The sequence below is a fragment of the Magnolia sinica genome, chromosome 1 (assembly GCF_029962835.1).
Source record: "Magnolia sinica isolate HGM2019 chromosome 1, MsV1, whole genome shotgun sequence".
Classification (NCBI taxonomy): Eukaryota; Viridiplantae; Streptophyta; class Magnoliopsida; order Magnoliales; family Magnoliaceae; genus Magnolia; species Magnolia sinica.
This window is the reverse complement of record NC_080573.1, coordinates 138566876-138638586: the sequence shown is the minus strand read 5'-3', so window position 1 is coordinate 138638586 and position 71711 is coordinate 138566876. Positions and strand designations below refer to the sequence as shown.

General features: G+C 40.7%; 4 protein-coding genes and 1 non-coding gene across 12 annotated transcripts; 4 read left to right on the top strand and 1 right to left on the bottom strand.

The window, feature by feature from the left end:
- The first annotated feature begins 1051 nt into the window (after positions 1-1051).
- Positions 1052-5270, top strand: LOC131220694 (transcription factor bHLH130-like). Of its 8 annotated transcripts, none has more exons than XR_009158793.1 (7): positions 1052-2353; positions 3284-3639; positions 3733-3906; positions 4230-4329; positions 4632-4697; positions 4805-4873; positions 4955-5034. XR_009158793.1 is itself a non-coding variant. In XM_058215475.1 (6 exons), the coding sequence occupies exons 1-6, from the start codon at positions 1735-1737 to the stop codon at positions 5024-5026; spliced, it is 1362 nt and encodes a 453-aa protein (XP_058071458.1). In that variant the 5' UTR covers positions 1053-1734; the 3' UTR covers positions 5027-5270. The 8 variants fall into 8 exon arrangements, 6 of the variants coding, with proteins under 6 accessions (XP_058071458.1, XP_058071486.1, XP_058071467.1 ...); XR_009158796.1 differs by having other exon boundaries at positions 4632-4706; XM_058215475.1 differs by lacking the exon at positions 4230-4329 and having other exon boundaries at positions 1053-2353; positions 3287-3639; positions 4632-4706; positions 4955-5270.
- A 19628-nt stretch (positions 5271-24898) lies between these two features.
- LOC131220682 (uncharacterized) lies at positions 24899-31728 on the top strand. Its single transcript, XM_058215461.1, has 6 exons — positions 24899-25307; positions 26897-27118; positions 27265-27402; positions 29097-29384; positions 29500-29973; positions 31494-31728. Exons 1-5 carry the CDS (start codon positions 24945-24947, stop codon positions 29953-29955), a joined length of 1467 nt encoding a protein of 488 aa, XP_058071444.1. The 5' UTR covers positions 24899-24944; the 3' UTR covers positions 29956-29973; positions 31494-31728.
- A 4190-nt stretch (positions 31729-35918) lies between these two features.
- LOC131220670 (ras-related protein RABA4d-like) lies at positions 35919-41076 on the top strand. The gene is made up of 2 exons (XM_058215454.1): positions 35919-36396; positions 40363-41076. The coding sequence occupies exons 1-2, from the start codon at positions 36170-36172 to the stop codon at positions 40811-40813; spliced, it is 678 nt and encodes a 225-aa protein (XP_058071437.1). The 5' UTR covers positions 35919-36169; the 3' UTR covers positions 40814-41076.
- Positions 41077-53159: 12083 nt separating this feature from the next.
- On the top strand, positions 53160-53266 carry LOC131221803 (small nucleolar RNA R71). Its single transcript, XR_009159598.1, has one exon. It is a non-coding gene; the product is annotated as a small nucleolar RNA R71 (small nucleolar RNA).
- Positions 53267-65078: 11812 nt separating this feature from the next.
- Positions 65079-66973, bottom strand: LOC131220659 (protein POLYCHOME-like). The gene is made up of 3 exons (XM_058215448.1): positions 66829-66973; positions 66357-66641; positions 65079-65880 (listed from the first exon to the last, which is right to left on the bottom strand). The coding sequence occupies exons 2-3, from the start codon at positions 66630-66632 to the stop codon at positions 65455-65457; spliced, it is 702 nt and encodes a 233-aa protein (XP_058071431.1). The 5' UTR covers positions 66633-66641; positions 66829-66973; the 3' UTR covers positions 65079-65454.
- Between the last annotated feature and the right edge of the window lie 4738 nt (positions 66974-71711).

The window sequence follows — 71711 nt, the reverse complement described above, 5'->3', positions numbered from 1 at the left end:
ATTAGATGATACGTTGCCCGTATGTTCGCACAGCACACACAGCGCTTTCAGTAATCTAGATAATCGGTCTGTTAGTATCCCACCGTGGATGTACTATGCCACGATATTATCCTCAATGGGAAAGTCCCTGCCGTTAGATTGCTGGTCCACGGATAGGCAGGTCGCATTCAACTAAATAAGTTCTTAATATTGGACAGTGGGCCCACTTGAAAACTCGTGTATGATATGCAAAGACGTGGTTCTATAAGAAAAGGGATGGTTTGCTCGAATACATCCCAGAAGTATCGTAACATGATAGATTGGGACTTTAGCCTTTGATTGGAGTCATTTTATAATGATCGAAGCCGTTTATACGATAAGTCTCACTTTGTATGATGGAAAGACTAAATAAAATCTCTTAATTAAATTATTTCAACCTTTCGAATTTGGATCTTTTTTCTTTTAACATGAACGGTCAGGATGAATTTTATAAATCAGAGAATTGGAATATTGAATCCATGATTTATTTTGGGAACCCCCCATCGATCGGGTGTCCTATCATATAAACGGTTTGTGTGGTTGAAAGAAATACAAATCCAAACGGCTAAACTCTCGACGTATATTATTGGAATACGTCAACATGTACTCGAGCAAAACTCAAAGAAGAGTGCCCACTCCCGTCCACTTCCGGGACATTTTGGTCAAAAACCTCTGACACACGCTCTCATCAACATAGTGATAATATCGTTCTCCGAAAATTATCGGACCGAAAATTTCTCGGGAGAATTTCAAATTTTGAAGTTTTTCTGCGATATTATGTGGAAATCTCCCAAAGATTAAAAAAATATATTTATTGTAAGTAATAAATAAATATTTATGGTAGAAAATTCTGAGGCGCGCGATAATATTGTTTACTGCATTTTGCGATATTATCGAGTAATTTTCAAAATCTCGGCGATTTTTGTCGCACCGCCCATCAACTGGATTTTCAAATCCAGTGCCATTTTCGAAAATAGGGTACACCACTGAGGTCATTTACGTAAACCCCGCGAATAAGATACACGGGCTGAGGGAGAAGGGATCGCTGGTATCTGCTACTTTCATTCACTCGTCTCTGCATGCGAAGTTAAAGGAAAATGCTTTTCGCTTGCCTTCTTCTTTTCTCTCTGTTATCATTTCAACAGCAGCGACTCTTCTACTAATAAAAGCGAAAACGCTCCCTTGATTTCGGTGAAGAAAGCAGCGATTCTCTCTCTCTCTCTCTTGAAGTGTGAGGTCGAAAAAGAACGGGGATTTCTCTGTTTTGCAGCGATTCCTTTCTGACCGATTCCTCGATTTTCTTCGGTTGCGATCGATCGATTAGACAGGAAAGGGAGATTGGACGGAGATGATTCAAGATTTTGGAGCTTCTTGAGCGGTTTTTAATGGCGAAACGGCGGAAGGGTGTTTCTTCAGTTGAATTGGAGTTTCTAATGATTTTTGGAGCTTGGTTGAAGTGTTCCGGTCTTAGGTCGATCAGTGGCGGAAAGATCTGAACCGTTCGATTTTGTTCTGTTCTTGGAGTTGTTCTGAGCTTGGCGATAGTCGTTAATGGCGGAAATTGATGGAGAAGAGGTTTAGTGGAGGATACTGTGAGAATCGAAGAAATTCGGTTGTTTTTCTTTCAAAATAGGGTTTTGTTAGAGAAGATTCGATTCGATCTGTTTGTGAAGAGTAGAAATATATTCGGAAGGAAGATTTCTGGATTTTCAGGCGATGTACAATTCCCAAGCATCGTTGAATGGCTTCAATCTCTCATTTCCGGCAGCTTTCAAGCACACGAAAGAGGAATTGCAGAAGAACAGAGAAGAGATGGAGCCTATTCTCCATAACCGTCAACATCAGCAGCAGCAACTGAATTCTAATTTGATGCGGTACCGCTCTGCCCCGAGCTCTCTTCTTGCGAATTTCACAGACGGCGGCGGCGGCGGCGAAGGATGTCAAGATTTCGCCCCTCACTCTTCCAGCCCCGACACAGAGAGCATCTTCGCTAGGTTCATGACTTCCGGCGGTGGCGATTTGGCATGTCCCGATCTCCATGTTATTGAAGAGAAGCCGTCACCGGTAAGAAGCCAAAGAAGTCCTCAGTTCGTGGTGGGAGCAGAGGTCGTCCCTCAGCAGAACGGATTTTCTTCTCCCCCGCATATGATTTACCAGACAGCACCCCTGCCGAATCACAGCTCGGCTGCTGCAGCGGCAATTGAAAGTCCTTATAGAGCGGTGAATTCAATGGCGTTGGATTCGTCCTTAGTGAAAAGTGGTGGAAATAGCTCGAATCTTATCAGGCACAGCAGCTCGCCTGCAGGGCTTTTCTCTCACCTATCTGTAGAAAATGGTATGAATTCTCTCTCTCCAGATTTGGCTTTCCTTTTTTTTTTTTTAATTCAAGTTTTCTTGAAAATTATGTTAATAGAAGTAGAAAACAGACTGCTGAAGGTTTTGGTCTTGGAGAGTAGAAGAAATCTCTTCTTTCCATGCAATCCGAATGACTTGCCGAAATTTGAAGGAGTAGAGCCATCTTGATAACAGAAAATATGCTGAACGTGTACTGAAAAACAGAGTAGAGAAACAGAGTCAAAGTTTGATGTATCATCCAAGACCGATGCGCATCACCTGATATGTATCGGTTTTTCAGTACCCAATCACACTGACAAGTCACGCCAATAACCTTCCGATTCTCCTGTTAAAATCCTGTGTTTTGAGAGAGGTGGTAAGTATTCAGGAATGTTCATTAATATATTTTAATGAATGAATTTTGTGGGTCTTTGAGACTGTTTCGGACCGAAACATTGGCGCATTCGTCCGATACGTATCAGGTATCATTCATTGACTACACGATACCAGATGGATGGATTTTAATCCTTGACTAGCGGTAGAAATTCCACCTTGGCAACCATAAAATGTCAATAAGAATCTTGATAGAGTAATTTACTGAAATGTCTGTCTCTTTTTTTTTTACTGCTGATTTTTTTTTTTTTTCAACCTTAGCGGTTTAAAAAGTTAAGATTCTCAGGACAAAAATTTACGAGGATTTGATTTCGTCTTGCTCTTTGAATGAATTCCCAAACTTTGTCTAGAATTGGAATAATTCATGAACATTATTGTCTTCATATCAACTGAACTCATCGCAGTCATTCAAAGGTTCCGTTATAGCAATTGCATAAAATGCTGGGATTTCATCTTTCACTGCCAAAATGCTAGTGAAAGTTCCCAAAATTTCTATCATAGGAAGATAGAAGGAATTACCGAAAGATTTCGGTCTTAGCAGGCTATGCTGTAATGAGGGGCGTGGGCAATTTCAGAGCTGGGAATGGTTCTAACAGAGAAGCCACTGCTTCAACTAGCAGGTTGAAGAACCAGATAAACTTTTTGCCAAGGCAAGCTTCCTCTCCTGGGATGTTGTCTCAGATATCTGAAATGGGAAGTGAAAGCCTCGGAGGAAGTAGCCCTGACGACGGGAGCTTGGGAAATGATAATGGTAGTAGCGGCAGATGTTACATCCCTGGCTTCCCCATGTCTTCTTGGGACGATTCCCCACTGGAGAATTTCAGAAGCTTAAAGAGAGTTAGATCAGATATCAACGAGAAGATGATTCCTGGTTTAATCTCATCAGAGAGTCAGGTATTGTTTGCATCCGGAATTGTTGCCTCTCTCTTCCCTACTCTGTTTATCTGTTTTCCTTGATAAATCATTTTATTTCTCTCTTTGCTTTAGCAGAATGCAATTGCGGGAAATCACGCCTCTGGTATTAGCCATCAGTATAGCTTACCGAAAACTTCATCAGAGATGGCTGCGATGGAGAAGTACTTGCAGTTTCAGGACTCAGTTCCTTGCAAGATCCGAGCCAAGCGGGGTTGCGCAACTCATCCCCGAAGCATTGCAGAGAGGGTAAGATCTATCGCTACTTACATGTATATTCAGCAATTCATAATCCTAAAATGGACATCCTTACAAATTTCAATACACCGACGGGTTGATTATTTTGAATTTTAGGGTTTTCTCGATACAAATTACCATAGATTCTTATATTTTTTTATCCGAAGCTTTCTAAAGCCCATAGACATTTGGGGCCCTGTCCATCCACACTCATGTATACATGCTACTTTTGCACTCGTGTACAAGACCCAGCTTTCCATCTAGTGGGCCACACTGTTTTCTATCTTCTGGCCTTAAAACTCAACCCATTTCACTACTCTAGTCAAAACTGACAGGGAACCGAAAGAATGGCCAAGTTTGCGGAGTCTACACGCATTTGGGAACTGTGCCCACGCATCCCAATATGGCACACGTGCAAAATCCAGCAATCCACAGGTGGGCCACACCTTTTTAGTTCTCCTGACCTATAAAGTGCAGCCATTTAACTCATCTGGTGGACACGAGAAATGGATTGCTAGAAACAAATTGTTCCGACCATCAGCTTGTTTTGTACACTGCGGCCCTGCCTGAATGTAACAGCCAGATTTTTACGCTTCAAAAGGCTAAACAATGTGGTCCACCTGATGAAAAGTTCAGATCAGGCACGTGTGTGTTGCATGTGTTTCCGCATTTGTGATTTTCATGCTACGGAATTATCTCGACGTCTGAGCGTTTTTGGATTCTGTGAACCATTTCAGGTGAGAAGAACTCGGATTAGTGAACGTATGAGAAAACTACAAGAGCTTGTTCCTAACATGGAGAAGGTAATGACTGTAAGTTCTTCTCCAATGACATCGTTTGAAGAAACTCGAAAATCCACTGAACTCTTCTCTCTCTCTCTCTCTCTCTCTCTCTCTCTCTCTCTTTGCAGCAAACGAACACGGCCGACATGTTAGATTTGGCTGTGGAATACATAAAAGATCTCCAGAAACAGGTCGAGGTATTGAGACGGAAAACCCTCTATTACTCCAACGTTTCGATTTTTCAACTTTTCTTTGATAATATCATGTAATCTTTGCAGACGCTATCCGATAGTCGGGCGAGTTGTTCCTGTTCATGCAAGCAAAAGCCATACCTGAATTCTGCAGTGTGATTAGAAGAGAAATGTAAAAGCTGTAATGGAAGGGGATACTATTAGTAGAAGATAGAAGGTGGCCCAGGAAAGAAACTGGGGGTAACGGCAGTGAGAATCTCAGCCGTTAGACCCAATAGAGACTAACAAAGCTGCCTGAGAAAATGTATAGCATATTATCTTAAATCATACCTCCCTGTTGTATGTAATGTAACTTAGTTTAAATGCGGTTCATCTACTTAAAAAGATCATTACCAAGAGTAGACATACCACGAGCCGAGGTGGCACACGTGTGTGGGATCGGGTTGTTCATCAAATGAACCAATCATATGTGTTCTCTGGCCCAAAAGATCTGCTCTTCCGGTGGCATGCACACGTATTTTGAACGTGGACGGTTGGCCAATTATTTTATATATCCTTTTTTTTTTTTTTCGGTATGAATGCGGCCCACCTGATAACTGGACCAGGGCGAGCGCACACAGTGCCCACCCTGCTCAGGATCTCGCACAAGTCTGCCAAGTTGGCACGAGTGGGGATTCCCCCTGGGAGGTGCATTTCCTGCTAAAGCCTGGGAAACTGTGGGGCCCACCGTGATGTTGATGAGAAATTCACCCCTTCCATCCGTTTTCTGATCTCATTTTAGTGCATATGACAAAAAATGTGGGCCGCACCAGAGGAAACAGTGGGGATTGAATGATCACCGCTCAAATATTTGTATGGCCACAAAAGTTTTGCATCAGGTTAAGTTTGTTTGTGTTTTCAGTTTATCCAAGTGATAATGACTTTATAAACGATTTGGATAGAATACAAACATCAAAGTAGATTCAGTAAAGTTTCAACGGTAGACATTTTTTCCCAGATTTCTTACTCGTATGGCCTCCTTAAATTTTGTGTCCCTCGTTTTTTTTTTCCTCGTGCCCTAAAATGATCTGAAAAAACGGATGAATGGGATGGATTTCTCACAAACATTACGGTTGGCCCCACCTAAGCATCCCAGTGCAGGAACTTGCGAAAGGCTTTGGCAGGAAATCCGCGTCCGGTGACCTGACTGACGGGTAGAGGTTTTGCGGCGGCTGCAGCGGGGATATATTTTAAAAAAATTTTAGAAAAAAATCCCACGATCCATCATGTTTCGCAGCCCACTTGGGTCCACATGCTGAGATTTCTAGATGATGATTTGAACCGTCCACATCCTAGCTACGATCATAGATAAACTATTACTTATATTCATGCTTCCGTAATGATCCTGACAATTGATTTTTACAGTTGAATGAGAGCCATTAAACATTTTCATTTCAATGTTCTAAATTAACTACAGTGATGATCACGACCATACATTCCGAGTAATTTTCTTAAGCCAGTCCATAAAGCATAAATTCGACGACATTGACGGCTCGGATCATCGGGCCACTCAAAGTGTGGCCCTGGTGAGTCCCGACAGAGACAAAACGAACTCTAATTTAATAAAAGAGAAGTTGTATGATACTCAGGCCGGCTCTTGATACGCGGACAGTTAGAAACTGTACACGGCGCATACATTAACTCAGATTAAACCGACTAAACTGTGGAACCCGTTGGCGCTAAGACACATTCCCTAGATCAGATTGACTGAACAATCGTAACCGCTGATTCGTTAACACTTGTTTGTGGAAATAGAACCGTTGGATATTTTTCATTTTCAAACGTCGAGTAAGATAATAGTTATGTGTAATTTTTAGATCATATTACACCTAAACTGGGACCCATGGTAGGGACAGTTTAATTTGAACTAGATGTATCCCAAGTGTGCAACTTCTAAGTTAAATGCCTGCGTATCATTCATCACACTCTGCCAGAGTAAAAAAATAAAATAAAAATCCAAGCGCTGGCAGACAAGAAACCAGAGAGGAAAATAAATGAAGGGCAATGAGGGAAAGCATCCTCGCTGATTGCTAAAAATGGCCAAACATGTCTATTCTGCATGACGAAAATACCCATACAGTTCATCGAACCCGGGCAGAAAAGCAGCTCTAAGAGAGGGAAAGAAAGGAAGAAGACCACTATGCCAGTGGCAGTTTCGGGATTCCTGGCTTTTCTTCACGTGCTGGGCAGCTGGATCCAACTCACGACCCGGATTGCTGAGGAGCACAAAAGACCCAACGCCTCTCGCTATTGGTGGGCCTTGATTCTACGTCATCTGACGTTGGCTACATCAAAGCGGCTATATAACCATTGAACCGCAGATGATACGGTCGAGATGACCCTGCATTCTCTGCAACGCATGTTTTAAACAACACCCATGTCTGTGGGCCACCATATGATCCAATCCGTCCATCAGATTCTATCCTGGACTTTTACGTTATTCGCTGTGTGGGACCCCACAGAGCTTGGGTGTTTTACACGGTACGTTAAACAGGCATTGTGGACGACTCCAGTGCCGGAAGAGATTTCACTTCATCAATCTCTATGTTTTTTTTTAATTTTTATTTTATTTTTTAACGCACGCACACTCCACGCACGCTCACCGTAGTGGAATTTCACCACCTATGGGTACTCGACCCGGTGTTGAAACTCCTGAGAGTCAACCACCGGAGCAGGAGTAAGGACCCTCTATCTCTATGTTAACTTATGAATAGCTTGGATCTCAAAAATATATCACTTTGGGCCTTATAAATGTTTCAAAGGTAGGTGTGACGGCTCCCACGGTTCTGTGGTGGGTCCACTTGAAATTTAGATCTATCTCATTTTCTTTTTAATGCTATAAAACGATCTCTACAAATGGTTGGACGATATGAATACAACACATGCATTATGGTGGGTCCAAGGAGGACCTTGTCAGTATCCAATCCGCACCCCCACATGGTTTGCCACTTGGATTTGGAGGTTTCTGGATCGCCGTTCATTGTTTTCTACGGCGTTGGCCCACATAATTGTATATATCTCATTTCATTGTTAAGAGTAGTTCATCATAGGGGGCATAACATAGTGTACTCAGTTGGATGACATATAGACAGCACGATGGGGTCTGCATAGGGCTGTTCACGAGTCAAGGTAGCTCGAAAAGCTCGCTTGACTCGGCTCGAGTCAGCTTGAATTGACTCGGCTTGAATGACCGATTCAAGCCGAGCCAAGCTAATTATTTAAAGTTTGAGTTGAGTTCAAGCCAAGCTCGACCAGGGGGCATTTCAACTCGACTCGACTTGAAGCTCGAACTCGAGCTCGACTCGGCTCAATTAATAAATATATTAAATATTATATATATATATATATATATATATATATATATATATATATATATATATATAGGAAAACGCTCACCTGCGAACCAGTTCGTACGTAGTACGTACGAACTTTTTTGAGAACCCATCGTACGTGATGAATCTCGCAAATCTGAACCGTCCACATGAAGCAGAACCTCATGAAACCCTATAGTATAAAATTTTACTTTGGTCCGAAACTTTGGTGGACCGTGAAAAATGTAAACAGTTTCTTTTCTTGATTTGAATTTCTCTTTGCTATGGACGGTATGGATAAAAGTTTTAGATAAAAGTAAAACTTGGTCCTGGGGGTTTTCACTAGGTGCTGCTTCACATGAACGGTTCAGATTTGCGAGATTCATCATAAGAAGTGACTATAACAACATTGTACATTTTCTCATCCGCCTCTCTCTCTCTCTCTCTCTCTCTCTCTCTCTCTCTCTCTCTCTCTCTCTATATATATATATATATATATATATAAGTTTTAAGTTTAAACTTAAAAATAAAAAAATAAAAAACAAACCCTAGAGTCTCTACCTGACTGTACGCACCCCCTTCCCTTTCCCTTTCTTCTCTTTCTCTGCCTACTGCCAGCCGCACGCCCGCCGCGACCACCACCACCAGTTTTCATTTCAGCTCCACAATAGTATGATTTCAATCTCTTGAGATCTACTTCTTAGGTGAGAAACCCAAGAAATTCGAGATAGGTTCTTCTCAGATTTGTTAGAGTTTCAAGGAAATCCAATGATCTGATTGGCTAGAGCTCTTTACTTGGATTTCTGATCTGTGTTCTGCTCTGTTTCTTTTCTAGTACTTGGATTTCTGCCAGTGGAAGAAGATCAAGAACAGATCGGTTCTTACAGGTTTCATCATCCGATTCGAAGCTTTGTTTGATTTTTTCATCGGATTTTGCTTTGATTCTCTTAAGATTTGAATTTTTTATCAATGGAAGAGGATCAAGAACAAAATTCATTACTCTCTCACCCAACAAGCTCGAGCTCAATTCGAGGTAAACTCGACTCGGCTTGAACCATTAGCTCGACTCGAACTCGACTCGACAGCTTTAGCAAACAAGCCAAGCTTCAATGTTGAGCTCGAGGCCAAGCTCGAGCTCGAGCTCGAGCTCGAACTCGAGTACATCATGGACAAGCCAAGCCAAGCTTGGCCCACCTCAACTCAACTCGGCTCGATGCCCACCTCTAGGTCGGCAGACGAAAACAATGGGCAGTCATAAAAAAGTAGCCCACGTTATGGTTGGATCTGACTTCTATGGTGGGGCGACCCTGATGAACGGTGGACCACAGCCACAGCAGTTGTTACCTATCGCAACTGTTGGGTGAATTTCAAAGTCCTGATCGTGACTTTTCGTGAGCAACGGGGCACTTAAATGCTGAATGTCGATCGTTGACTCTTTTTGTTTGCTACCGTGTGTTTGAGGAGGAGTGTTACATCCGGAGATAGTACCGAAATGGGCCAGGGTCACTGATCAAGTGGGCACGGATTTTTTAAACGTATACCATGTGGACCCTTGCAATGATGACCATAGCACTTCTCTTGAGATATACATAGGAAAGGGTCACTTGGGCCCCATTGCAACGATTGCATGTCAGTTTCGGTGTACTGTATCTGTCACCACAGAATAGTATGGCTTTGCCTGTATTAGGCCGTTTCGGTCCAATAGAGGTGGATCACCTAAGCCTAGTGATCCAGGCCCTAGTCTTGATGACCGTAACTGAGCAACAAAGGCCTTGGTCGAGCTCATTACCCTAACCTTGGACTGGTCCGCCTTGTAATGTAAAGAGTGAAATAATCAAATGATTGTAATTTTTTCTTTTTAATCTTGTCTCTTCACAATACAACAAGTCTTATGATATAAATGGTTTTGATAATTGAAATATTATCATGGGAATGCCTTCTAATTATGCATGAACAGCTTCAAGTGCCGTTAAACTGTTCACTCTTTTTGCAACGGTGGTCACTTAATGACTCTATTGGGCCATTCACTATTAACATAAACCTGGCCTAAATTTTAAGCACAGGCCCAGCACTGGAAACTGGCTTGGGTGGATCCCTACCTATTCTAATGTATGTGTCTTATATCCACGCCATTCATCCGTTTTACCAGCCTATTTTAAGGAATGAGCTCAGAAATGAAACAGAGCTAAATCTAAGGTGAACCACACTATATTGTTTCTTGAATGCCTACCATTAAAAATATCTTGGGGCATTGATGTTTATTTTCCATTCAACCAATTCATTAAGTCACACAGACATAGATGAAAGGACTATACAAATATCAGTTTGATCCGAAGCCTTTTGCATACCCAAGGAGGATTTTAATGGTAGGGGTTCAACCACCATTATTTCCTATAGTGTGGTACTACTGAGATTTGGATCTACTTTGTTTTGAGGTCCGTCTCCTAAAATGAGCGGGCAAAATGGATGGACGGCATAGATATAAGACAGAAACATCACGGTGGGCCCTATAGTTAGGGATCCACCCATCCCAGGATCACGAAATCGTAAGTGGATTGCTTACGAAATCCGTCGAAAAAGCCCCTGTTGAGCCATATTGATGTATCTATTTTTCAACGCCGTACATTCATTTTTTTCCTGTTAAAGTATGCCCAATGAATGCCGTACATTTATTTTCTCATGCCAAGGGCATCTTTGGCGAGCTACATTAGATGAGATTAAGTGGATGGAAATGTAAAAGTTATAATAAATGGTACCGTGAACAAGGGAGATCAGCGCACATGCTTATCCGGCGATTTTCTGCTAGTAGTTTTGTCTTTTAGGGGTGTTTGAAGTTAGTTTGGAGTTGCCACTAGCTATTTAATCTTAAAATTCCGCAGTCGACTAAAACCCGCAGAATATTTAAGGTATGACAAATCCAAAGATTGTCTTACCTTAGATTGACTCCTGGCCTACGATTTGGGATTCCAAGTAAGGGACATCAGTTATAAAGAGGGAATGTGTTAGGCACCCTTTCTGCTCGTACAAATGTACGCTCTCTACTTAGTGTGATAAGGCAATCTCAAGGGTTGGATGGTGTAAGCGAGATGGAACTAGGCACATGTGGATCTCTGATGTGGCAAGATCTGAGATTTCAGCAAGCCATAGAGCATACGTCAAACAATGTGTCTAGAGGGCGAATGTGATAATACTTCTGTAAAAAGATAAAGAAAAGTGGACTAGATTACTAGGAATTTTTGATGTGACAGGATCTAATGTACGACAAGTCACAGAGCATACGTTTAGTAGAGATCTAGAAAAGCAGGAGAATTGAGAAGGGAATAGATGTCATGATGAATGCTGGTATAAAGTAAAAGGATCTCTAGCTTAAACTTGAGTAGACTAAGACGTGGGTTGCACCATAATCAATCCAGGGTAGACTTGGGGTTGAGAGGGTTGGGAAGAGGCTAAGAGATGGCTAAAAAAATCTGATCTTGGAGGCTTGGGAGCTCCCTCTCACCCTCACTTTCTTCCATTCTCTCTCTCTCTCTCTCTCTCTCTCTCTCTCTCTCTCTCTCTCTCTCTCTCACTTGGATTTTGAAATGAGAAGTGGTTGTTTCTACTTGGTGTGTGAAATGTGAAGAGGAGATTCCAATGACAATGTAGTAATTGTTGAGTTTGAGAGGGGTAAAAGCTGACATCGCTGCTTGGGATTAGTTGAGGGGAGAGGAATGCCATGTGGCGTGTTCTCATTGGCTCTTGGAGGTTGGTAAAATAGTAAATAAGGTCGGTTGGGGGGTAAATCCATATGAAAGTTGACTTTGGAACGAGAGACAGCTGTTGCTCGAAGGAGACAATTGTCTATTTCTGGAGCGGCAGTCGGACTACCACCCGCGGCAGTCCAACTACCACCTGGGCCTGGTTTGGTCAGGACTTTGGTCGACGGGCTTTGCTTGTTGCTCTAATTCGTCCGAGAGTCTCCTTTCGGGCTTTTGGGCTCGAATGGGTGTGTTTCTATACCGATTTGTCCACTCTGATTTTCGGTTTAGGGTTTGAGTTAAGGTTCGGGGTAGGGTTAAGCTGGGTTTAGGGTTGAGGCTAAGGTTTAGGTTAGGTTAGGCTAGGGTTAAGGTTTGGTTCGGATTTGGTTCGAGTTAGGGTTTGGTTCGGATCAGGGTTTGGTTCGGATTTGATCATGGTTCTCGCATTGTCTTAGCTTTCTCAAGATATTAGCCTGGGTGGAGCCCTCTTTGACTGAAGTTGCGAGCAATCGAACGCCAAAGCAAGTGGACAACCTACCCTCCTGGTCAGAAAGTCATAGAGCATACATTCGAATCTGTTGCCTGCTGTGGTATCATTGTCAGTTAACTGTCTGGAAAAGAAATTACTTGCACATGTCATGAGGGTTTGAGAAAAATGTTGTGATTGTCAATGCACGTTGATGCGGCATTACGGGTCACCAATTACAACCCTTTCACGTCAGACTATTAATAATATTGGAGGATAAGTCTAAAAAGTAGGGCATCTGCACGTTGATGCGGCTTTACGAGGATTTCCGTACTGTTTGATCTATCATTTCTTTTACTACGTAATTACCCTAGGAGTATTTGTTCCGTTTGATCGTCAAAGTGGTTAACTACCCTGCGCGTGGATGCGGTCTCACGGGGAATTCACTACGCTGACTTGGACTCGATCAAATTTTTCGAACATCCCGGACTAGGCATGTGCGAATAATATTTTGTCACGCAGTCTACTGATTCTGATACTTTGGTTATAATGGATTATCATCACTTTGAGTTTGATTATTCTTCCCAGAGATAGATTCAATCATTTTTACTCGCATTTGTACGACTGTCCAGATATAGAGATTGGGCCAACCGTACTTGTATCATGTACGGATTTGATTATCCTCTGAGGGAATTAGAAGGGATCGAATTTTATTTCACTGTTTGCATTGATCGCAATTGGAGAATATAGAAGATTCCTCAGTATACTGCACGCCGCGTGCGTTTTTGAAAATTTTTGTTTGAAAACTAATCTCTTTAGAACTAGACTTCTTCGAGATTTTATTTGAAAATATTTTTAGATTTTTAAGAAAATATCCGTTCGATCTCGCGGGTGGGCGTCATCGTTCGGTTTTTATTTACGCAAGTCGAGTAAATAGTCGCATTGCCTCCACTGATGAGCTAGTGGGGCTAACAGTTTTTATTGGAGATATTTTTGAAAATTTTAAAACATCCGTCCGATCTCGCGGGAGGGCGTCGTCGTCCGGTTTTTATTATACAAGTTAAGTAAATGGTCACGTTGCCTCCACTGGTGAGCTAACGAGGCTAACGGTTTTTATTTGAAGATATTTTAGGATTTTTTTAAAACATCCATCCAATCTCGAGGGAAGGCGTCGTCGTCTAGCTTTTATTATACGGTCTAGATCGAATAGCAGATGGACTCCACTAATGAATTAATGGGGGCAATTGGGGAACATGGACCTGATTTGGACATATAGGCCTAGGACCATGGGCCTTGAAATCGGGCTTGTAAAGTGGACCTTGCTTTGGATATGTGGTCCTTTGTGGGCTTTGACGTTGGGCCTTTCTATTGATCTGTCGTTCTTGTTAGCCACACATGACCGTCTCATATCTGAGCTTTCGATGTTTCACCCTGCCTGCGAGGATATGACCTGTCGTCTGGCGGTGGGGCAACGATATGATGAGAGCATGATCGCATTGCGCCACTTGGAGAGAGACGAGGTCTTTTACCTGCATATGGAGGTAAAGCGACTTAGGCAGAGGCTATCGATGTCCGAGAGATAGGATAAAGACTTATCATATGATCCTTGTCTTGCTTAGCTGCTTGTCCTGTAGGTGTGTGGGTTTTATTTTGTAAAGAAGGAAAAACGCTGTATAAAAAGACTTTTAAGATTTTTGTTTGTGCCTAACTTGCAGTGTTTGCTTATGTTTGGATTTGTGCTTTGGATGATTGGAATCAGAATATTGGGCGTAGCCCACGTTGTGTTCAATGGTTTGAGTGATGTACTAGAGATCTTAGTTCCATGAGAGTGTGCATTCAGGATTGCGTCCTTTAGATTTAGGAAGAGTCTGACAAAATTCTGATTCAGGGTTGGTCTATTCCTTGCAACTCTTCGCTTCGCTCGTTGCCTCGGCTTCTTCTGTTCCTGCACTTTTATTTATTTTTTATTGCCGTTTTTGCCCGTAGCGCCCTTTCAGGCTTTTATTATGACTAGCTTTCTCGTCATTTTTGCCCGTAGCGTCCTTTTGGATTTTCACTACATCCCGGATTTTTGTTCTTACTTACTCCTTGACAGCTTGTGCTTTTTCACCTTTGGCGCCCTTTCGGATTTTCACCAAGTCCGCTACATGCCTATTGTTTTTACTCGAGCTGCTCTTTCGGGTTTTAAACTCGTCATTTTTGCTTTAGGCATGTTTTTTTTTTTTTTTAAGTGCCGGGAGAGATGAAGAGGTTTCCTTCATAACCGGCTGATTGGTTACCCTCCTGTCTTTATCTTTGATTATAATCGCAAGCTGTTACATCAGGGCCAGGGAATTTCACCGTCGAATCCTAATAATAATAATAATAATAATAAGGGAGCGGATTGGGTGCGGCCCTAACTGTGGGCCACCTGGTCCATTCCTTTTCCAGCTCATTTTAGGGCATGAGCTCAAAACTGATGGACCACACCACAGCAACAGTAATGATTGACTAATAAAAACTTTTGGTGGGCGATGTAAATCTTGGATCAAGCTGATATTTGTTTTTTTTTTTTTTTTTGGATTGTGTGACCTTGGCAACAGGTTGGTGGCAAATAAACATTACAGTAGTCTCTAAGAAGTTTTTAATGGTGTGGTCCACCTGAGATTTGTTTTGGGCTCATGACCTAAAATGAGGTGTAAAAACGGATGTAATACATACATCAAGGTGGAACGACGGTCACTCCCATGAAAAAGGGCCATGCTCGTGAGTAGGGGTGTCAATGGGCCACGCCCAGGCCTGGAAATTAGAATTTGAATAGGCCGGTCCGTCAGCCCAGACCAAAACAGCTCAAAATCTGGGCCGAGACCTACCCAAGGCCAGCCCATTGACGGCCCAACTCGTGATTCACGCAAGTTACCCCGATGAATCGGCAGGAATTGGGTCGACTGGGACGCGAATTATAGCGTGCTTAGTTACTCAGCACGCTATAGCGTACTGTGTAAACTCGGTGGAGCCAACCATGATACATGTGTTTTGTCCATGCCGTCCATCCTTCTCATATCCATTCCGTCCATCAGCTTTGCTAACTCATTTCAGTGCATAAGCCCAAAATTGAAATGTATCCATAGCTCATATGAGCCACACCCCAGGAAACAATGGCCATAATGACGTCCATCATTGAAATCTTCCTAGGACCCAGTGATGTTTATTTGTGATCAAACCTGTTCATAAGGATACACATACATGGATGAAGGTAAAACACTAATATCAGCCTGATACAAAACTTATATAGCCCCGGAAAGTTTTCAATGGTGGTTGTTCAATTCCCACTATTTCCTGTGGTGGGATCAACTTCAGCTTTGGATACGCTTCAATATTCGGATCATGCCCTAAAATGATCTGGAAAAATGGACGAACGGTATGGATAAGACACATGGTGGGCCCACACAGTTTACTCAGCAAGCTACAGCGTACTGACTCACTCATGACGCAATCTGTGTCCGGGCGTACTGTGCCTCATGCGATATTATCACGAGATTTTAGTTTATAACAATAACTATTTTATTCCAGTGAGATTCGATAATGTCCCGAGAAAAATATCAAAATTTTTAAATCTCCCGAGAAATTGACAAAGAAGGAGATTTGTCCGTATGAAGTCGATGCATGGCCGTGTATCTGCACGGGTTTCTAATCTTAACAAGTGGGACCATGGTTCAGTAATCAAACCGTTTACCGTTGAGTCCCACAATAGACGGAGGATGCAACCAAAAATAAATAAATAAATAAAAACCCAGATTCAGGAATCCCACCAACCAATATTGTACCAGTCTTCAGTTGATCATGCACCGCAGTAGTATTTCTCTTATCAACCGTCTAACTTTAGACCAGAAATATAAAAGTCCTATTGAGGAGATCTCTGACTCATTATCAGTCCCTGGTGGGGCAGTGGATAGTGAGTTTACAAATACACAGACCAAGCATCATATATTTCCTCTTATCCTCATTACAATTTCACCAATTCAGTCACAAAAACAAATGGGCCAGTTATATCAATTCAAGTGGGCCACTTGACGAAACTGAAATGCGTTCAGTATAGCAAACCATAAGATGACATGAAATATAAACACATTCCAGGCTAGTAAACATGTGAATGTTGTAAGCCGTGCAAATTTTGGCCATGGCATACACAGCATGAGGCTAATACAAGTCCATGTTGTTGTCGTTGGACGAGAAAAGCACACTTGAAATTGCAGTAGTAGCCTCATTTTCCAGAAGAGATCATCCTATGATTATCCTGCCATCAATGTCTGAATGTGCTAGATGTCTAAATAAAGAAGAAGAAAATCCACCTCGCAAAAACCAAAAATAAATAAATAAATAAATAAATGTTATTGTTGCTGCTTGTTTGCCTGTTATAATTTAAGAAGCTGAAAGTTGTGTTTGTTCTCGAAATGAAACGTAGCCATAAAGAAGAATATATGCTGTTTCCATCAAGTTCGGCGTGTGCCTTTTCAGCCATCATCTGCTTTGCTATCCATGCATTTAATCACACATCCCTGCTCCGGTGGTAGCAGCTGGAATGTTGGCATGCTCTGACTGGAAATTCAACTGCTTAAATGGATTTTACCGACTAACCAAACCCACCAACTTGGCCCGAGGCTTCTAAGCTACACAATGGATGTTCAATACACCAAAAGCCACAGATTGGAAGATCCTCTCTAATGAAATTTTCGCGATTCCTAACTGTTGCTAGCACCTTAGAAAATTGGTCCAATCATATCAATAGTTGGATCATTGGGACCACCTGTACAAGCTGCAAATCAGAGGATAGGATCACTGTGCAACACCTGAAGAAGGATGCCTGCCATTCTCATTAGAAGGAGGTCTATTCATTTCATCATTGCAGTGGGTTCTGTCTCAGGTTGGGATAAGATAAGATCTTGAGCGTTCTCCCAACATGATGAAAGGCGGCAATCTTCCACTAAAGAGGTGGGGAGGGAATAAGGGATTTTTTTATTTTTTATTTTTTATTTTTGTCGACTCCAAAACCCAAAGACAACAACCATCAAGAAGATAGTGCCACACAGGTGGAAAAAAGGACCTATTGCTAAGATGCCTTGGTAAAAATCAAATTCAACAACCCCATTTTAAGCCGCTGCTCCACATGTATAGCAGCCTTGAACAATCGAATAAAATGTCATGAAGGTTGAGCTGAATCCAATCTCCGAATGTAATAAATTGTAGTATCTAAAATACGGACAAAATTAACCACGAAAAGCAGGAGCTATCAATCCAAGAAGTTCTGTGATAGGAGATTTAAGGCCTGCAACAACCATAGAGTATGCAGTCTGAAGAGAGATTATTTACTCCACTGTGACCGAAAATATCTAAATATAGAACATGATTTGTACCTTGGAAGACCTTCAACATTGATTATTTTGTGATTTACTGAGGCTTGAAACTTAAATTCAGGTACTATGATACGAATGGGATAAATGACATTCTGGCAACCTTGAAAATGCTGGGTGCACGTGAAAAAAGTAGCACTCGGAGCGCTAGCCTGGTTGACCAACCAGAGATTAAGCTATTAACCATACTTCAAACAACAGAAAAACCAAGTGAATTCTGTTCAAATGAGGCTAGATAAGTAAATGAAAACCATTCTGTTTGTGCCTCACTGGCCCACTTGTGTTTTGATCAAGGATCAAAAGCTCAATGCCCACCAGATACACCCAAAACTCCATTGATTTTGTCTGCTAAAACTCAATTGAGCTCAATATTTTTCCTTTTCTTTCTCTTTTTAGAGAGAGAGAGAGAGAGAGAGAGGTTTTCCTTCCCAAAATGCATCGAAGGAGAAAAAAACCCAAGCTAGGAGTGCTTTTCTGAGAGGACCAAAAATATGTGCGGAAAAACTGAAAAAACTGCAAAGAAGAATACAGATTACTCGTATCAGAATATACATGTTAAAAGTTGAACCTGAAGCATGCACACTTAACAAGAAGAAACAAGAAAACCAGAAGGTATCAAATACTGAAAAGGATAAAAAATAACCCATGAAGAGCCAATATCAATAAATGCTCAATCATACATGGATTTTTATTTTTATTTTTACTTCTAATAGCCAAGCTGAGCTTGAACCCAAGACCTCATGTTGAAATGCACCATGTTTACCATTGAGCTACAGGGTCGAACCCTCGAGGATAAAACATGGAAACTAGAATTAGGTAGGCATGTATTTGAAGGAAAAACAAACAAAAATAGGTGATAAAAATAGGGGAATCATACGCTAAAAGTAAATTACAACCATGAAGGGTTTGCAGCACCTTTCATGCAAAATCTACATCGATAGAGAGTGCTTCTGACACACTCAGCTGTTCAAATTGGCTAACCCCATAAGCAGTCCTTAGGCCAATGTGGAATTCATGAGACTTCGAATAATTTCATGAAACCCGATGAGGAACTGGTAAGAGGATTCGAAAGCCAATGGCTGTAGATGAATCTAATGTCATACTTAATATATGCCACTCATGGCTTTATGATTCAAAGGTATATAAATTACCTAGGATGTAGAATAGGAAAGTTAGATTGAAAGACCAGTCTGAGTAGATGCTTTTTCAAAAAGTCTGTGGCATAGTAGCTATTACCTTAGGCATACCCAGCTCGGTATCCCAGATGGTAGTGTACCACTCTCCTGGCCCGACATGGTCGGCGATCAAGTCTTACCATAGGTGTTTGGAGAGGCAGTGGCACCAACGCCCTACCAAACCTTAGCTATTGTCACCATCTCCCTCATACAAATTCTGACCACAGTCTCGACATAAACTGGTAAATGAATCTACTAGATTTGTAATGAGCAGAATATATCGAAGGCCTATCTTAAATTGCGGAGCAAGATTTGTTCTAGAAACTCCAAGTTCAATTTCCAAAGCTGAAAAACCAATTACTGACATTGGAAACTAAGTTCTGAATGAGAGGTGTTCAAACTATTGTAATGCCGACAATGTTTGAACTAAACTTGGAAACAGGATTTACTAAAGAAAGAGGAAGCTTTTTGGAAACTAAGGTCCTATGGTGAATGGGAATGGCTCAAAGTGGACAGGACTTGCAGTGTCCTTTCATGCCCCACTGCCAAGATTCATCAAGCGAGTAGTCTAAGATCCAGGATTAAAGAATTGAGTGCTTCATGGGCACTAGAAGAGAAATTCATGAAGAAGCTTCTAGTCATTTCAGACATCTTTTGAAAACCTCACAACTTCAAAGGAATTTTTACTCAAGTACACTCAAAATATCAACCAAAAATCAAGTAATGGTAACCAAAGAATTGAATGAAGACATGGCATGCTCAAGGACCTGATGGATTTCTTGCTTTCTGTAAGAAAAATCATCAACACCATCATCTGAACATGGTTTATTACTCCGTCTTCGAAGGTGTTATTCCTGAGGAAGCCTAACCTTTGCTATCCTCTCTCCCCCAAGGTTCCTGCCCATTGTAAACCCTATTTCTACAATTGATCCGAAAATGCTCTCATGCCACAGAAGGTAGTTATGGAAGCTATTCAGCAATTATACCATGTATATATTGCAAAATTGAGACCCAATTCAGTAATCCATTGTGAGGAAAGAGATGAAAGTACTTAAGAGAGATCACATAACAAACCCAATCCCGTGATTATAAAAGTGGAATCCAAATAGGCCTTAAATGGCTAACAAGTAAAAGTAAAGAAAGATGATCTCTTAACATGTTTGTTAGAGTGCATACTGATTAATTACAATGAAATGCATCCAGACTTGGCTTTGAATTTGGGTCATTTTCCAATGATCTAAAAAACCATTTACATATTACCTCCCGCTTTGCATGATGGGTAGGCAATTAAAAGTTCTCAATTGAATTATCTCACATCACAACCTTCTTATAATTAAAGGGTTAAAATATGTAATCAAGAGAGTTATTTTTTATTTTTATTTTTTCCTTCTAGTTACCATCACTAAGGGGGAGCCATATACCATAATTGGTTTGGGTCATTAAAAAAAAAATCCCAAATCCATTGGGTAGAGTTCCAACTTCTCTTACTGCAATATGTTGCATTCCTATAATTTTAAGATATCATAGGGTATAATGTGATTAGTTGCTTATCTTATTATTTCAATCAATGTCATCTTATTATAATACAACATGATGTACTCATTTCCCTTGAGCTATATATCTCTATAGTAACAAATGGTGGAGAATCTTCAACCTTCCATATGACATAGCTATGGAGAAATCACCACTGTCCAAATGGTTGACCCAACTCTGGATGAAGCATACTAAAAAAGTGCACTGAGAAAATAACCATTTGCTTTTCCCTTCCCATTTAGATTGCTTATTATTTTACTTTTAACCATTTGTTTAAAGAGATATTATTTGAAAAGTTATGACTGCTTGATTAGTTAATTTGAGAGATATGTTCTATCCATAATGGGACCCACAATATGAATAATCTAAGTAGTTGTGCCTTAGTTTCACATGTAAAAAGGAAATACTTATTTGGTGCAGAAGTGCATTTTGTTGTACCCTATGTTTTATCATTCTTAGGGAGCCAATTAGGAAAGGACACGTGTTATTACACAAGAAGCATACAACATGTGTAAGATATGTGAATATATTTGAGGTGCTTTTTATAGGAATAACAGGTGGCGCTAATCGGGTGATACACGCCTTCTGAAGACAACATGTGGCTGAGAAATCATGCGTGAAACATGATCGAGTGAAAAGCGGTGCTGACGCAATTATCAGTACAAGTGTCAAAGAAGTGTCTGGAAGGCCAGAGTGATCCTGAAGAGGTTGTTGTAACCGATTGAACATGGGGAGAAGTATCGAGATGGTTGTTTTAGATAAGTCTATAAATAGTGGAAGAGTTCAACGAAGTAAAGTGTCTCATATATACCAACCCAATCAAACAAATCAAATCTATCAATTATCCTTTATGTTTCTTGACATAATCTGTCTTTTGTGTTCCTTAGCATAACTAGTAACGTAATCCTACATTAGGAGTAATAGTAATCCTTAGCGGTAATTCAAGTCTATGCTCATACATTGGATGAGTTTCATTGTATAAGCAACTCTTCTATCAGAAAAGTGCTTTGCAATTACTCCCTACAGTTAGAGGTGGGCATCAAGCCAAGTCGAGTCGAGGTGGGCCAAGCTTGGCTTGGCTTGTCCATGATGTACTCGAGTTCGAGCTTGAGCTTGAGCTTAGCCTCGAGCTCAACATTGAAGCTTAGCTTGTTTGCCAAAGCTGTCGAGTCTAGTTCGAGTCGAGCTAGTGGTTCGAGTCGAGTCGAGTTTACCTCGAGTCGAGCTCGAGCTTGTTGGGTGAGAGAGTAATGGATTTTGTTCTTGATCCTCCTCCATTGATGAAAAATTCAAAAATCTTAAGAGAATCAAAGCAAAACCCGATGAAAAAATCAAATAAAGCTTCGAATCGAATGAGGAAACCTGTAAGAACCGATCTATTCTTGATCTTCTTCAACCAGCAGAAATCCAAGTACTAGAAAAGAAACAGAGCAGAACATAGATCAGAAATCTAAGTAAAGAGATCTAGCCAATCAGATCATTGGATTTCCTTGAAGCTCTAACAAATCTGAGAAGAACCTATCTCGAATTTCTTGAGTTTCTCGCCTAAAAAGTAAATCTCAAGAGATTGAAATCATACTCTATTGTGGAGCTGAAATGAAAACTGATGGTGGTGGTCCAGTGGGCAGAGAAAGAGAAGAAAGGGAAAGGGAAGGGGGTGCGTGCGGTCGGGTAAAGACTTTAGGGTTTGTTTTTTTATTTTTTTATTTTTAAGTTTAAACTTAAAACTTATATTAATATATATATATAATATAATATAATATAATATAATATTTAATATATTTATTAATCGAGCCGAGTCGAGCTCGAGTTCTAGTTTCGAGTCGAGTCGAGTTCAAGTCGAGTCGAGTTGAAATGCCCCCTGGTCGAACTTGGCTTGAACTCAACTCGAGCTTCAAATAATTAGCTTGACTCGGCTTGAATCGGCCATTCAAGCCGAGTCAATTCGAGCTGACTCGAGCCGAGTCGAGCGAGCTTTTCGAGCTAGCTTAACTCGTGAACAGCCCTACCTACAATCAATTGTATGTGTTTTCTTTTTGTTTGTTTTTGTATCTGAAAGTCCTTTCATATGGAAGGCAATGTGCAACCTATTTTCAAAGGATGAACCCTACCTTTTGATAATCGTTTGATTATCTTAAATAGCTTGCGAGTGGCTGAATAAGCGACTGTTCTCCTCAATTCTCGATCATATACAGTCAAGTTTGATGTATATGTCTATATTGGTGCTTGTGGTCAAAATTACACCTGCACATATTACACATAACTGAATTTGAAACCGAGAGGCAACATATATCCAAATGGGCTCAAATGAGGAAATGCTTCTCTTATCAAAGGCAATGTTTGAAAACATGGATTCCATGCCAATCAATAGAATAAGGAAAAGTGTTTTTCCTTTAACATGACAATTTGTATTGTTTGAATATTAAAAAAAATAAAAAATGGTGGATTCATTAAGTAATTATTACGCTTTTTAATAATTTAAATTCTTGGCCCAAGAATTTATGTAACTTTTTTTTAGAGGAGTATGAGACAAAAACTCTAAGACTGCAATGCATGTTTAAGTAAATCTTATCGTTTTTAGGTATTCAAGTATACCCTGAAGTCTAAGAGCTTGCTGCCGAGTTTATATTTAGAATAAATTGGAACTTATGATTACATTAGATTCAAGGTGATCTAAATCCTTAGTTGTGTTGGTAGCTTGTAATTTAAATGCATATGATTCCGAAAGTTGTGTTTGGATGCTTGTAATTATAATGCATCGTAATTTAGTATATTGGCATGAATTTAAATTTTATTAATTGAATCAGTTTTAACATCTTAAATTAATGTACACATGTGATATTTGACCGAATGTAATAAATCTATTAAAATATATACTTTGACAAAAAATAATGAAATTTCATGCCTCAAATGAGCCATAAAAGTAACAAAGAAATTATAAAGTAACAAAATGTTTTTTGACAGTCCATTTATGGCCAATGTTTGGATAATTCAGATCATATTACCAATGTGGTAATTAGATTGTTTTAGAGTGTCATCAATATGCCATGTGCATGATAGATAGTAACCCAGAAATATCTTTGTTAAATGTGCTGCTCTTCTACTTTTCCATAGAAAGGACGTTAAAAAAGGCATTTTAAGTCCTTGGAGATTTGAAAACATATTAATATTTGAAATATACAACGGTAACAAATAAGAAAGCAGTGGCCATGCCGGAATACATCCAAAATAGGGCTGCTAAATGACCCGTGACTCTCCTTACGGCCGCTTCTATGGTTGGTAACAATAAAAAAAAAGTAAATAATAAATACTCTAGAAAGTATGATAGATGGTACACAAGAACTATAAGGGCCTGTTTAGGAGCGTGGATTTGGAACCCCCACAATTGGAAACCACCTGGATTGGCAATCCTCCCGGTGTGTTTGGCTCCCTCGAGTGTGAATCAACTTTAATTCAAAACTATCTATGCATGGTATACTTACGGGGGTTTGAATTTAATTACTAAATCAACTTTAATATCTCTAATTAGTGAGATATATAATTTTTGACACTATGGTTGTGGTAAGCCCGGTGAAATATATGCTTTGCCTGAAAAGTGATGAAATTCCAAGTCTCAGATGGACCGCAAGCACAAGATCATGTCTAAGTGAGATTTGAAAACATATTAATATTTGAAATATACAACGGTAACAAATAAGAAAGCAGTGGCCATGCCGGAATACATCCAAAATAGAGCTGCTAAATGACCCGTGACTCTCCTTACGGCCGCTTCTATGGTTGGTAACCATAAAAAAAAAAGTAAATAATAAATACTCTAGAAAGTATGATAGATGGTACACAAGCACTTAAAAAATTACTTAGCAATTGTATACTTGTGTTCCCGGTAGCTCAACTTAGAATGTCTAAACTATAGGTCCCAGTTTAGATGTACCAGGAACCAAAATTTGCACTCATATCTGACCATCGGATGGGTGGATTTTTACTGTGCGATTAGGAATGTAAAAAAATCAACGGTCCTATTTCAACGTACAAATGTCCACGATTTACAGGTGATAATTACTCAACCAATCTGATTTTATGGATCAGATTCAGTGCATTCTACAATTTATCCAGTTTAATGTGTGTTAATATACGCCAAGTATACCATTTCTGAATGACTGCGTATCAAGCGTCATACGCTGCCAGAGCATCAAAATGGTTTTCAAAATTGAAAACCCAAACGGCTAGACGCCCCTCAATAAGACAACTAAACCATCCACGTGTCGAATTCTTACTGGTCCGTATCACCCCCTACCACCACGTTACGTGGATTCCCTCCCAAGGCAGAATTTCAAAAATCTCTCCGACCGTACAAACCTACGTATTTGAAGCTCCAAAGTACAGCTCTCTCTCTCTCTCTCTCTCTCTCTCTCTCTCTCTCTCCATGGAAGACGAGCAAGACGGCCTGGATCGCGCCGTCGGCTCGGCTGTGGTCTCCCTCGCTCCCTTCTCTCCTTCCAAATCTCAATCCCCCCGCCGGATCTCGAGCCGCTTCAAGCATCCGACCCGTCCAATCCCCGCACAGCGCCAGCTGACGTGGTTCTCCCTCCAAGGCCGTTTAATCGGTGTGCAAGAAGCCACATCAGCGAGAAATGTAGGGAACAACTTGAGCCGAGGAGAAGCCGTGGCTTGGGAGCTCTTCAGCCCCATGCATCGCGTCCTCATCGTTGCGGTTGTTGCGGTCGCAACCGCCGATTTGAAGAAAACTCGCCAGATTTTTCAGCTTCGGCGCTCTGTAGAACTTAGGGTTCGTAAATGAGCTTCTTTTCAGTTGCATTTATTTAGGTTTTGTAGATTTAGGGTTTGGTTTATTGAATTTCCTTTTCTTGCTTCTGCTTTTTAATTGATTTTTTTTAAAGTTTATTTCTCTTATTAATGAGTTATTCATTTCTCATCTTAACTAGTTATTCCTTCTTCTTTTTTTTCCCCTTTAATGATGTATTTCTTCTTATTTTTCTATCTATTTTCTTCCTTTTTTTTCGCTATTTTTGGGATTATTTTATTTTATTTTATTTTTTTGAAAATTGCAGTCCTGTGAAAATGTGCGCACATCATCTCCAGTCATTAAAACAAGGTTGGTGGGAATTTAGCAAGCATTTCAAAATGCGAATTTTAAGAACTCGTTTTGAAACGCACTGTTAGGGGCATTTGGATGGTAGTATATGGGGCAAGTAGTAAATGATTTACTAGCAAATCATTTACTACTTGTGTTTGGATGCTCTAATTTGCTAGTAAATTATTTACTACTTGTAAATGATTTACTAGCAAAGCCCCATTCTTATTTACCAGCATAAAGGTGAGTTTTGGAGATGGCAAGGCTCTATTTGTTTGGATGAAAGCCTATAAAGCAGATTTCATTTACCATTTACAAGCTTTCCAAACACTGTAAATGATTTACTAGTAATAAATCATTTAAAACTTAAAGCCAAACATACAGGCTGTAAATCATTTACAGCCTTTAAGTGATTTACTAGTAAATCATTTACCACGTAAACCATTTACCACCATCCAAACTACCCCTAGGATTTCTCACCCGTCATTGGTAATTGGCAGTGGGAGATATCTGCGCACTGAGCTACACCATATCCTGGGGCCCGACCCTTGGTTATCAGAACCATTCATCCCGTAGCCACACTGTGATTTGCCAAGGGAGTCATGGTTCACATGTGCCAACATAGGCATGCTTGCAAGATCTAACTCACTCATTTATCAGGCCTTGCTTTGTAGAAGCCCAGTGTAATAACAGGTGGCCTGCACTGTATATAATAAATGAACTCTTGAATGAACAGACTGGCTTATATTTGGGCCAAGGAATCCACACATTGGCCTACCTGATGGGTGGCTTAGATCTTGCACACATGGCACGCCTGGTGTGGAGAGGTTGCTGGGTAAGGCTATAAGCTCATTATCTGCATTTCTCTGCAACGCATACAATTAATGGCTTCTGCTCGTCGAATGTGCAAGGCTGGCCTTCTCATTGTCACTGCCTGTTGGCTGGTCATAGTGGACCAATCTGATCATCCAATATGTAAGATTTTACAATGTGGGCCATAATCAGAGGGCCCACCTAATGAACAGTTTCAATTACTGGTATGGGTCTACCACGAAATGGTGGGCCAATCTTATCATCCAATACATGAGACTTTCCAATGCGGGTCATAATCAAGGGGGGACCACCTAACAATTGGTTGCGATCATTGGTATGTACCCCTGAAGGATGGGTCTCCCACAAAATAAAATCTGGGCATTCCTGCTTTTTTTTTAAATTCTTCTTCTTCTTCTTCTTTCATTTGTATCCTGAAAGCTCTCATGACATGTTTTCTGTTGGCTTTTCAGGATCAGGTGCTGTCAACCATGCAGCAGAAGCTTGATGATTTGTGTGAGCAGATGAATTCCATGAAGGATCAAGCAGATACCGGCACTGACAGATTGCTTCTCAAGAACAACGGCAATGACTGTGGTGCGACTGAATTATGCAGTTGTGGGTGCCAAATTCACAAACTGAATCATGAAAGCCCGGTCCCCAAACCAAATTGGAATCCATTAATTGAATCAAAGGTGAGAAAGAGTCTTGTCTACTGAGAAGAACTAGTAGTGTTAATCTTGATATTGTTAATTACCCAATCGAATTAGCACAGCTGAAACCAAGTTGAATTGTTTTCACCTACAACTCTCTTAGCTGTTATAGTTTGTGTTTTATTCAGAAGAGCACGTCCGAGAAAGAATCTAGCCGAGATGAGATATTTAAGGTGCCCAATGTGAATGCAACCGAGCAAGAGGAGCGACGGATGTCTGACTTATCTGATTGGTGTTCGAGCGTGACATCTTCTGCAGACATCCAGGTAAAAAACACTTGAAACAAATTTCAGAGTTGGAATTTCATTTCAGAGTCGAGTAGTTAGACCTATTGCATTCCAAGCAATAAATTAAACAGGGAAGTTTCGCATCTAGTGTGGTTTGGATAGTGTTACAAACATAATTCAGGAGTCCTATTGCAGCTTACCCAGATGCTGAAAAAGAAGAAAAAAGGGGTGTTTGTTACTGTTTCTTTCACAGCAGTGCTAACTTTTGCGTTTGGATTTCATGTATCAAAGTCTGAAGACAAATTAGAGTTCTGTTGTTGTTCCCCTATTAGCCAAACTAATGCTCAAATTCATGTTCCACTATGATCATGCAGGGTTACTCCAATACATACACTAAGTTTATGCAATAGAGATTTATATTATATGCATGCTATTGGACAAAAGTATAAATCTCTATATTTTTAAAAATAGATTTACATTACAACTTAGTCAAGTATACAGAAACATATTTTGGACTGGCAAAAAAAGTGACCTGGATTGCAAATGACCCGTGATCCGTATCAAATAATTTATCACCACCGCCGCCGTAGGCATTGTTATTGTTCAAGTCTTATCCAACTAACACTAGTCCTGTTCTGCCATTCCTCTGTTAAGGACCATGTCCTCTGTTAAACCATAGGTCATCAGATCTAAAAATGTAGGGTATGGTACAACAATATGCACCACTTATAAACTCAAAATGGACCTTGAATTATCCTTGTCACTTAGGTACTGTGGAGTGCCTTGCATTTAAATAGAAATGGTGCATGCCATGTGGATACATATCACATGGGATTCATAATGTAAAATGCAAAATTAAAAGCTCAGAGCAGTTACAACAGTCCAACAGTTACAACAGCCTCACTGATGGATGATTATCATCCAATACAATTCAGTATACGGCAAAAATATGGCACAACAAAAGTTCGAGTATTATTCAGTGCAAACACTGAAAAATACAATTAAAATTTGGCCATGAAAAATGGAAAACACCAAAAAATCAGATACGAATACATTCGTGTATAAATTATAATACAGTGTTTGGTCCAAATTTTTGGTCATGAACTTTTCAAGTAACACTGTATTATACACGATGGATGATACCACATCAACCCATTAATTGTCCCAAATCTTTGATGTGGGTACCACATCAACCCATTGGGCACGACAGCACACAATAAAAAGACAAAGGAAAATTGCACCTGTTTTTTTAATGATTTCCAACTGATGACGAGTTTTTGTTTGATGTTTTCTGGCAAATGGATAGGCAGAGATGATGGGGGAAAAAAAGGTGATTATAGTGGAAAAAGCTGGAGGTTTTGAAGGGTTATGGAAGTGATTTACTGTTTTGGTTTGGGCCCAATGCTCTAGTGTTTATAACCCAACGTCCCCAATTTAACCCCCAAAAGAAAGAATGGAAAAAAAGGCCTCAAAATCTGCATTCAAATTGTCGGAAGATTATTTTTGTAATACGAATACTGACTCAAATCTCTGTACTAGGTAGAAATGTGTAGTCTTTATTGTTGAACCGAATATCTGATTTGATGTTTCAAGGGCACCATTTCATGAAGTTTGTTAGTTTTGCTCTGTTTCATGAATAGACGCAAAGTTTTGTGTCCCCAATGATTCAATTGTCATCTTATTGATTGTTTTGTTCATAACCTTGGCCTGAATGGCACAATGCATGTGTTTAGCTGAATACACTAGCAATAGAACACGATATCTACAATCTCCAAAAGGCATGTGAAGAGAAGGATGCTACAATAAAGGAATTGGCTGCCATTGCCTGTGCATCTGATACTGCTGGTTCTGAAGATTGTCCTTCTTTCTTTTTAGCATTTACTGTCACAGAATATTCATTGCTTGATGTGGTATCTGTTTTCTGTGGATCACAGAGGATTTCAGAATTAGAAGACATTATCAGGAGGAAAAACATGATCATTTCAAAGGTTAAAAAGGATATGATGGTATTGGAACAGAAGGTGAGAATAATACACACTATAATGGAAATCTTGATTTTTCTAGTTTTTTGTTTCCTACTTAGCCTAGAAATATTCTCTCTCAAACCCAATCACTGAATAGAAATGCATTCTACAGGTGTTGCACCTAACAAGGCTTCGGAGACCATCTTTCTCTGCCTCAAACTCAAATAACATGCAGCCTCCAGTCATGGCACAAAATCTTCTTTATGACATGGATAGCAGCACTAGCCCTTCGTCATCTGACTCTGATTGCCCTGTCAATGCCAGAGGACGTCGAGGTTCCATCGATCATGAAAATCAGAACATTCGTTGTGAAGATGATTTACCTGCAAGGAAAACTCAGTTACCACCTTCAGAAAGGACTCCCATCCCTTTGCCAAAATCAACAAATGGGCATTTGAAACAGCGGGCAGTGAGCCCTCTTAAAGAGAATTCAATGAACCAAGGAGCCTACACAACTATGGGATTAAGACCAAGGCAATTGGCATCCTCTGTAGCTGATTCAAAGCGGACTAGGAGGCGCACTCAATCAAGTTCTAAGGATACGGCTCCACAGAAGAGATGGGTTTAGACTTCTAAAATCATCTTGGTAGTTCCTCTTATTGAGTGTACACATCCATCTGAAAGAAAGCAGTCCTGTTTTCTAGCATTATAACAGTTACTACCTGTTTGTTGCATTTTCTGTTCTGACTCCGTAAACCTTCCTACATCGCTATTTATATGCTCCAAGCATTATGACTTCACATGTTATAACATTTTACTCATCATTATAGTACTCTATTATGTATCCCTCACAATGTCCTTGAACATTGAATTGTAGTAGTGGTGCTAATGGCTTTGTAATCTAGACCATTAATCTGATGAAGCTGAATGTGGATGGGGAATTCCCATCAGATATTATTATTATTATTATTATTATTATTGTTATTATTATTATTTGCACTGAAGCATCTACATTTAGGCCCATCAAATCAACACTACAGATCACAGAGTCATGCGCCCACTTATACAAATTTAAGGTCAAGGATACTGCATCTATCCTAGGGCAAATATCTTATAAATCCTAATGGCAGACATAATGTTGAAGTAGGAGAAATAAATATAAAATGGAAGTATCTAGCAATATCTTTTCTTTCTACCCTTGGTAATTAATTTTTTCCTACAAATTACTGAATATAATAATATGATATGACATAAATTAGCTTGATTTGAATATCACAAATCACTCCTCTCTCTCTCTCTCTTTCTCTCTATTTTCTTTTCCTTTGAGTTTGTTCTGTTCTTGTCTTACATTTCTGCTTGAACCTTCATTTTTCTTGTGTTTTTGTACAAATTTAACTCGAGAATATTGCATCTACGATCTATCCTCGTGCGAGGATCCCATAAATCCTAATGCCACCAAACATAATATTGAAGCGGCAGAAATGGAAGTATCTAGCATTATCTTTTCTTTGTATCCTTAGTAAATTTTTTTTTTTCCTACAAACTGTTGAATTTGATATTATGATATGATGTAAATTAGCTTGATTTGAATTACTCATTTGCCTCTCTCTCACTCTATACCTATTTTCTTTTCCTTTGATCTGTGTTGTTCTTATCTTACATAACTGCCAGAATCTTCTTTTTCTTGTGTTTTTGTACAAATTTAAGCTTTGAGGATACTGCATCTTCTTCTTCTTCTGTTTTTGGGTTAGCTTGTTAGTACACACTCCATGTTAGCCACCCCCACTAGGGATCGATACCAAGACATCAAGTGTTGAAACGAGGTATCTCCATTCAGTCTGCCAATTGAGCTATGGATCTGGGTGTTGAGGATACTGCATCTATCTTTGGGCTATATTCTTATAAATCCTAATGGCAGACATAATATTGAAGTAGCCAAAATGGATATGAAATGGAAGTACTAGCAATGTGTTTCCTTTGTACGCTTAGTAATAAAAAAAAATTCTATGATATTATGACAAGACATAAATTAGCTGGATTTTAATATTGGAAATCACCCATTTGCTATGTTGCTTCTCTCTATTTTTATTTTCCTTTGAGCCATGTTCTGTTCTTGTCTTACATTACTGCCTTTTTTTTGCTTTTTAAATTTCCCTTGCATACCAGATTTACGAGATCAGACTATCAAGAAATTTGGCGAGTAATCTCAAGTAAATAGCTTTTACGAAGACATGCGCCCATTTCAGTGGAACACGCAGCATAAGGAAATCTTGTATTTAAGGAATGTAGTATTTATATGAGTAGGAAGGTAACTGTACTATTGCATTTTTATGTTTGACTGCAATTGACAGTGATGAATGATGGAAAGAAAATAGTAGATCTCAGATTTTCTTTCTTCTAACATGTTTTCTAGCCATCTTTTGAAAATTCACAAGTTCAGTGGTCGAAATTTGGTCTAAAAGGGAAGGAACCAAAGGTCGAAGTATCTGTATTCAGTATGTGTTGGCTCAAAATAGCTTGATACAGGGCGATACAGCCCAAACTGATATTTATTCCTTTGGTATAAACAGGTTGAAAAAAGAAAAAGGTTATGTAGCAACCTTGGATAATCTAATGCAAAAATAATCCCTAATCTATTTATCATGTGAGCCCCATCATATAAAACAATTTCCAGCCAAAAATAATCCCTAATCTATTTATCATGTGGGCCCCACCATATAAAACAATTTCCAGCCAAAAATAAATAGCAAAAAAGAAGTATGGTGCACTCAATGAGTAGATCCTCATGACAAAGTCAACCTATTGGATGGGTTGGAATTTATTGGCTGGTGGACCATAATTTATAGTCCAACCGGTTGGACACATGAAAGATTAGAAGTCATTGGCTGGGTGGACCATAACTTACACTCCAACCGGTTGGACACATGAAAGGTTAGAAGTCATTGGCTGGGTGAACCATAACTTATAGTCCAACCGGACCTTTTCACATATACATCCAACCTGTCCAATACGTTTGGCTTTCTCATGAAGATGAAGATCTCCTTGTGAAAAAAAAATAAAAAAAAATCTACTCATCGAGTGCACCACACTTCTTTTTTGCTATTAGAAATTGTTTTATATGATGGGGCCTAGTTTCATGATCCAAGCCTTTGATATTATGGTCGCAATTTGGGTCGCTAATGCACCGAAATCCCTCGTATTGGAAGGAATCTAAACCTTAAATGGGCAGTTCAGAGAACTAAAGTAGCAGTTCACACTACACTGATAAAAAGGTTAAATGTCATCCATCTCCCATAATTGAATGTGGGGCATTTTTGGTGCATGGGCCACCTGCCTGTGTGGCCCATGGGACCAATGGTTTGGATCGCTGAATGATGGCCCCACTGTTCAAAATGAATGGCACTCTACGAACTCTCTATCGACCAGTGCATGGTACTCCTGAGCCCTACATCCGGCTTACTACCTCTCCTGTTGAAAAATGATCTAGTGGGCTAAGTGTGTGAGAACCTTTCCATGCGCCTGGTTGCTTCTGGACTCGTTGGCATACAAACTCATTTGGGCTCTCCATTAGATTGGAGGATGATCCAAACTGTAAAGTTAGTGGAAATAAAAATGGATGGCCAAGATCATTTGTCAAAGATAGGTCCAGTCACGGAAGTTTAGGGGCGTTTGGATTGTAAGTTACTTAAATAACTTACTTATGCCATAACTTATATTCATTTATACTTTAAGTAGATAAGCTTGTTTGGTGAAGTAGCATGTTTTGTTCCCAACATCATACATGTATATATCTCTCGAGTTTGTTTAATTCACCCTCATATTCATTGTCTATCATGTGTGGCCACCTTTGATGTAGTCTGTTCATTGTCCATCATGCAGGGCCCACCTTGGATGTGTCCATTATGTAGGACCCACCTTTGATGTTAGTCATTTATCATGTGGGGCCCACCATCAATATTATTGTCCATCATGTGGGTTCACCTTCAATACACATCACCTACCACACCTTTGATGTGGGTTGTCCATATGCAGGGCCCACCTTGAATGTGTCCATTATGTAGGGTCCACTTTTGATGTTAGTCATCTATCATGTGGGGCCCAACATCAATATTATTGTCCAACATGTGGGTTCACCTTCAATATCCATCACCTATCCGATGGACCGTCCATCATGTGGGACACACCTTTGATGTGGGCTATCCATCATGCATAACCCACCTTGGATGTGTGTCATTCAACATTAGCGGTTGACCTTTAATGTATAGCATCCATTATGTATTGCCTATCTTAGATGTTAGTCGTTCGTTTTGTGGGGCCTGCCATCAATATTATTGTCCATCTGGTGGGGTTCAACTTCATGCATCTTGAAGACTGTACATGTGGGCCCACCTTTAATGTGGGTTGTCTATTATGCAGAGCTTGGCTTGGATGTGGGCTACTCAATGTTAGGATCAACCTTTGACATGGACCATCCATCATGCATGCTAGGCTTGCCTTGGATGTGCGCCCTTCATCATTAAGGACAAACCTTTGACGTGGACTGTCCATCATTTGAGGCAACCTCAGTGTGGATCATCCATCATGTGGGCCCCACTTGAATGTCCATAGGCCATCATGTGGAGCCCACCTTTTAATATGGACAGTCCGTAAGGTAGGCCCTACCTTTAAAGTGGGTCATCCATCGTACCAGTCCTCTTTGAATGTGGCTATTTATCATTAGGGCCAACCTTTAACGTGGACCATCCACTGTGTGGGCTCACATATCATTCATCATGTGGGGCCACCTTTGATGTAGACTTTCCGTCGTGTGGGCCACACCTTGGGACAGTTCATTATGTGGGGCAAGTTAAAAAGTAACTTATTTGGTGGTATCCAACCGGGCACTTAGTACCACCAGATTGCTGTTATTTTTGCACAGTAGTGGATGAAGAATGGATTGAACCAAGTGAATGGTCCAGATAAGTGATGCGGATGTCAATTGAGTTCAAATGTAACCAGTTGCATGGAAAGTTTCCATATTCATATTCAGGAAGCGGATTGCGTACTGAGTAACTCATTACCCACCATGATGTATTTATTTTATCCATCCCTTCCATACATTTTATAATTTAATTTAAATTTCAGATAGTAAAATCAATCATATACAAAGCTCAAATGGGCCACACCATAGGAAACAGTGTGAATTGAACATCTACCGTTTAAAAATTCCCTACGGCGACAAAAGTTTTGGATCAAGCTGAAATTTGTATTTTCCCTTCATCCATATCCTTTTGATATTAGGAACCGGTCGGATGACAAATAGACGTCACTGTAGGCCCTCGGAAGGTTTCAACGGTGGAAATCATTATCCCCACTGTTTCCTGTGGCATGACCTACTTGAGCTTTCGATGTGTTTCAATTTACTCAGTACCGTAAAAGCATACTGAGTAACTCAGTACGCGATCCGATTTCCCATACTCAGCCCCCTTATCGCTTATATTCTTTTGTTGGGCTGACGGAGGAGCCGGCCGTAACTTAAAAATAAAAATAAAAATAACCGAAAACCTTTTAAAAAAATTTAAAAAAAAACTAAAAAAAATTCTCACGCGTGATATTTATTATTATTATGAATCTTTTTTCTAAGTCACGGCTGGAGGCGCGTATCGGCATTGGTTACTACCTCCACCGAGACCTAACTAGAGACGGACCGTCCTGTCATAGGTCCAGTGGGGCCCACCGTGATACTTGTGTTTTATCCCAGCCATCCATCCACTTTGAAAGATTATTTTAGTACGTGATCCAAAAAATACACTAAAGAAATCAGTGGTGACAAACTGACAATGACCCTCACAATTGAAATCTTTCAACGTCCCACCCACCGTGATGTTTATTTTCCATCCATCGAGTTCATAAGGTCAGATGAAAGGAAAAAAATAAATACATGGCCCTAAGCTTTTATGTGGTGGGCATTCAATCGTCATTGTTTCCCATGATATGGTCCACTTGAGCCTTCTATCTGCCTCGTTTTCAGGAACTTCACCATGAAACATTGGCGGGAGAGCCGGGGCAATTATGTTAATACTCTGATACTGTCTGTATGGGACTACCATTACAGGAGGAAAATGTGATTAAAAAGAAAGAAGGCTTGCTACAGTACGCCCCAACATTTCATCCGATGCACTAAGACCATAGCCGTTGGATCTTCAGTCATTTTCAATGATCCAAGCTGTTGATATTTAGATATGCACAGCTGATGGTGGCTGCCTTGAAAAATCATCAAATTTGGAGGTATTAAATCAGTGTCCCACAAAACAACGTTTAAGGAGACCTCCATGTTTAAAGAAAAATAATTTACTGATCGAATGCTGAAGTTTATTTCAATCTGAGATTTTTTTTTTTTCTGGCTATGCCCACCCACTATGAGGTCCATCATATAAACGGCTTGGATCATCGAAACTCGACACTAGATCCAACAACTAAAGTCCTGGACGTATCATATGACAGTATGTCTCGGCGTATTGTGGCAAACCTCTAAAAAAACGTAGAAAAACCGTTGTGGGTCCGCACAAGCCGTTGGTCTTCTGCTCACGTGGCTCTCTTCATAGACCGCTTCCGCATCTGCTTTCGTCCCCGACCGAAAAAAAAAACAGAGAGAGACGGAAGAAGAAAAGAAAAGTCATGAAATATTTTCGTATGTCTTCCTTTCCTAATTCCTCTCTTCCAGATCGATGTTCAATTTCATCTGGTCCGTTCATTGGCTCAATCGATCTGCAATGGTATTTATAGGGTCTGTATCTCTCGTAGCTTGAATTGGGACAGCGAGTCCTTGAAGGAGAGTGGAGGGGAAGATTTTGGTTGGAGAAATGACGAATTTGTATGGAGATTTCAATCAGAAGATTGATTACGTCTTCAAGGTTGTCTTGATCGGTGACTCAGCAGTCGGAAAATCTCAGCTGCTGGCGCGGTTTGCGAGGAACGAATTCAGCTTGGATTCAAAGGCCACGATCGGGGTCGAGTTCCAGACGCGGACGCTCGTCATTGATCACAGGACCGTCAAGGCGCAGATCTGGGACACGGCAGGACAAGAAAGGTATATGCTTCTCTCTCTCTCTCTCTCTCTCTCTCTCTCTCTCTCTCTCTCTCTCTCTCTCTCTCTCATCATAATTGATTTGATTTCCGTTTGGAAGTTGAAATCCCTTAATTTGATTTTTTTTTTTTTTTTTTTAATTTCATTGTTGAAAATTGGTTTAAAACGCTATTGTGGTTGGAAAGTTATTGCCGTTCATAATTTACTTGAATTGGAATTTGAATCAGGAATTGGGGCTGTAAAGATCGAATTCAATTTGTAGTAACTGTTTGTTTTTAGGAATAAAAGTCAGTGGCATGTTTGGATGCAGTATTGAATTGGATTACAATAACTAGTCCAATAAAGTGGAAGTAACCAAATTGTAATGTCCCACTCCTTCCTTGGCATTCGCATTGAGGGGGCTGGCTTCAAATTTTTATGAGAAATAATCACTTGCAACATTGTACTTCCGACTTTCAAATTTTTTATTGTCCACTGATGTGTCAACTTTTAGATAGCATCCAAACCACAGGAAGAAAACCTAGAGGGCCATTCATCAGGCAGACTACATTGTTGAAATTGGGTATAGCTGTTGGTCTGACTCAACATGTGTGTGGCCCACCTGATGAGTAGATTGCCCCAGTTTTCGTTCCAGGTTATCTTCATGGCATTTTCCGCCCTTTTAACAGCTTGGGTGTTCCAATGAAGTCACACGTAAGTGTAAAAAAAGAAGAAGAAGAAGAATAAGACATTTTATGTTAGCACACTGTTGTATATGATGTTTCTCAATTCAATTATTTTAAGTTGGGTTCAAAAGGAACTGGACTGTGATTGGAAGGTGCCAAAGGCAAATCGGATTGACAGGAGTGTTTGGGTTTAATCCTCTTTCCTGCAAACCTATTTTGAATTGAAGGTTCCCTGCATGTTGCATTCCCATCATCTAAGGAGAAAGCACTGTCGAAGGATCAGGCCTGTTGCGAGGGATACCTTTGGCTATTAAGATATGAGAAATGATCACCTACAACTGGCAGTATGGTATGGCCCAATGCCTCTTTCTTTTTTCACTTTTCAATGGAAATGCTTGTAAAAATGGGGGTTGTAGGTGAAGATAACCTACAACAGCTTGTAGGTGATCAGTCCTCTTATGATATTGGCATATGGTTTACTAAGTGGCAAAAGGACATTTGTGATTCCATACATGCATGTCACTTAAAATGGCCACTCAAAGCCTATTTTTGACATGTGGAGTGTTGGGCTGACAGTCAAAAGGAGTTTTTAAATTTTGGCCTTGGCTTGATTTCAGTTCTAGACGCAAGAGCCGAATATGCAGAGTGGCATACAGGCTGAGCTGATGACTATAGCAGAGGAATGGGATGTTGGTGGGAAGGAAGGAGAAACAAAGGAGTGAATGAAGTGGCATGTGTATCAACCATGACACCCTGACAGAGTATATCAATCAAACAACTCATGTGAGATAAGCTTCTTGGATAAGAAAAAGTGGGGTATTGGTCATGCTACCATGGGTGTAGGTGGGCCCATTTTTCTTCATGATCTATAGGTGATTAATCCGAGGACCACACACCATTAATCAGCAGTTTCATGACTGTCAAATTTATGGTATGAGGCATGTAAGTGCAAAAGTTACATGCATAGAACAATCTAACAATCACATCCACAGAACAGTTCTCCTTTTCACTGCAAGACCAAAACTTCAAACCTCCTTTTGCCTGTGTGGCCGACTTGCCACATGTTGATCACAGGCTGTTGTGGCTACTTCAAGCTGCGCACACACATGGAATTGACAAACCTCAGTAGTAATGTTACAGCAAACTCCACAAAATTCAAAGGACTCAGTGATTGAATACTTCGTAAGATGTAAGATTATATGCAATGTCTTGCTGGAATAAATTGAACCAACCCATTCCTATACCATAGGTTTGCTGTCACATAATGAATGACGCCATCCCTTGGTTTAGGCATTGGAATCATACTAAGGAGTATTGTCTTAATGCGCATTCTTCATTGCACCTACACATCCCTTGCCTATGACAAGAGTCAAGCATATTGCACTGATGTTATTAATTTCATCAAGCACGTTTCAAAATGCTTGTAGTTGACCCAATTCATTTGAGATTGAAAGAATTGAACAGCTTCAGTCTATATACAAGGATTTTAGGTATGGTCATTACATATTCGAGCTTTGCTAAGCCCACACACGTGTACAATACAGGTCATGTATATGCCACACATGCGACAGTATGGCACAATGGTGCTAGATCCACTACATTCATCAGAGAAATACCACTATGTGGATGTTCTCACCCTAGAAATGGGTCAGTACACTAATCAGGCAGGCTAAAGTTTATGAAACTGATGTAGAGTGGGTCGCGGACAGTTTCATGGCCAAGATGGATCAGAAAAGGCCCGGTCGACGACAGAAGTGATCCGGACCGTCGGACCTTAGATCGGGCGTATCTCGCAATCCGGAATGAGTTACCTGACGTAAAATATATGATTTTGAGGTAGAACGAGCTACTTTAGCCAACCAACCCCGCTATGCCGGGTTGCGCAGCCCGGACTTGCGAAAAATCCCTAAATCGACGGTCATTTCCCTACTTTAATTTCGTTTTTACTATAAATAGTAAGTTTTAGTTTGATTATAACTCTTCATCCATCGGGCTTTAGGAGTTGCGTCCAATGTGAAAAGAGCTTAGAATAATTAGGGGAACAGTTTGGTAGAGCCAAATAGGACACTTACTATTTTTGGCCGAAAACCTTGCGCACTAGTAGACATCACAACCATCTATAAATAGTAAGTTTACTATTTATAGTAAGTCACGGATTCTAGGAGTTTTAGTTGTAGTTTGATTCTGATTTCTTTTCCATTGCTTGGTACCCCTATTTAAAGGGTTGTGAACTCGTTTTTAGTCATCAATTAATCAATTTCGAATTTCTTAGAATTTATTTCTATTTTCTGCTTTCTTTCCTCGTGGATTCGAGAAGTCTCTGTGAGGAGTCCAGAGAAGCTCCGTGGATTCGGAGTGGTTATCCTCATCACAATCATCCCTGCGTTAGAAACTTTTCTAAAGTTTTCTTAGCCATCAAACTTTCAAATGTCTTGGCCCACCAGATGAATGGAGCATATTTATTTTTGGGCAAGAAAATCTACAACGTCAGACCTACCTCATGGACAGCTTGGATATTGCACCTATTGGCCACCATGGCGCCTCCGAAGATGATGATGTGTGTGCGCGCGCGAGTGCGTGTATGTGACCTGCCTAGTACATTACTGCTGGCAAAGCTCTGGGTACATCTTTCCTCATTTGGACTCTCTTGGGTTTCTATGAGTCAATCAGCATTTTCGGGAAGAGGATGTGGTTGACACTACCACGAGGTTTGGCAAATTCATTTTCCCATTTTGTAGCTAGAGCAAGTAAAGAACGACTAAGTTACCTTAGTGTTATACATATATTTTTTTATATTGGATGAAAAATGTCTTCTCTGGCTATCCACAGATATCTCAATACAGCTATGACTATATCATAATCAATTCCCTGTCTAACATTCTCCATAGGATTTTATTTGGTCCACTGTCCTGCAAAACGATCACCCAGTGAGTGACTAGGGTTAAGTCGTGCTGAGTCGCATTGAGTCAGTGGGCTGACTCAATGAATCTGTCCGAGTCGCAAGCAAGTCGAGCTTGCCTGCGAGTTTCATGGTGACACAGCCTGAAATCCCACTGAGTAGAGTCACTGAGCACAATAATGATTAACAGGGCAATGTCCCTTTATGTATGGAAGGATGCCAGCCCCATGTTCTGTAAATCTGTTATTGTCTGCTTGTTTGCGAATTCAGTATCTTGTTCCTTTATTGTAGAGCTCATCAGCTGCTCTCTTAGAAATTAACAGTAATCGAACATAACAAAGTTTCATCATTGTTTGGTGCTTTTCATCCCTAGTTATTTGCTGACTCCTGGATGAGTGATTACAGGTACCGGGCGGTGACGAGCGCTTACTACAGAGGGGCAGTTGGAGCAATGCTGGTATACGACATGACAAAGCGTCAGTCATTCGACCATGTAGCAAGGTGGTTGGAGGAGTTACGTGGCCATGCTGATAAGAACATTGTCATCATGCTCATTGGCAACAAGTCGGACTTAGGGACGCTCCGAGCAGTCCCCACTGAGGATGCCAAGGAATTTGCGCAGAGGGAGAACCTTTGCTTCATGGAGACATCTGCCCTAGAGTCCACCAATGTTGAAACAGCCTTCCTAACAGTCTTGACGGAGATCTATCGGATCATCAGTAAGAAGGCCTTGATTGCCAATGATGAACAAGAATCTGGAGGGAATTCGGCCCTTCTCAAGGGAACCAAGATCGCCGTCCCTACCACAGAACAAAGGCCTGGTGAGAAGTCAGTCACCTGCTGCTCAGCCACATAGGCATGTTCTCCCAAAGTTGTGTTTCATGGGACATCCTTCACTTTTTTCTTTTCTCTTTTTTAGCTTTTATTGTTTCTGTCTAGGGATGTCTTCTCTTGGGGTTGCATTGCCTATCATTTTTCTAGATGAAGTTTCAGTCAGCATATCTTTCCTCGTTCTTTGTAAGTTAGCGAAAGCTTGTGAGATAACAGAGGGATTCTAAACAGCCTTAAGTTCAAAAGGTTTTTGGTAAGTTTCAAAGCTAGTTTCATAAAGTTCTCCGATTCGATTGTTCTACTTGAGACAATGTTTCAAAATAAAGAAACTGCACTAGACATGGAAAATGGCAAAGGCCTTCTGTTCACTCCCCAAGTATAGGGTTGTGATGTAGTAATAAACTCGGTGAGACCGAGGTCGAATCCCAAGGGACTGATACTTGTATGTTATCTGAAACTAGGTAGAAATAGAACTAGCTTAAGATGAAATCTAAATCCAATGTAAAATGATGAATAATGGTGAGAGATTAATCTAAAACTTAAGGAATTCAGAGGAAGAAAACTAGGGATTCAGAGGATCCACTTATAGAGATCAGGGAGAACTTATGCCTGTTCCAAAAATCATGGAAATTAAACTGAACTTCTTCTGTTATAATTTTAAAGAGATGAAAGGTATATGAATTAGAATGGATTCCATCACCAAACCATGCCCAGGAGACAAAGTCAACAACAGAATTAAACTAATTATCAACCAATCAGATGATTATGAAGGTTAGGAAGGGTACCGCCATCCAACCATGCCCAGGAGACGATGGCGAACAACAGGGCTTCCTGACGCCATAATCAAAATAAGGAAAAAGAAATACTCAAAGCCGTTGCAAGCCTATTGTAATTTTAGTCACAACAGGCCATTAAAAACTACAAATATTCCCATAATAAAATTAAATCAAAAATCCCTTCAATCTAAACAAAAGGCACAAGCAACAGGTTCCCCCATCACGCTACAGGCTTCACCTCTTAGCCCTAGCTACGAGGTTCAGCCAGACATGGATGGGCTAGATCTCTTAAAAATAAACAAATTAAATAAGAATAAGAAGAAAAAGAAAAAGAAGGAAAAACCTCTAGCCTCCCTGTCTGCTCCACGGCTACAACCTCTCCCTGTCCCGACCAAGCCTTTCCTCCCTCCCTTGCTTATATGGTGGTTCCGACCTCCATCGGCTGGGAGTGCGTAAGACGATGCGGAATGGCTGCAACGAGATCGTTTCGCAGCCAGTTTGCAAACTTCGGGATTTTTTGCGCAAACGCACCAAGCTACGGCTGAAGTTTTTGATTGTTGATCCCTTCAGCTCGAAATTCCGACGACATAGCTAGGATCATGGCTGACCTGCACTCCTACTAGATGGCTCGGATCAACCATCTGATCAACAGGGGTGGACCACATCGTCCCGATTTTTTCGGATCGCGTGAACAGAGGTAACGCACGTCCGGACGCTGTACTGCTGGTGGGGCCCACTTCACTGCTGGTTCGAGGAATCCACAACGTCCACTACATTCTACTCAAAAAACCGTTCGGATATGGTCGGTTTTGGATTGACGCTGAAGCGGCCCACCTGATTTTCCATATTGCCGTTCAACCTGCGTTTGAACGGTATTTTCCTGTGTATGCGAGCATAGATTTGGAAAAACCTCATGTGTACGGTCGGTTTGACCTTCTGAAACAAATGGACGGTCCGGATTAGAGATATCTGCGATGATGGTGGCCCACCTGACTTCAACCGCAACTCTCTGTTGCAAACAGCGAACAGCTTTACCGTTTTTGAATTGTAATCGGCCAACGCCTTGTTGACCGTCTTCAATTTCTTGGTGCACAGCGAGTCTTCCGGTACGTGGTGTACACGCACTGCAGCATAGGGTCCACTTTGATATATTCATGAAATCCGTTCCGTCCATCCATTCTGTCATATCATTTAAACCGTCCAGACCAATTTTGAAGCATATCCAGATATCAGGCGGGCCCCACATAACGATTAAAGGGGCTGATCTGTCCGTTGGGCCACTTCCGGAGGGATCTGAGGGTTGAAATTCGACATGTACGGTTAATTTGTGGGCCCCTAGCCATGTATGAAGTTTTGAGCTGAACGAACGGTGGAAACCTTGTGATCTTGCATTCTGGCTGACTTTCAGGCCAATTGAGCTTCAATTTCTCAATTTCCTTGGATCTCTGGTGTGTAAATCCTTGATCTTGGTCCCAGGAAGTCCCATCCACTGCCTTGGTGATGCGAGTGAGTTGGATCCATATTTTTAGCATCCCGATCCAGTCCCATCTCGCAATTCCACCTTGCAACACAATCATGATTAAACTGGGCCATTAAACGGTACCTTATTCATAAATCCAGGAAATAACTAGGTCATCGCCGCGGTTTCAACGCCGTGACTTGCGCACTGAACCGATACCAGGCAAGAAGATGCCGATCAGCGTTTATTCCGAAGAAACACCGCGCGTTGCGGATATCGAGGGAATCTCTACACAATAAGTCCCATCAATCAACATTGAATGCAACCTTATCTCAAGTACAACAACCCATCCCTCTTTCTCCACAAAGTCAACTCTCTCTCTCTTCACCCATCCCTCCTTTACTCACTTTTCAAACAAACCCATGCCTCATTAACTACACCCATCACTCCATCACCTCATATCACTCCCATCCCCTCATTTTCTCTCTCATTTTCTCAAATCTCTCCAAGCAACCAAGCCTCTCACGTCCAACACTTCTCTCCCAAACCACAAGTGTGGTCCACCTTCCCTCATCCATCTACACCCTCCCATCTCTCATCCACACCATTAATCCCCCATCATCCACCATCCAAGGCATAGGAAAGGTGCATTTGAAGCCAAGGGAGCAAGGAGGAGGCTTAAAGGTGGGTGATCCACCGTCATTTCTCCTATATTTTTGGGCCACATGTGGTGGGACCCGTTTGATGTATGCATGTATGAAATGGAGGGCCCATAGTGGCGGGGTCCCTCCTCTATCTCCCCGTGTAGCTCTCTCTATTTCCCTCTCTTTCCCTCTCTTTCTCTCTTCCTTAGAATGAAGTGGGCCCCACCAATATATTAAATCTACTCCATCCATCAAATAGGGTGGCCCACCTCATTTTAGGAAAGATCCACCACCCCCCCTATTTAGAGTAAATGATATATTATAATATTTTATTAATATTTATATATGGTAGGCCATGATCATGTGGGACCTACCTTGATGAACATGGGCCACTCACACGTGGGACCCACCATGAGGCAGTGTTTACCCAAACCGTCCAGCGTCCAGAGACGCTGGACGTAGGCGTATGGCATGGCTAGCAAAAAAAAAAAAAAAAAAAAAAAAGAGCAAAGGAAGAAAAGGTTACTTTTTAGTGGACTGCTCATGCAGGCCCCACCTTGATGTATGTATGTGATCCACACCGTCCAATCTATTATCCAGTCTTCTTTAGGCGTTGAACCAAAATTTTAATGCGATCTGATCATCAGGTGGGCCATACCATCTAAAACTATGTAAAGACATGCCAGATCATAAAAAAGTACTCGGTGGGACTCACCTGAAGTTTTGATGCAGGTGAAACTAGTTCTGGACGGGTAGAATAGTGGGATACCCATGATGGGTGGGCTGGATTGTGAATCACATCTCGGTGGGCCCCAAAACAAAAAAAAAATATAATAACAAAATTTTTCAAAAAAGCAGCAGCACTGCTGCTGCTGCAGCGACGAGCGGGCGGACGCTGGGGCCTCACGGCTCCAGCTGTGGGCCCCACGTGATGTGTTTCGAACATCAAGGCCATGCATTCGGTGGGTCCCCACGTACCACCCATCCATCTCAAAAATCAGCCGTAAACAGAACTCAGGCGGGCCATACCATCTAGAATCATGTGAAGACATATCTAAACATATAAAATCGCTTGGTGGGGCCTACCTGAGTTTTGGATGTCGCTGAAACTTGGCATGGACCGTCAGTTAGGTGGGACTCACATAATGGATGGGCTGGATTTGTGAACCACATTTCGGTGGGCCCCACATCTGCCCCAAGGTCCAATGACCTCTTCAACAGGTTGGACGTGAAATAAATATTTCAGTGGGCTCGCTGCCCACGTGAACCACTCAACAGGTTATATGGAAAATAAGTATTTCAGTGGGCCCTTGGCCCACACAACCCCTCAACAGGTTGTATGGAAAATAAATATTTCAGTGGGCCCTATCTAGGCCCATATCACCTCATGAATAGTTAGGATGTCAAATGATCCAGGCCCACGTGACCTTATGAATAGACTGGGTGATAAATAAAAATTGTAGTGGGCCCTACCCGGGTCCACATGACCATATGAACAGTTGGTTGGAAAATAAACATTACGTTGGGCCCTAGGTTGCTTGGAAAATAAACATTTCTGTAGGCCCCGGTCTGAATGACCTTAACAATGGGTTGGATGGGAAATAAACATTATGGTAGGCCCCTCATGGGACCCACTGATGTATGTGTTGTAAACCATACCCTCCATTAGACTGGGCTCCATCATGATGCATGTGTTTCATCCAACTGTCCATCCATTTTTGGAGATAATTTAAGGCCCATTTTATGAGGCCCATTGTGATGTATCCAGGCCCATGTGACTAGGCCCACGTGGATGCATTTGTGGCCCGTCATTGAGGCCTACCTTGATATATGCATACGAGACCCATGAGAGGCCCAATGGGATGTACATGAGGCCCATTTCTTGATTTATGTGTTGACCCCTATAGCGATAGTGCCTTGGGAGCAATGTTGGTTTGATGTCCACATTGAACGGATAATGTTGGTTAAATGTCCGCATTATAACTCTCCCTAAGGCCCACTGATAGGCCCAAACTTGTGGTAAGTAGGCCGTCTGGGCCCATCTCTTTATACATGTTTAGTATAGATCCATGATTCATGATCATTCGCACCATATGTATGCCTGATGTGAGGGTGACCGATCATAGCATATATCTTTGGATAGACTATTTATGGGCTCCCTGATAGGCGGAGTTGCCTCGTATAAGTGCATGGTATATACAGGACTGTTGCATGAATGATAGTGTGACTCATGCATTTGCATTTGTGTGATTGTAGTTCATTGTATGCCCTAACGACATCGGGGCCATAGCCTCCATAGACACATCGTGGATGGTGGGTTGAATACCGGAAATATTTGGTTCCAGCATACGGGCGCCATGGACGTCCCCTGGGTGAAAATCCTAAACCCGATGGTACCAGAGGATGACTCCAATGTCGGGACCGAGTGGATGTACGGCGCATGAGGGCCGAATACCAGGAGGCGCGTCTCCCACCGTGTCGTAGTCGGTTGGAAAGGAGTGTGGCCTTACTCGCCCGAGGGTAGGGGCAATACTAGGTGAGTTTGACCGGCTCGCGAATGGGTTCGCTATCGACGTGCGGATAGGTATTGGCGGACTATTGGCTAGGCGGATAGTGAGGTTTCTTACGCTCACTTGGGTGCGTGCCTGGTGAGGGGCGTGCCATTTGGAGTGTATTGAACCCGGTGATTATCCAGAATGAAATTGTACCGATACATGATGAGGATTGGCATGCTTGAGTTGCATCTTGCATCGCATGGCGTGTTATGGCCGATAGCATTCATATCTTGCACGCATAGCCTTGATACGGGTGATTGCATTCATGTGCTCATTACCATGTTTCCGCATCACTCGACCTTGCATTTTAAGCACGTTTATATTGCGCACACTTACACCACCCTCTAAGCTTTCCATAAGCTTATGCACGATTGATGCGTGCGGTGGCGCCAGACGCGACCATAGTCGTAATTGAAGCGTGCGGTGAGCTTACGGAGTTTTACTTCTTTTGTTACATTGTATTTCCCCTTTCTGTCGCATTGTCTAAAAAGTTTTTGATCATAGTGGATTTTGTAGTGGTGTTCTTGTGCTTATTGTTTGTGGGTTATGCTTTTGTTATGCTCATTATGAATCGGACTAATGATTTGAAACCCTCCTTGTAGTATCCCAGGATCGGAACCTGGTAAATGGGTGTCGGGATCAGAGAATGGGGTTCTACGGAGGCTGTCGGCGCCGGATTCGGCAATCGTGTAAATCCTTGATCTTGGTCCCAGGAAGTCCCATCCACTGCCTTGGTGATGCGAGCGAGTTAGATCCATATTTTTAGCATCCCGATCCAGTCCCAGCTCGCAATTCCACCTTGCAACACAACCATGATTAAACTGGGCTATTAAACGGTGCCTTATTCATAAATCCAGGCAATAACTAGGTCTGATATGCAATATTTGACCCTCAAAACAACCCCCAACCAGCATTTTGCTAGTCCCGAGCAAAATATGCGAAAAGTAAATTGAGAATTACAGGACAATTTCTATAACTCAAGTGAAAGATTCATGAATTACTTTCTCCCCTAGACTTAAGCACACGGTAACTTCATAATTAAGTTCAAAGTGTTAGTCCATCAATTAGAACAATTCTAAACATTGAATTCTATGGATGTATAGTCTAATCTCGACTTATCAACATTAGGATTCACCTCTCTATTTAAGGATATCATTGGTAACCAATAAGAGAATTCACGATAACTAGAACTTGCCTCACACATTATCTTTTTATTCTTTTAATTTTTGACTTTTTCATTAGAAGTAATGCCAAGAAGGGGAATCAAATCCTCGCCTATAGGGAGCAAACCTAAGGTAAAGACTTCACACCCACTCTTTTTCAAATATCATTCATGGGGAATCGAATCCTCACCTATAAGGAGCACACCTATGGTAAAGACTGTTCACCCAATCCATTCAATTTTTCAAGTTGGTTCCTTTCATGTTTAGTAATTACCAAGTTAATCCTTCAATATCGAACTGAAACCTTAATATGCAAGCGAGATGTGTCCTGTGAATTCATGACTCAATCAATGTTTACAACTTCTAATAATGGATTAACAATTCAAACTTAGCTATGAAATTTAACAGATAACTGAATCCAAGAGTCGTAAATTACCAACATCATGCTTTTTGCAATTCCTAGTGTCCCAGATGGCCATCAAAATCACTTTGAATTCATACGAAATTTCAGAAAAATTTAAAATTTTCACAATTTTCACAATTTTCGCTCAAGACTAAGAAAACACTGATTAGGAAACCTAATCTCCCACCCCCAATGTAAAATCTACATTGTCCTCAATGTAAAAGAAATAAGCATGCAATGCACATGGGACAACAAAAATATAAGAGGAGTGATGGAAAGATAGTACCTGGATGAAAGAATCAAAAGGCTTTCCAAAGATATCTACGTAGGATCGGGTCAGCACAAGAGAGAAACTAAAAGAAGAAAAATAAAAATAACAAAAATAAAATCCTACCTACATTACTTTCGCAGGTGTTCTCGATTGCATTTAGCGTATGCAACAAGTCTTTAAACCCCTAGGTTGCCCCTAGTGGACGAGTTATAGTCTCGTGAGGGTTTGCAGTAATGTTACCCACAAACATTAAACTAACTAATGATAAAAACGAAATGAAATGAAGAGCTGGGTTGCCTCCCAAGAGCGCTAAGTTTACCGTCTTCAGCCAGACAAATAAAGCAACTACCCTAGTCTTATGAAAGCAATAAACCTACCTATACCTCCATCAGACTAGGAGATCAATCTTGGTAAACAGGAGCAGTCAGGGGCATGGACATGTCTTCTGAATCAAATTTCTCGACAAATGGTTTCAATCGATGTCCATTGACTTTAAACTCCTTGCCATTGTCGGGATCTCTTATCTCAACGGCCCCATGAGGAAAAACAGTTATAACAATGTAAGGGCCGGTCCAACGAGATCGAAGCTTACCCAGAAAGAGATGTAATCGAGAATTATACAAATGGACCTTCTGACCAAGCATGAATAATTTTCACAAAATGTGTTGGTCATGAAATGCTTTCATCTTGTCCTTGTAAATTCTCGAATTATCATACGCATCATTCCGAATTTCCTCAAGTTCATTCAATTGAAGTTTGCACAGCGAGCCAGCGTTGTCCAGATTGAAATTAAGATTTTTGATCGCCCAGTACGCTTTATTTTCCAGCTCCACAGGCAAGTGACAAGCTTTTCCATAGACAAGTCTAAAGGGAGACATTCCAATAGGGGTTTTAAAGGCAGTACGGTATGCCCATAAGGCATCGGTCAATCGAATTGACCAATCCTTACGATCAGGGTTAACCGTTTTCTCCAAAATGTGTTTAATTTTCCTATTAGAAATCTCGGCTTACCCACTTGTCTGTGGGTGGTATGGGGTGCTCACCTTATGAGAGATACCGTATTTCTTCATTAAGCTCTCAAATGGTTTATTACAAAAGTGTGAGCCCTCATCACTAATGATGGCTCGAGGCGTTCCGAATCGAGAAAGGATGTTTTCTTTTAGGAATTTAATGACCGTGCGATGGTCATTAGTTCGACACGGAATCGCTTCGACCCATTTAGTGACATAATCCACGGCGAGCAAAATATACAGATTTCCAAACGATTGGGGGAATGGTCCCATGAAATCGATGCCCCAATCAAATGCTTCAATGATAAGGATGGAATTCAAAAGCATCATATTTCGACGGGACAATGCTCCCAATTTCTGACAATGCTCACAAGCTTTGTAAAACTCATGAGTGTCCCTAAACATAGTGGGCCAGTAAAAGCCACACTGCAGAATCTTGGCCGTGGTCTTTTTAGCAGAAAAGTGACCACCACAGGCCTGTGAGTGACAGAAGGAGATGACGCTCTGATGCTCATCGTCTGGTACACATCTCCTTAGGATTTGGTCTGGGCAATATTTAAATAAATAAGGATCATCCCAGAAAAAGTTGCGCACCTCGGTGAAGAATTTCTTCTTATCTTGCGCAGTCCACTGTGTCGGTATGGCACCTGTAGCAAGATAATTAGCAATATCAGCGAACCAAGGTGAATGGGAGACTCTGAACAGTTGTTCATCAGGGAACATGTCGTTGATATGGGTCGTCTCAAGGGAATCAGAGGTATTAAGGCGAGAAAGGTGATCGGCCACAACGTTTTCTACTCCCTTTTTATCTTTAATTTCCAAATCAAATTCTTGGAGTAGAAGGATCCATCGTATCAGGCGGGGCTTAGAATCATTCTTAGAAAGAAGATACTTCAGTGCCGCATGATCTGTATAGATAATGATCTTAGATCCGATCAGGTAGGACCTAAATTTGTCCAAGGCGAACACTACGGCTAAAAGTTCCTTTTCCGTAGTTGAGTAGTTCACTTGGGCGGGATTTAAAGTCCTACTCGTGTAATGGATGACGTAGGGTCTCTTATCTTTTCTCTGGCCCAGGACCGCTCCAAGAGCATAATCAGAAGCGTCGCACATAAGCTCAAAAGGAAGGCTCCAGTCGGGTGGCTGCATGATAAGTGCAGTAGTTAACGTGCCCTTAAGCTTGGTGAAAGCTTCCTGGCATTGCTCAGTCCACTCGTACGGAGCATCCTTTTGAAGAAGATTACATAAAGGACGAGAGAGGAGACTAAAGTCCTTTATGAATCGCCTGTAAAATCCTGCGTGTCCTAAGAAGGATCGCACGTCTCTGATGTTCTTGGGTGGAGGTAGGTTAGAGATAAGATCGATTTTTACCTTATCTACCTCGATTCCCTTGGACGAGATGATATGCCCAAGGACAATTCCCTTCTGAACCATGAAATGACACTTCTCCCAATTAAGTACCAAGTTCTTTTCTTCACATCTTTTCAACACACATTTAAGACTTTCCAAGCACTTACTGAAAGATGGACCGTAAACAGAGAAATCGTCCATGAAGACCTCTAGATATTGCCCCACCATATCAGAAAAGATACTAAGCATACATCGCTGAAAGGTGGCAGGGGCATTACATAGTCCGAATGGCATCCTTCGATAGGCAAAGGTGCCGTAGGGACATGTAAATGTGGTCTTTTCCTGGTCTTTAGGGGCTATCTCTATCTGGTTGTAGCCCGAATACCCGTCAAGGAAACTGTAATAGGAATGACCAGCTAACCTTTCCAGGATCTGATCAATGAATGGTAAAGGAAAGTGGTCTTTCCTCGTGACGGTATTCAACTTCCTATAGTCAATGCACATTCTCCAACCAGTAGTGACTCTAGTTGGCACGAGTTCATTATTAGCATTGGCTACGATGGTGATTCCGGACTTCTTAGGGACCACTTGAGTTGGACTCACCCATTGACTATCAGATATAGGGTATATAATACCCACGTCCAATAGTTTAAGAACCTCGGCCTTAACCACTTCCTTCATGTTTGGATTTAGTCTACGTTGTGGTTGCCGAGCGGTTTTTGCATTATCCTCAAGATATATGCGGTGAGTACAAATCGAGGGATCGATTCCCTTGAGGTCCGCTATCGTCCATCCCAGGGCTCCTTTATGCTCAATGAGAGTAGATATGAGCATACTCTCCTGTTCTTTCTCCAGGTGGGTAGAGATCACCACCGGGTATGTCTCATCTTGACCTAAATAGGCATATTTCAAATCAAAGGGCAAAGGTTTTAGATCAAGCTTCGGCAGCTTGAGATTAGACGGTAGAGGCACTACATCGGTTTGTGGCAATTCTTCAAATTGTGGCCTCCACCGGTTAACTTCAAGTACCGGTGCAGTATCAAGCAAGGCGCACGTCTCCCTAATCATGTCATCATCAAAATCATGAGAGTGGGCTAGGCACGTCTCTAGAGAGTCAGAGGATAAGGTTAGAGGTGTCGTATCTTCCATGAAAGAGTCAATCATGTTAATGTCGTGGAAATCGTTATCCTCCTCTAAGTTTCTGCCGTTATTGAAAAAGATGTTTGACTCCAATGTCATATTCCCAAAAGACATAGTCATGACACCATTCCTGCAATTGATAATTGCATTTGAAGTGGCAAGGAATGGGCGGCCAAGAATGACAGGGATCTGAGTGCTTATGTTATTGATGGGTTCGGTGTCCAGGATGATAAAATCTATAGGGTAGTAAAATCTATCAACTTGGACCAACACATCCTCAATTATCCCTCTTGGTACACGAACAGAGCGATCAGCAAGTTGTAGTGTGGTTAGGGTGGGTTTTAATTCACCCAAACCTAACTGTTTGTATACCGAGTAGGGAATCAGATTGACGCTCGCTCCTAAGTCAAGAAGTGCGTGATCAATTCGATGGTTCCCGATTACACATGATATGGTTGGGCTACCGGGATCCTTGAATTTCTGTGGCACGTCTTGCTTTAGGATGGCACTCACTTTCTCGGTCAAGAAGATCTTCTTTTGAATACTCTGCCGTCGTTTGGTCGTGCATAAGTCTTTCAGGAATTTGGCATATAAGGGTATCTGTTTCACGACATCAAGTAGAGGAATGTTGACTTTCACTTGTTTCAACACCTCTAGGATATCCTGAGAGTTAGAGAGAGGTTTTGGTGAAACCAACCGTTGGGGGAATGGAGCAACTGGCTTCTCTAGAAGTTTCGGTTCTAATTTTTGTGGGGCATCACTGGATCCATCATTGTTGTCCTCTTCTGGTTCTTGAGGCTTTTCGGGCCTAACCGGAAGAGTTTTATCAATGATCTTTCCACTCCTAAGAGTGGTGATGGATTTAGCGTGCCCCATCTGATTTGAAGAGCTGGGATCACTATCTCGTACTGCGATTTAGGATTGGGGAGAGGTTGTGCAGGAAGCATCCCCTTTTCTATAACCGTCATACGAGAATCTATCTTTTGCATAAAATCTGTAATTCCCCGCATTGCCTGAGCCAGCTCTTGTATGGAATTTTGAACCGGTTCCTCTTGAGGTTTCACTTGATTTGGATTTTGATTGAAGAAACCTTGAGGGGTAGCCATTTGTCCATTCCTCCAACTAAAGTTTGGATGATTTTTCCAACCAGGATTGTATGTATTGGAGTTAGGTCCAGTAAAAGGTCTTTGATAGTTGTTTACGGCATTAGCTTATTCATTCAACACTCCTCGAAAGGCGGGTATTGTAGGACAATTTTCAGTTGTATGAATGTTGCAATCACAGATGCCGCAAACAATTTCATTAACCTTATCCTTCTTTCCTTCCATGGCCTCAACTTTCCTTATGAGCGTAGTCACTTTACACTTGAGATCATCCTCTTCTTTCAAGAGATATAATCCACCTTTCTCCTTTAATTGAGTCGGCCTAGACGTGGTGTTTGATTTTGGGTAATAGTCCCAAGATTGTGTTTTTTCAGCAGCAGTCCCATACCTCGTCGACATCTTTATTAATGAACTCTTCATTACACATTGTCTCGACCATTTGGCGCATGGAAGATGTCAGTCCATCGTAGAAGAAATTTGTAATGCGCCACGTTTCAAATCCGTGTTGTGGGCATGAACTGACCAAATCTTTGAACCTTTCCCAACATTGGAAGAATGTTTCATCTTCCTTTTGGGCAAAGTTCATGATTGCTTTTCTGAGGGTAATCGTTTTATGATGTGGGAAGAATTTTTTTATGAATTCCCTCTGCATGTCGTTCCATGTGCCAATGGATCTAGGACGCAGTGAATGTAACCACGTCTTAGCCTTCTCTTTTAAGGAAAAAGGAAAGAGTTTCAGCCTAATTGTATCCTCAGATACATTAGGAAAACATAATGTAGCTATAATCTCATCGAACTCTTTCAAATGTAAATATGGACTTTCTGATTCAAGTCCATGGAATTTGGGAAGGAGTTGGATAACTCCTGGCTTGATGTCCATTTGTCCTGTGTTTTCAGGAAAAATCATGCATGAGGGCGTACTCACTCCCGCCGGTTGTAGATAATCTCGTAAAGTACGAGGCGGGGGTGCCTAATACACCTCATTCTCATCTTGGGTATCCTCCACCCTGGGTGGAAGTAGAGGAGGTTGGTCTTCAGCCATAACTTCAATTAACTCAGGGGATTTCGAGTGGTGTCTAGTCCTATGATAGATAGTCAACCCCTAACCAATCCTCATTCAGTCAAGAGACGTTGAGTGTTGTCACGGGCCCACTTGGGCATGAAACACTGGCAGCCCTCAATCAAATTCAAAGCCTAATCCTAAGAAAGAAAAAGAAAATCTAAAAAGAAAGAGAGGAAGAGTTGGAAAGAAATTACCAAATTGAAGCCCCTAAGTTAAGGACCTGCAAAAGAAAACAAACAAGTCAATTCTAAAGAGAATGTCTAGAATAAAAAAAAATCTTTAAAAAGGAAGATAGAAGTAAACTAGTTTCTAAAAGGAGAAAGTCCTACACTAAAAAGTAAATTAAAAAGAGATATGAAAAATAGAAAGTAGAGAGAAAGAACTTACCGAATTAGAAATTTCTATCTTAAAGGCCTACACAATAGGAAAATTAGTTTCTAAACAAAAATTCTATGAGTAGAAAATAAGGAAACAAAATTAGATTCTAAAAGACTTAGAATTAGAAAGTTACTACAAGATAAAAATAGAAAGTTAATTTCTAAAAAGGGAAAAGAAATAACCTAGTTTCTAAAAATAAACTATTTCCTACAGATAGGAGGATACTAGAAGTAGAAAATTTCTAAAATTTAAACCCTAATTTTAAAAGTAGAAAAAGTAGAGAACTTAGGAAGGAATTACCAATTTAGGAACTTATGTCAGGATCCTACAAAACATGAAAACAAGTTAGTTCTAGAAATCAATTAAAAACCTAAAACTAAAGTTAGTCAAATTCTAATATTAAACTAATTCTAAACCTAACTAATTTCAGAGAATCGCAACCGTCAGTCCTCGGCAACGGCGCCAAAAACTTGTTCACTCTCCAAGTATAGGGTTGTGATGTAGTAATAAACTCGGTGAGACCGAGGTCGAATCCCAAGGGACTGATACTTGTACGTTATCTGAAACTAGGTAGAAATAGAACTAGCTTAAGATGAAATCTAAATCCAATATAACATGATGAATAATGATGAGAGATTAATCTAAAACTTAAGGAATTCAGAGGAAGAAAACTAGGGATTCAGATGATCCACTTATAGAGATCAGGGAGATCTTATGCCTGTTCCAAAAATCATGGAAATTAAACTGAACTTCTTCTGTTATAATTTTAAAGAGATGAAAGGTATATGAATTAGAATGGATTCCATCACCAAACCATGCCCAGGAGACAAAGTCAACAACAGAATTAAACTAATTATCAACCAATCAGATGATTATGAAGGTTAGGAAGGGTACCGCCATCCAACCATGCCCAGGAGACGATGGCGAACAACAGGGCTTCTTGACGCCATAATCAAAATAAGGAACAAGAAATACTCAAAGCCGTTGCAAGCCCATTGTAATTTTAGTCACAACAGGCCATTAAAAACTACAAATATTTCCATAATAAAATTAAATCAAAAATCCCTTCAATCTAAACAAAAGGAACAAGCAATAGGTTCCCCCATCACGCTACAGGCTTGACCTCTTAGCCCTAGCTATGAGGTTCAGCCAGACATGGATGGGCTGGATCTCTTAAAAATAAACAAATTAAAATAAGAATAAGAAGAAAAAGAAAAAGAAGGAAAAACCTCTAGCCTCCCTGTCTGCTCCACGGCTACAACCTCTCCCTGTCCCGACCAAGCCTTTCCTCCCTCCATCCAAGACTACTGTTCTCTCTCTCTCTCCCTTGCTTATATGGTGGTTCCGACCTCCATCGGCTGGGAGTGCGTAAGACGATGCGGAATGGCTGCAACGAGATCGTTTCGCAGCCAGTTTGCAAACTTCGGGATTTCTTGCGCAAACACACCAAGCTGCGGCTGAAGTTTTTGATTACTGATCCCTTCAGCTCGAAATTCCGGCGACATAGCTAGGATCATGGCTGACCTGCGCTCCTACTAGACGGCTCGGATCAACCATCTGATCAACAGGGGTGGACCACATCGTCCCGGATTTTTTGGATCGCGCGAACAGAGGTAACGCACGTCTGGACGCTGTACTGCTGGTGGGGCCCACTTCACTGCTGGTTCGAGGAATCCACAACGTCCACTACATTCTACTCAAAAAACCGTTCGGATATGGTCGGTTTTGGATTGACGCTGAAGCGGCCCACCTGATTTTCCATATTGCCGTTCAACCTGCGTTTGAACGGTATTTTCCTGTGTATGCGAGCATAGATTTGGAAAAACCTCATGTGTACGGTCGGTTTGACCTTCTGAAACAAATGGACGGTCCGGATTAGAGATATCTGCGATGATGGTGGCCCACCTGACTTCAACCGCAACTCTCTGTTGCGAACAGCGAACGGCTTTGCCATTTTTGAATTGTAATCGGCCAACGCCCTGTTAACCGTCTTCAATTTCTTGGTGCACAGCGAGTCTTCCGGTACGTGGTGTACACGCACTACAGCATAGGGTCCACTTTGATATATTCATGAAATCTGTTCCGTCCATCCATTCTGTCATATCATTTAAACCGTCCAGACCAATTTTGAAGCATATCCAAATATCAGGCGGGCCCCACATAACGATTAAAGGGGCTGATCTGTCCGTTGGGCCACTTCCGGAGGGATCTGAGTGTTGAAATTCGACATGTACGGTTAATTTGTGGGCCCCTAGCCATGTATGAAGTTTTAAGCTGAACGGACGGTGGAAACCTTGTGATCTTGCATTCTGGCTGACTTTCAGGCCACTTGAGCTTTAGTTTCTCAATTTCCTTGGATCTCTGGCGTGTAAATCCTTGATCTTGGTCCCAGGAAATCCCATCCACTACCTTGGTGATGCAAGCGAGTTAGATCTATATTTTTAGCATCCCGATCCAGTCCCAGCTCGCAATTCCACCTTGCAACACAACCATGATTAAACTGGGCTATTAAACGGTACCTTATTCATAAATTCAGGCAATAACTGGGTCTGATATGCAATATTTGACCCTCAACACCTTCCCACATGGAATGGGTGAATCCTTTGTAAAGAAAGATGTTAGCCCTATTCATTGGCAGACCTGGAAAACACCAGTATCTGAACTGAAATCCCTATTTTGTTCATGAGTGACAACTAACAAGAGGAACTGCTTTTATTCATTTGCTCGAATTAAAATTGTGCCCAAGGACCTTCTTTTTGCCTCCAGCCCGATATGTCTGTGTGTTTGATCACCTTGTCTCACATTCCTCAATCCCAACCTTTGGTCTTGCAAAGGGTCATCTATCAAACCCACAAATCATTAACACTCCTGATTTTCTGTCTTCAAACACACAAATCATTAACACTCCTGATTTTCAATCTTCAAACCCACAAATCATTAGCACGTGATTTTGCACGAACTTAACAGGTCCCACATGCATGTTGAGTTGGGTACATTTCTCACCTGTTGATGAAGCTAGTTTTGATGTTTCTCAGTAGGGTACAGTTCAGTTATAAGGGGGGATTGTTATATTTTGTTTTAAAATAGTAGTAAAATTTGAATTTTCAAATTTTCGGTAATTTCCCTCCATTTTTGAAATTGTAGTACTTTTGAGTTTGGGGTTTTGTCCCACATCGGATTTCACAAAGTTAACTATCTTGTATATAAGATAGTATTTTTGCTTAGGGCTTGAGCCCCTTTCAGGGGGCATGTGAATTTGGTCCTGTGGGGGGCTATGCCAATAGCTCTAATCTATGCCATTAACCACACACGCGCGCGCGCGCCGAGCCGAGCCGTGCCGTGCCGTGCCGTGCCGAGCCGAGCCGAGCCGAGTCCGAGTCCGAGTCCGAGTCCGTGTCCGTGTCCGTGTGCGCGTGCGCGACGCGACGCGACGGGACGGGACGGGCTGGGCTGGGCTGGGTGTGGGCGCGGGTGCGGTGTGTGTGTACTCACGTGGGTGTGTGTATGGGTACTCGCAGGACTGTATGTGCGGAAGTGTACTCGCACTTGCGCTTTTTCGTTTTAAACCAGAGAGATGCGTCCCTTCCGGTTGGTCGCCTCGGTTGGGTTTAAACCCAACGGACCTAACCTTTTGAAAAGGGTGCTTATGCACCACTTCGGAGTCTATAAAAAGACATCCGATTCCAGTTTCAAAGATATGAAAAATCCTTCTCTTATAAAACACTCTCTGATATTCGGTTTTAAGCATTTTCTGATTCGTCGAGTCAACTCAGCACTTTCGGATTAAACTGCAAGTGGTTCGAGCCCGTGTACAGTGAGTGCACCGCTGGGACCGGGTCATAGTCATTGTATCTTGGAGGTCAATTGCTCTGGAAACCTGTTGCACTTGGGACGCTGTCCAAGGGAGCAAATTCGATTTCAAGCCGAGTGACTCAGTCACGCCTCGACTCAATTCAATAAGTTCTTCTTTCTCAATTTTATTTTTTTTTTGGTTCTCGATTTTTAATAGTCTATTTAATTCAACCAAATATTCCAACAATCTTGAAATCGAAAATTGTTGAATTACATAGACTATGGCTACAGTAACAGTAAATGCTTCTACTGAGTTAGCCAAAATCGAACCGTTCGCTGGACAATCATTTAAACGGTGGAAACAGAAACTGATGTTCGCTCTGACCACCCTGAAAGTTTCATACATTTTATCTGAATCATTTACTATAGATCCAGCAAATCAAAATGAAGTAACAGATGAAAATAATTGTAAAAATTATATTCTAAATTCTTTATCCAACGAACTATATGACGTGTATGCTTCTTACGTGTCTGCTAAAGACATATGGACTGCTTTGGAAAAGAAATACATATTAGAAGATGCAGGCGCTAAGAAACATGCAATTGCTAATTTCCTTCATTATGAAATGACAGACGATATACCTGTCACAAATCAGATTCATGATTTTCAAAGTTTAGTTCATGAACTATCGACAGAAGGAATTAAGTTGGATGAAGTGTTTCTTTCAGGAGCACTAATAGAAAAGTTACCGCCCTCCTGGAAAGAATATAAGAATAGAATGAAACATAAAAAGAACGGTGTTTCTTTGGAAACCACTATCGTACACATACGAATAGAGGAGGCCAATAGAATCAGGGACCAAAAAGAAAATAAAAATGAGATAGATTCAAAGGCAAATCTTGTGGAATCAAGTCGGGCAAATAATAAGAAAAAGGGCAACTGTCATAACTGTGGCAAACCTGGACATTATGCAAATGAATGCAGGCTCAAAAAGAAGAATGCAAACAGTCAATTCAAGAAAAAAGGAAACTGCTACAACTGTGGAAAGCCTGGGCATCATATCAAAACCTGTAGGCTCAAGAAAAACAAAGATAAGCCGCAAGCTAACCTTACAGAAACAGGCAATGAGTCTGACATGATAGTAGCTGTGGTGTCAGAAGTCTTCCTTGTAAACAACTTGGAGTGGGTACTAGACACTGGTGCAACTAGGCACGTGTGCAAGGATCGTAGCATGTTTACCTCCTACCAAGTATCAGGAGATGATGAACAGGTGTTCATGGGTAATGCTAGAACGTCTCCAGTTGTAGGGAAAGGGAAAGTACTTCTGAAACTCACTTCTGGAAAGACTCTGATGTTGAATGATGTCCTACATGTGCCCGACATTAGAAGAAACTTGGTCTCTGGTTCACTCCTCAATAAGGCTGGTGTTAAGTTAGTATTTGATTCAGATAAGCTTGTAATGACTAAGAATGGAACCTTTGTTGGTAAGGGGTACTGTAGCGATGGTTTATTCATTATAAATGTATCCAATGATAATAATAAAAAGACATTCAGTTCTGTTTATATCGTTGAACCTTTTTATCTATGGCATAGTAGATTAGGTCATGTGAATATAGCATCATTGAAGAAAATGAAAAGATTAGGTTTATTACCTAATATATCTAATGAAGAATTTGACAAATGTGAAACATGTGTCGAATCAAAATTCATTAGAAAACCCTTTAAACAAATAGAAAGATCATCTATTCTATTAGAGTTAATACACAGTGACTTAGGTGATTTTAGAAATCACATGTCTAGAGGTGGAAAAAGATATTACATAACTTTTGTAGATGATTACTCTAGGTTCACTAGAGTCTATCTGTTAAGGAACAAAGACGAAGCTTTAGATGCTTTTTCTAAATACAAAATTGAAGTTGAAAATCAGTTAAATATAAAAATTAAAAGACTTAGAATAGATAGAGGAGGTGAATATGAATATTCTCAATTTAGAGAATTATGTGAAAAGAATGGAATAGTTCACGAAACTACACCTCCTTATACACCAGAACAAAATGGAATAGCAGAACGTAAGAATAGAACTCTAAAAGAGATGATGAATGCTATGTTAAATAGTTCAGGCTTACCCTCAAATATGTGGGGAGAAGCAATTCTATCTGCTTGTTATATTCTAAATAGGATTCCTTCTAAATCTTCTGAACAAACACCATATGAACTATGGAAGAATCATGTTCCTAGTTACAAATATATTAAAGTGTGGGGGTGTCTTGCTAAAGTAGGATTACCTGAAACTAAGAAAAGAAAGTTAGGTCCTAAAACGACTGACTGTGCATTTATAGGTTACGCACAAAACAGTGCGGCCTATAGGTTTCTAGTTTTAAAAACTAAGGATAATATTCTAGATCCTAATACAATTATAGAAGCTAGGGATGCAGAGTTCTTTGAGAACATATTCCCTATGAAATCTAAATCTATAGGAATAGAGGAAGTCAATGAATCAGATATTGCATCTACTAGTAAAAATGCATACGAAAAAGTAGTAGAAGAGATACAACCAAGAAAAAGTACTAGGGTTAGAAGAGAAACTAACCTAGGAGATGGTTTTTTCACTTTCTTAGTAGAAGATGATCCTATAACCTATATAGAAGCAATTAACTCTCCAGATGCAACCTTTTGGAAGGAAGCAATAAATGATGAATTAGAATCTATTATATCTAATAACACTTGGAAAATTGTAGACCTACCTCCTGGAAATAAACCAATAGGTTGTAAATGGGTGTTTAGAAAGAAACTAAAACCAGATGGGACTATTGATAAGTTTAAGGCTAGGTTGGTAGCAAAAGGCTTTAAACAAAAAGAAGGAATAGATTACTTTGATACATACTCTCCTGTAACTAGAATCACAACTATCAGGGTCTTAATAGCGATAGCTTCCATATATAAACTGGTGGTACACCAGATGGACGTTAAGACAGCTTTCTTAAATGGAGACTTAGAAGAAGAAATATATATGGAACAACCTGAGGGTTATAAGATATCAGGAAAAGAAAATAAAGTATGTAGACTAATTAAATCATTATATGGTTTAAAACAGGCTCCTAAACAATGGCATGAAAAATTTGATGGTGTTTTAAAATCAAATGGTTATCATATAAATGATGTAGATAGATGTGTATATAGTAAAATTTCTGGAAATGATTATGTTATTATATGCCTTTATGTTGATGACATGCTTATTTTTGGAACTAATATTAAATTAGTTAATACAACTAAGAAATTCTTGTCATTTAAGTTTGACATGAAAGACTTAGGAGAGGCTAGTGTAATCTTGGGTATTGAAGTAACTAGAAAAAATGGTGTTATTATATTATCTCAATCTCATTACATTGAGAAGATATTGAGAAAGTTTAACCATTTTGACTGTTTACCTGTCAGTACTCCTTATGATTATAGTGTGACTCTCATGAAGAATACAGAAAATAGTGTGTCTCAATTGGAGTATTCCAGAATAATTGGTAGCCTTATGTATCTAACAAACTGCACTAGACCAGACATAGCTTTTGCAGTAGGAAGGCTAAGTAGATATACACATAACCCTGGAAAAGAGCATTGGAATGCTTTGTCTAGGATTTTGAGATACCTAAAAGGCAGTATAGCCTATGGTTTACATTATAGTGGTTTTCCTGCTGTATTAGAAGGATACAGTGATGCTAACTGGATTAGTGATTCAGATGAGACAAAATCCACGAGTGGATATGTCTTCACTTTAGGTGGAGGAGCAGTCTCTTGGAAGTCTACCAAGCAGACATGTATCGCTCGGTCTACTATGGAATCCGAGTTTATTGCCTTAGAAAAGGCTGGAACAGAAGCCGAGTGGCTTAGAAATCTCTTAGCAGATATACCATTGTGGCCAAAACCTATATCGGCCGTATCTATTCATTGTGACTGTCAAGCTATAGCGAAAGCAAAGAGTAAAATATATAATGGAAAGAGCAGACATATTAGACTCAGACACAACATAGTGAAACATATGTTGCGTGATGGAGTCATATCTATTGACTTTGTGAGGTCAGAAAAGAATCTAGCAGATCCTCTGACCAAAGGACTATCTAAAAGGTTAGTCAATGATACATCGAAGGGAATGGGGCTGAGCCTAATATATGAGCTGCCAGTGTCGGCAACCCAACCTATACAAGTGGAGATCCCATGAGATAGGTTCAATGGGTAAACAACAAGACACGAGGTAGACGATTGCACTGAGTTGTATGAGCCCCTTCTATGGTGTACAGTGCGAGCAGCAACGTAGAAGGATGAGTTGTTAGAACTCTTAATGAATCCATAGCCATATATTTGGTGGTGTATACAGTTGCTGCATACACTTGATGGAATTCACCTATATGGGTGTGGAGGTGGAGGCCGCTTCCTATGAGAATCTAGGCGAATTCTCTAGAGCACTCATGAAATCCAGGTAATGGTGTATGGCCGAAACGCACCGAACCGCAGAATCACTTGCAGAGGAAGAGTTGTGTGAGTGGCATGTACTTGCAATTTACATTAAAAATATTTAGGTTCAAGATTATAGTGTCACCTGATACTTATAGACCTGTCTTGCTTACTCTAATGTCGGTTCAAGTCTATAGTGACACCGGCACCATTGCACAACTATTACGCTTTAATTCGAAAGGGTTTTATTTTAAAACATGTGGGGGATTGTTATATTTTGTTTTAAAATAGTAGTAAAATTTGAATTTTCAAATTTTCGGTAATTTCCCTCCAATTTTGAAATTGTAGTACTTTTGAGTTTGGGGTTTTGTCCCACATCGGATTTCACAAAGTTAACTATCTTGTATATAAGATAGTATTTTTGCTTAGGGCTTGAGCCCCTTTCAGGGGGCATGTGAATTTGGTCCTGTGGGGGGGCTATGCCAATAGCTCTAATCTATGCCATTAACCACACACGCGCGCGCGCGCCGAGCCGAGCCGAGCCGTGCCGTGCCGAGCCGAGCCGAGCCGAGTCCGAGTCCGAGTCCGAGTCCGTGTCGGTGTCCGTGTCCGTGTGCGCGTGCGCGACGCGACGCGACGGGACGGGACGGGACGGGACGGGCTGGGCTGGGCTGGGCGCGGGTGCGGGTGCGGGTGCGGTGTGTGTGTACTCGCGTGGGTGTGTGTATGGGTACTCGCAGGACTGTATATGCGGGAGTGTACTCGCACTTGCGCCTTTTCGTTTTAAACCAGAGAGATGCGTCCCTTCCGGTTGGTCGCCTCGGTTGGGTTTAAACCCAACGGACCTAACCTTTTGAAAAGGGTGCTTATGCACCACTTCGGAGTCTATAAAAAGACATCCGATTCCAGTTTCAAATATATGAAAAATCCTTCTCTTATAAAACACTCTCTGATATTCGGTTTTAAGCATTTTCTGCTGAGTTCATCGCTGAGTCAACTCAGCACTTTCGGATTAAACTGCAAGTGGTTCGAGCCCGTGTACAGTGAGTGCACCGCTGGGACCGGGTCATAGTCGTTGTATCCTGGAGGTCGATTGCTCTGGAAACCTGTTGCACTTGGGACGCTGTCCAAGGGGAGCAAATTCGATTTCAAGCCGAGTGACTCAGTCACGCCTCGACTCAATTCAATAAGTTCTTCTTTCTCAAATTTTATTTTATTTTTTGGTTCTCGATTTTTAATAGGGTACAGTTCAGTTATAAGAAATGTGCACCTTCATGTTAGTGTGTCCATGTTAGTGCATCAAGTTGCTCCAAAAGCACCTTCATTTTGTGCAATGTTGATAATGTTGCATTCCCAATGGTATTTGAGATGATTTTCACTCATTAATTTCGAGATATTTGGAAATTTTGAGTTGAATACTTGTAATATTAGTTCAAATAAACTAGAACCAGATAGTGCTGAATAATTATGATGGTTCTCCATCTAAGGCGATTAGTCCTTCTAAAGTATGATAGTTACAGAATCCTAAAGTTTGATCATGTCACAATCATTCATGCATCAAGCAATTCCTTGATCTTGAAATGACTCCATCAGCAATGATCGTCGCATTTAACAAATCCCAACTCGATAAGGGAGTAGGTCCAGTGCCTCTAGAAGCATGTCATTGTAGCATGGCATGCATGGATGACATCAAAAACATTCATTCAGTGATTTGACCTGTGTGTTAACAACCTGAGACTGACATGACCTTCTTAGGAGGGGTCAACCTTTTAATTACTTGGGCCATCATAAAAACAAGGTCAAAGAACTAATGATGAACTTGAACTTGACTGACTAGCTATTCCCAGTTAGGATATTGGTTGTACAAAATAAGGAGCAACTTTTTGGTCCCAATTCACAACTGAGATACATAAAGGGAAGGTCCAAACACATCTAACATCCGGTCTAGTCTTTGTGTTGGCCATTGGAAACTGTCCAACCGTAGCCTTACAAGTGCCTTAACAATGATCAAAACTGTAATCTGATGACTTCAACATACCTCTATGTGGTCAGATATAGAACCTAAAGGATTCATTGCAGAAGCAACAGACGTTGACTCGATAGAACTTGGTACAAGTCAATGGGCTGTGGATCCTGGGAAAAGAATAAAATGGACAACCCGGAAATGGCTGCGGAGATTGCAATAAGAGGACAGATTATCTGTAGAAAATCATGGAGACTGGTTAACATTTCTATATGGTTCCAAGACCTGCAGCTAGTCTTTAGAATCGACTTTCAAGCATGAAAACCTCTAACTCCAATCACCTATGGACTTTGAAAGTTAGATATGGAAGCAGCTTCCAATCAAGGTTCAAAACATTGTTTTAGCATACTATATCGTTGTATGAATCTGATACAATCAATCTTAATATGATACTGAATTCAAAATTATCTAGAGAAGAAAATATCAATGTTACATCAGGATACTATGGTTATGCATTGGAATGTATTGACCAAACAATCCAATACAAATGGATATTTTTTTTATGCATATCTGTGTCAAAATACAAACATTTGTGCTAAATCAAAAGATGGATTCATAGCAATAGATGCCTAATTCAATACTATGATATTTTGAACCAATGGCCTTAGAATCAACTTTCAAGCATGAAAACCTTTAGCTTCAATCATCTGCAGACTTGAGAATTGCATTTTCATAGAAAGCTTGCACACAAGAAAACAAAAGGAAACAAAAATGCATCAGCAAGAACAACATGTGAAACACATAAATTCCTTTTGAAAGAAATCGAACTGTTTCTTCGTTGCATCAGGGCAGAATCATATACAAATGGGAGGACCTTCTCAAGTAACAGACTAGGAATGGCCTAAATGTACAGGGTTACAAACCTATCCTACCCCAGAAGAGAATTCAGTGAAGGAAACAAACTAGAACAGAAAAAACAGCAGTACCGTGTACAACAAAATGTTTTTTTTTCTTGGATTGTGAAAAGTGAAAACTTCCCTTCTTTATCAGCAATTTGGGTTAGAAAAGAGAACTGTCATCAGAAGATGAATCTCATCAATCAATTCTTCTCCTTTGAAATGCCACTTTCACATATGAAACGATTTGTTTCAATCACCGCATCGACATCAACGTGCTCCTCTCCGGTTTCTTCTTTGTTAGCACATTCATCTTAGCCACCGGCTGCATACTTTCCATCACAAACCTTTGAATTTGATCGATCGAATCCTGGCATTTCTTCTCGACAGTGGTTGGGTTCAAGTCATAGGTGGCTGTTTTGTTGATATCCGGGGAGATTCCAAGGGGGTGTTCAACAGGCCGTGGGGATTTTTCAATTGTATCTGTTAGATCAAGGGAAGAATCAGAAATGTCAAGTAGCGGGTCTTGGTCTTGAATGGGAGGGGGAATCTGTTCGGAAATACTCAATTCCTGTCTTGAACGACTGGTGAGTAAAGGGAAGGGAGAGGAGTCTGCACTTTCTTGGTTTCTCCGGCGAAGCTCAGCAGCTGCTCTCAGACGAGCCCTTCTCCTCTCAATCGCCTATGAAAATTAAAAATAAAATAAAATCAATTTATGATGAAAGCAAATGACATGCAAAATGCAGGGAATCAATCAAGAAAGAGATCAAACAAAAAAAAATACATTTTAAGATTTAAAACAGAAAAAAAAAAGAAAAAAAAAGAAATCCACAAATCTTTTCAAGAATTACATGAATATTAGGGAAGAAAATGGAGAATCTGATTCAAATAAAAATGCAACTAATCGATTGTGAAAGAGAATATATGAGAAATTCATTGTCAGATCAAAGAAACTGCATGATTCTCTTCAAGAATTACAAAACATCCCATGATCAAACCGATAGAAACAAAGTCGAATTAGATAGAATAACAAATAGCATAAATTCAGAGATGCAGTGAAATAGAAGGGGGAAAACCAAAAGAAGATCTTCAAGGAAAAAGCCCAAGATACTATATTTTAGAGAAGAGAAAAAAAATAAAATCAGAAACGGGGTTTACATGAACAACTGCAGTGATGTCACGCAGGGGCGTGCGAGGATACCAAGACGGCAATGGGCTTTTCCTCGGGCGGCCCCGGCGACGCTGCGAACTCGAACTCTCCTGTGGGATATTCTCCTTGTTATCCGATGGCGATCCGAACAGGTTCCTGGCCTGCCTGTCTCTCGGCCCCACAGGAGCTGCAGCGACATAGAACCCGCGTCGGATCCGGAAACCCTGTGGTCGATCTCCAGGCCCAGTCCTGCCAACGGGCAGTCCATCTCTGGCTTCTGGCATAATCTTCCCCTGAATTTGCAACCGTCAGATGCAGCGTAAAAAAAAAGAAGAAGAAGGGATTCTTGGGTTTGGCCGGAAGTGAAGGATTCCAGACAAACCATTTACCCAAATGCAGAGAGAGAGAGAGAGAGAGAGAGAGAGAGAGAGAGAGAGAGAGAGAGGAAATGAAAATAGGAGGGACTTTTCTTTTAACCACCTTTGGATTGGTTGAAATGGGGTTTCTGGGATCTTCTTCTTCCTCTCAGGCGAAGGAAAGGGGTTTTGGATGCCGACCTCTCTCCATTTCTGATTTTTTGAATTTAAGAGTGGGCGGGCTGCCTCCAGAGGAGCGGATTAGGTTCGGCTCCGACCTCACCCAACACGGTACGTCCCTTACCGTGGGTCCCACCTTGATGTGTTATTATATATCCACGCTGTCCATCCGTTTTTCCATATCATTTTAGGGAGTGAGACGAAAAAGAAAGTAGATAAATATCTCATGTGGACCACAACACAGGAAACAGTATTGAGTGACCATTAAAAACTTCTCGTGGGCCAAAAAAAATCGTTTTGGATCAAGCTGATATTTATTTTTTTCACTTCATTCATGTATGTATGACCTTATCAACAGTTTGGATGGAAAATAAACGTTAATTTAGGGATTAAAGTGGGCCCTTTGGAATTTTAATGGTGAATGTTCAATCACCACTCTTTCCTATATTGGGATCCTCCTGAGGTTTTTCTCTCCTTCATTTCTAGGCTAGTGTCACAAGAGGAGCTGGAGAAACGTATAGACGGAATAGATATACAATACATCCATCAAGGTGGGCCCCACTTTCAGGGCCGCACCGTGTTGGGTGAGGGCGGCGGCACCTCATCCGCTCCCAAATTTAGAGGCTTAGATTCAGAATCAACGGTTTGGTTTTGCTGACTCGTCTGGTTTATCTGAGGTGGAGCAAGAAGAACAGTGATATGGTAGAGAATTGGTGATATGCAAATCCCGTGCGTCCATATGTAGGGCACGAGTGTTGATGATTTATATCTGAAAAATCACTCCTATTATAGAGAATCCTGTCCATCTAATCTGTGCCCATTAAAGTGACAGGTGGAAAATTGTAAACATCTAACGGTCAACTATGTAGTGGGATAAACTGTGTAGGATTTTTTTAAAAAAAATAAATAAATGAATGGACCGTGTGGGGCCTTTAATTTGCCTCTTTTGGGGTTCATGCCCTAAACTGATACAGAAAAATGAATGGACCATGTGGTAAAACACATACATCATGGTGGGCCTCAAAGAGGATCCACCTCCTTTTTTAGTGAATGCCCTAAAATGATATGGAAAAACGGATGGACCGTCTGGATAAAACACATACATCATGGTGGGCCTCAAAGTGCTGTCGTCCGTCCAAGTGAGGGAAACGGATTGGCTACTCCCCTGCCACCAACCAATGGCTGATGGTCGGTGCTCTGTGGGCCCCACTATGATGTATTTGTTTCATCCATGCCGTTCATCTATTTTTCTAGATCATTTTAGCTATTAGAGAAAAAATTATATCCCAATCTCAAGTGGACCACATTACAGGAAACAGTGTTGAATGAACGTCGACCATTAAAAACTTTTCGGGGGCCATAAAAGTTTTGGATCATGCTGATCTTTGTTTTTTCCCTTAATCTAAGTCTGTACGACCTAATCAACAGATTGGATATCAAATAAACAGTACAGTGGGCCTTAGGAGGATTTTAATGGTGGATATCCGATCACTATTGTTTTCCTGTGGTGTGGTCCACATGAGATTTATATACAGCTCATTTTTCGGATCAAGAAATAAGAAATAAAATAATCAGTAAAAATGAATGAACGGCATAGATGAAACACATACATCATGGTGGAGCCTACAGAGTACCAACCATCAACCCCGGGGCCAGTGTCGGAGGGAGTAGCCCATCCGTTTCCCCTAGTGAGGGCAGGACGCAATCCGCTTCTTCTCCCTCGACCTGACGCCTATCGTTTTTCAAAATTTAACAGAAGAATACAATAATACCCCCAACCATAGAGGAGATCTACCCACAGTGCACGTCCTGTTATGTGATACATGGGAGTTGTATATTAATTAATGTGGGCTAATGATCCAATGAGATAATCAGGTTAGTCCAACCATCAAGTGGGTGGCGCGTATGATGTGTGGAGATGGTCCGTTAGTTTTCTATCCATGTCATATTAGATATGACATTGTAATTTATCCATCTAGTATCCATGATAATCATGATCTATAGTTAGAATTATTAATATAATTGAATATAATCCATGTCATTAATGAATAAGATTTACATTAATTTTCTAAGACACCTCTGAGAAGATTTCCATTATCAGGTTACTTATGCCTTGCCATATCCTACATGGGAGTGTGAGTGCTCATGAAAGGTATACTGCGTTTAGGTTTGATTAAGTACTTGCATTTGATGATTACATCACTTTTGACCTCATGTTGGATTGGATTAATTTGATTATGTGTTAGTTTAACTAATTCTTAGACCTCGAGACATATGTAGACTATGAGCTCAAGGTATTTTGTACCAAAATACCTTGGTTCACCCTATAAGCTTACGTTAGTGGGGAACATACATGTTTACTTTGGTACATGTATCAAGGACGCGGTTGTAATCTATATGCTTCAAAATGCCATCCACCAGGTTACCTTGATGAAATTTTTAGTGGGAAATGCCACTTTGGTACATGTATCAATAGGGCTGTACATTGAGTCGAGTCGAGTCGAGGTGGGCCAAGCTCGGCTTGACTCATCCATGCTATGCTTGAGTTCGAGCTCGAGCTCAACATTGAAGCTTGATTTGTTTGACAAAGCTTTCGAGTCGAGCTGGTGGTTCGAGTCGAGTTGAGTTTACCTCGATAAGATAAGGGAAAGAAAAAGAGGGAATGGGGACAGGTAGGGTCGAGTAAGGTTTTTTAGTAAAAACTTTTAAGTTTTAACCTTTTTTTTTTAACTTATATATATATATATAATATTAATATAATATATAATATATATTATTAAAATATATTACTCGAGCTCGAGTCGAGTCGAGTTAAAATACACCATGGTTGAACTTGGCTTGAACTCAACTCAAGCTTTAGTAAACAAGCTAGACTCGCCTTGAGTCGGCCTCTCAAGCCGAGTCAATCCGAGCTGAGTTGAATCGAGCGAGCTTTTTGAGCTAGCTTGACTCGTATACAATCCTATGTATCAAGGATGCAGTTGTCAAGCTTAGCTAAATAAAAAATAAAAAATACTTTTTTAATTTTTTAATTTTATGTTTTACACTTAGATCCATAGCTCAATTGGCAAACTGAGTAGAGATACCTTGTTTCAACACTTGAGGTCTTGGTATTGATCCCTAGCGGGGGTGGCTAACATGGAGTATGTGTACTAACAAGCTAACCCAAAAAAAAAAAAAAAGTATTAATTTTTTTTTATTTAGCTAAGCTTGACACTTAATTTTTTTTGAAGATTTAATTAAAGGATTTTAAGATTTAATTTCTTTTTTTTAGCAATTGGAAAGTATTTTATCATGCTTAATGGATATCCGATGGTTGAGATTTGGTCAATTTTCTAAACCACCATGAGATTCTAGTTAATAGTGAATTCATCTTTAATTTTAATTCCTTTTTATAAATAAATCTTATCTTATTAAGAAAGAAAATAGGAGAGTCCGTTCAATCCCTTAGGACTTTTGGTGTGAGAGAAAAGAAAAACAGAAAGGAAGAAAATGAGAAGAGAAAAAGAGGATGGTGTGAGATATTTGTCTCTTTCCTCCCTTTCTTCACACATGTGAACATTTGGAGTCCAGGGAAGGTGACAATGGGCCAGGTAGACCACTTAACCCAGCAAGCCCAACCTAACTTTGATTTGGGCTTGGGCTTTGCATGCATGACCCACCTTTTTTTTGGGTGGAACTTAGATCAAGTTATTTTAGCTAACATGCATGTGTAGCCTACTTGATTAATAGATAAATTAATATAATTCATTTTATAAGTAGAGGTTTTATCAAATTTTCAGGTATGGGTGGGTTTGACCTAGGCACAACCATTTTTTTGGGGCTTGAGCTTAGGCTTGTTGTTCTTTATGATTTGATATTAAAGTAATGTAAAAGTATTGTTAAGATTTAATTAAAATAAACCTAACATGAGTATTATAAATCAAATATATTAGATTAACGAGAAAGGTAAAAGAATTATAATCATTATAATTTCATAATACAATAATAATGTGATTTACCATTTACATAACCTCTAAAGGGAATCTCATTCAATGAGTTATGTTTTGGATTTGATTATATCTAGACAAAAATAGAGTTTGTTAAGTACCAAAGTTTGAAAAGTTATTCTACCAATCATGTCTTTCCAAATTTGCCAACAAATTACCCATTACATTGTGGTAGACCACATCTAAAAAACCATAATGACCAGGCAACCCCAACCATCCATTTAGCAGCCATCCAATGGATGATTAGAGGCCAAAGGGTACTTGGTTCAAATTCAAAGGAGAAAAATAAATTAAAATTAAGTCAGATCTTCTATCCACACTTGGGTCGATGATTTGGACAGTCAGATTGGTACAGAACAATGCCATTTGTACGGTTGATGAGACCCCACCATTTTTTAAATGGTGTTGAACTAACCCACGAATGACTAATTGCTAAAAACATATTCCCTTGCACCAAGTACGCATGCAAATATGCACTCAACGGACCAATGTTCCTGATCACAGAACGTGGGCCCCACTCGCCACGTCTGGATTTACCCGTGACAACAAGGAATATGCTTGAGAACATACATCAGATATATTACTATTCGATGGGAATGATCTGATATTGTGCCTAATTAATTCTGCTAACTAGATTGGGGTACACGTGGCCCTAACATGGGGATCATGGCCGTCCATTCATTATCAGATTAGGATCTCATGGTCCACCTTTTTCCCCGGATGATGAAGTGTACACGCCATCTATCCGCATTATCATTCATCCGTCTTTAGGATGACTTATCGTGATTTCTGACCATCACGAGACACATGCTCTGGGATGCACGTACATAGTCATGCG

What these genes read in the sequence shown, in the direction of transcription:
- LOC131220694 (XM_058215469.1), top strand. Translation starts at nt 1,735, where the DNA reads ATGTACAATTCCCAAGCATCGTTGAATGGCTTCAATCTCTCATTTCCG. An exon ending in CCCGAAGCATTGCAGAGAGG is followed by an intron (nt 3,907 to 4,631) that starts GTAAGATCTATC and finishes GAACCATTTCAG; the next exon opens with GTGAGAAGAACTCGGATTAG. An exon ending in ACATGGAGAAGGTAATGACT is followed by an intron (nt 4,707 to 4,804) that starts GTAAGTTCTTCT and finishes CTCTCTTTGCAG; the next exon opens with CAAACGAACACGGCCGACAT.
- LOC131220682 (XM_058215461.1), top strand. Translation starts at nt 24,945, where the DNA reads ATGGAAGACGAGCAAGACGGCCTGGATCGCGCCGTCGGCTCGGCTGTG. An exon ending in GGCGCTCTGTAGAACTTAGG is followed by an intron (nt 25,308 to 26,896) that starts GTTCGTAAATGA and finishes TTGGCTTTTCAG; the next exon opens with GATCAGGTGCTGTCAACCAT. An exon ending in ATCCATTAATTGAATCAAAG is followed by an intron (nt 27,119 to 27,264) that starts GTGAGAAAGAGT and finishes TGTTTTATTCAG; the next exon opens with AAGAGCACGTCCGAGAAAGA.
- LOC131220670 (XM_058215454.1), top strand. Translation starts at nt 36,170, where the DNA reads ATGACGAATTTGTATGGAGATTTCAATCAGAAGATTGATTACGTCTTC. An exon ending in GACACGGCAGGACAAGAAAG is followed by an intron (nt 36,397 to 40,362) that starts GTATATGCTTCT and finishes GAGTGATTACAG; the next exon opens with GTACCGGGCGGTGACGAGCG.
- LOC131220659 (XM_058215448.1), bottom strand. Translation starts at nt 66,632, where the DNA reads ATGCCAGAAGCCAGAGATGGACTGCCCGTTGGCAGGACTGGGCCTGGA. An exon ending in ACATCACTGCAGTTGTTCAT is followed by an intron (nt 65,881 to 66,356) that starts GTAAACCCCGTT and finishes TAATTTTCATAG; the next exon opens with GCGATTGAGAGGAGAAGGGC.